Genomic DNA, 72,089 nt, shown 5'->3' on the forward strand with positions numbered 1-72,089 from the left:
TTTCTTGTGTTAATTTCAGCATTTTTGACAAGTGTGAGGTGGTATCTCATTGTACTTTTGTCTTTTTTAAGTTTAGTTATTTTTTTTAAGAGAGACAGAAAGAGAGAGATGGGGGAGGGCAGAGAGAGGGAGATGAGACTCTTAAGCAGGCTTCATGCCCAGCACAGAGCCCAATACAGGGCTCAATCTCACAACCATGAGATCATGATCTGAGCCAAAAATCAAGAATCACACTTAAGCAACAGAGCCACCCAGGTGCCGTAGGAGATTTGTGATTACTGATTAAATTATTTGCTGGTTATGGGTTTGTTCAAATTTTCTGTTTTTTCCTTAGTTTTAGTAATTTGTATGTTTTTTAAGGAATTTGTCCATTGCGGCCAGACTGCCCAGTTTGTTGGCATATAATTTTTCTTAGTATTTCTTATAGTTGTTTTTATTTCTGTGGTGTTGCTTGTGATCTCTTCCTCTTTCATTCATGGTTTTATTTGGATCCTTTCTCTTTTCTTTTTGGTAAGTCTGGCTAGGGGGTTATCAATTTTATTAATTCTTTCAAAGAAACAGCTCTTAGTTTAGTTGATTTATTCTACTATTTTTTGTTTGTTTCTATATCTTGTATTTATTCTCTAATTTATTATTTCCCTTCTGCTGGTGGCTTTAGGCTTTATTTGCTTTGCTTTTCTAGCTCCTGTAGGTGTGAGATTAGGTTGTGCATTTGAGATTTTTTTGCTTCTTGAGTAGGCCTGTATAGCAATATACTTCCCTCTTTGTATTGCCTTTGCCACTTCCCAAAGGCTTTGGACTGTGTGTTTTCATTTGCTTCCATGTACTTTTTAATTTCCTCTTTAATTTCCTGGTTAAACCATTCATTCTTTAGTAGGATGTTCTTTACCATACATGTATTTGTGGTCTTTCCGAATGTGTTTTCTTGTGGTTGACTTCAAGTTTCCTACCCCTGTGGTTTGAAAACATGCATGGTATGATCTCAAATTTTTGTACTTGTTGAGGGCTGATTTATGGCCCTGTATGTGATCTATTATAAAGAATGTTCATGCGCACTCAAAGGAATGTGTATTCTCCTGCTTTAGGGTGAAATGTTCTGAATTATATCTGTTAAGTCCATCTGGGCCAGTATGTCATTCAAAGCCTTGGTTTCCTTTTTGATATTCTGCTTAAACCATCTGTTCATTGCTGTAAGTGAAGTGTTAAAGCCCCCTACTATTATCTTATTGTCAGTGAGTTTTTTTATGTTTATTATTAATTGATGTATATATTTGTGTACTTCCAATTCAGGGGCATAAATATTTACACTTGTTAGATCTTCTTCTTGGATAGTCCCCTTAACTGTGATGTAATGCTCTTCTTCATCTCTTGTTACAGTATTTATTTTAAATTCTAGTTTGTCTGATATAACTATGGCTACTCTGGCTTTTTTTTTTTGACGTCCATTAGTATGATAAATGGTTCTCCATTCTCTCACTTTCAATCTGCAGGTGTCTTTAGGTATAAAATGAATCTCTTGTAGACAGCAAATAGATGGGAATTTTGTTTTGTTTTGTTTCTGTTTTTGTTTTATCCATACTGATACCCTATATCTTTTGATTGGAACATTTAGTCCATTTACATTCAGAGAGACAACTGATAAATATGAATTTAATGCTATTGTGTTACCTGTAGGCTTGGTGTTTCTGGTGATATTCCCTGCTCCTTTCTAATCCTTGATGCTTTTGGTCTTTTCTCCCCCTACTCAGAGTCTTTTTTCCCCCTACTTTGCTACTTTAATACATTTTGCAGGGATGGTTTAGTGGTCACACACTTCTTTAGTTTTTGCTTCTTTAAGAAGCTCTTTATCTCTCCTTCTATTACAAATGACAGTCTTGGTGGATAAACTATTCTTGTACAGTATATTTTTTGTACCTAGCACATTGAATATATCATGCCATTCCATTCTGGTGTGCCAAGTTTCTGTGGAGAGATCTGCTGTGAACCTAATCTATCATCCCTTGAAGGTTAAGGACTTTTTTTTTTCCCCATACTGCTTTTAGGATTCTTTCCTTGTCTGTGTATTTTGTGAATTTGACTATGATATTTCTTGGTGATGCCAACTTTTGTTGAATTTAATGAGGGTTTTTTGTGATTCCTGGATTTTAATGTCTGTTTTCTTCCCCAGATTAGGGAAGTTTTTAGCTATAATTTGCTCAGATAAACCTTCTGCCCCTTATTATCTCTCTTCATCTTCTGGGACTCCTATGACTCGAATGTTATTTAAGGAGTCACTGAATTCCCTAAGTCTACCTTTGAGATCCAATGTCTTTCTTTCCGTATTCTTTTCAGCATCATTATTTTCCATAATTTTATCTTATATATCACTGATTCATTCCTCTGCTTCATCCATCCTCATTGTCTTGGCATCAGGTTTGCATCTCAGTTAAAGCATTTTAAATTTTGGCCTGACTAGTTTTCAGTTCTCTTATCTTTGCAGTAAGTGATTCTCTACTGTCTTCTAGGCTCTTTCAAATCCAGCTATTATCCTTATAGTTGTTGTTTTAAATTCTAGTTCAGATATCTTACTTATACATGTATTGATTAAATCCCTGGTCATCACTTCTTCCTGTTCATTCTTTTGGGGCTGATTCCTCCATCTTATCATTTTGGAGATCAAAAAATTAGTTAATTAATTGATTACTTTAAAATGAAAGAAAGCAAGCAAGCAAGCTAGATTCTAGGTGTGTGTTATGTTCTCCTTGTTAAAAGAAACTTGATCAAAAACAAAGACAAAAGAAAAAAAAAACAAAGAAAGCGAAATCCTGTTTCCTCTAGAACTGAAGCTTTGCAGCACTCTGTGATTAGTAGACTTGGTGTATGTGTACCCCAGGTTTGTTCTGATCTTCTGGGAAGGGGTCTGTTGTTCTGATTCTCAGGCGGACTTGCCTTAGTGGAGTTGCCTCCTAGGACGCAGTGGGGTGGAGCTTGGTGTAAGTGGCTCCAGCTTCCACTTGGTTGTGCTGTTTTTCTCACTGAGATTGGTCAGTACTGGTGGGTGGCAAGGGGGATGAAATGGCTTTACCTTGTTCTCTCATCTCTGGAGCAAGGAGCTGGTGCCTGCCACTCCTCAGTAAGCCCTCACAGATTGGCAAACAATCACCCTTTCTGTGTCTTTTGCTACTGTCAGATCCCCGTCTTCACTCTATCTTTGTCTGACCTGCCAGCCTGCCAGGTGTTACAGCATTCCTGTGTTTTATCTCAGGCTTGACTGTGTTTCAAAACTCTAAACTTCAGAGGCAACCATGGCCCAGACCTGCACTGATTTTCTGGGGGAGAGTCTCACTGTGCTGCAGCCAATGCCATCTTGTCCTAGAAAACGGTCACAGGACCTCATAACAGTTCAGAGTTTATGTTAAATCACAGCACAAATCTGGTGCCAGGGTTTGCTGCCCTCAGCTAGATTCCTTGTTCCTATGCTGGTAAATAGGGCAGCTCAATGTCCTCCACAGGGTCTTTTGCCTCCAGAAAGGCTGTATTATCTCCACCAAATGCACTCCAAGTAGGAGAACTGTTACTCCCAGTGTGACCCAGAGGATCCTTAGACCATGTTGCCTACTCCTGGGTCACCCTCCTTCCTCACTAGAGCACCACTAATGTTGCCAGGTGTGACCCTGGAGAGGTACTGACTTCTGAAACTTCAGACTCTGAACTCAGCTGTTTATAAAAAAAATTGCAGTGTTTAAACCCACTCCTTTTCGTACTCAATGGTTTTGGGGAAGAGTTTCCTCATGCAATCTCCTGCATTTGTTTTCACTCTTTTTTCACTCTTTATCTCTTTCTTTTTCACTCCACTCTTTACAACAGGGCTCCCTCCCCTTCACAGCATCCACAGGTTCTTTTTTCCCCAAAATCAACTCTACACAGCTTCTATATTCCACAGGGGGTCGTTTTTTCTGTGTCTAGATGTGCAGCTTTGTTCCTTCACTCTTCAGATTGATTTATCGGGTGTTCAGAATGATTTGATATTTATCTACTTGTGTTCTAGAGAGGAAGAAAGCTTAGGGTTGCTCTTCTCCTCCACCATCTTAACCCCTCTCCCTAGTATATGTGTATTCCTAATAGATGTATATTCTTTTCCAAAGACCAACCCCTTATAATTAACTTCTCTAGTTCTTCAAGTAATCTTTTCAAAACAGAGCTACTCCTTACCAAATCAACTGATTGGTCATTATATGAATGTCTTCTATGTGTCTATTGCTATGAATAATGAAGGAATTCACTGATAAAGAGGGTCTCTTGTCTACTAAAATATTTGTCCACTACATAATTGCATATATTCTCTATTTAGCACTTTTAAGGTTCATAGATGGGTATCTTATTTAGTTCTATAAATTTATTTAGGTTTGAACTATTTTATAATAAAAACTGAAGTTAATTAAAACTTCCAAACGAAACATTTAATCTGCATTGGAAAAATTTTCAAGCTATAAAGTAAAAGGAAATCTATTCTTGAATTATCTTTATTCATTAGGACTTTTGCATAGTATTTGATAATTTTTTATATAATTTCATAATTCTTAGATGACTTCAAATTGAGAAAATAGACCTACTCCTTATGGAATAGACGTGTACCTAAGGCCAAGAATTCTGGATAAATGCATGTTTGAAGCACTTTTAATTTTCAAATGTTATATTTGTATCAAATATCACAAGAATAATATCAGATGGGGAGACCTTTATAAAACACAAAACCTTTTGGTTATTAAAATGAATCAAACTAAATGATGCCTTTTGACCTTTATCACGATTTGGAGAACATTAATGCTTGTGGCTAATAACAAGTCAATCATTTATATAATGATATCCATTAGACCTCATGGGTATCAAAGGCATTATTCATGTTATTAATTCATGTCTATTAATCAACTGCTTTGGCTAAGCCTAGCTAATTTCTTTCCCCTGTGCCACTAGTTTCATTAGTAACATATTACTCCCATCACTCAAAATGCTTCATGATGAACCTCTGCCATTGTTTGATATGTGTTACCTCCTTGGCATTATTAAAAGGTGCTGTTTTAATATTTATATATGCAACCTAATTGTTTTTCAACTGAGAACATTAGGAAAATAAATCTGTCATATAAATGTATGAAGTGACAAATAACTCACAAATGTTTTACAGGAATCAATTAGCTTGATTACTCTCAGGACAATATGTGACTCGGTAAAAGGTTTAACAAGGCTTATACTTGTGGCTGCTGGACCAAGGACAGTTTTCCACTGATCCACATTAGAATAAGTTTGTTCTTCCATGACTATCAACAGAAAGTGACTGAATGCTGCTGCTTCGAATATTCAATGTATTTCCTACACTTCTTGACAACTGGTGAATACAGACTAAATAGAGGAATGGAAAGGGAGTTGAATAATGGTGACCTCCATAAACACAAATAAGAACAGATGAAGTATCCATCTTTAATAAAATTAAAAATATGTGATAGTTAAATCTTTAAAATTGAATGGCAGAGTTCTGGGAATGTAGATTATAGGCATAAATGGAAACAACTAATTAAGATTCTCCAAATAAGTTTTTAATGTGGACATGTTAAAAATCATCACTATAAAAGTCTTATTATAACCTTTCCACTGCTTCTTATGCATCAACCCACCAAAAGAACAAATCATGGTACTGGTAACAATGTGCACTGCATTTTTACCCTGCTAAATGCTTACTTGCATTATTCCACATAATAGCAATTCTATTACATAGACTCTGTCATTATCCATGTTTTGTTGATTAACCAACTGAAGGTTTAAGAAGTCTACATTCACACAACTCTTGACAAAGTGGAGATTCAAATCCAGCTCGGTGAGATTTTAGAGCCAGAGAATACTACATTATTCTAGCCCCTCAATCAAATTTGTACACTTTGACTCAATATTTACAATTATAATATAATCAAAGGAAGTAATGAAGAATACTGAAACAGTTGAATTAAACAAAATAAGAAACAATGCCACAATTTAATTGTTTTCAAGAGCTAAGAGTTATTTGAAAATCTGACAGTAAAAAAAAGATAATTTTTTAAGATTTTATTTTTAAGTAATCTCTACACCCAACATGGGTCTCAAAATCACAATCCCAAGATCAAGATTCACATGTTTCACCGACTGAGCCAGTCAGTTGCTGCAAGGTAATTATTAAAAAAAATATTACTTTTATTATTTATATTTTTTAATGTTTTATTTATTTTTTGAGAGAGACTACACAAACGAGGGAAGGCAGAGAGAGAGGGGGACAGAGGAACCGAAGCAGGCTCTGTGCTGACAGGCTGACAGCAGCAAGCCTGATGTGGAGCTCAACCCATGACACTCAACCGAATTTGGACACTCAACTGACTGAGCCACCCAGGCACCCCAAGAATATAACTTAAAAAAATTAGATTTCGTACATTCATTGTCATTATTAAAGGATAAACATTTCATTAAATCAATATTTGCTCGTGCAAATATGTAGCTATATGTAAAAATGTGTCATTATCTATCTCTTTAGCACCATAGTAATTAAATACAATTTTCTCATGTATGTCTTAAAAATCATTAGTCTCCATTAAACATGTTTTAAAGATTTTTTTGGCAATATCTCAGAACAAATAAAACCCTTTTTAGCTAACACCAAAATATGTTGGATACCACTTGGCAAACATTCATTTTTCATGCTCAGCTATGGCTGAAGGAATATAAAGAAACATGTAGGGTGAGGTTGGGTGAAAATGAGAAAGACAGTGATGAGACTGCCATGGAACTCTGAAGCCACTGATATGCCTGAAGCATCAAAAAATAAGCACAGAGGGGTGCCTGGGTGGCTCAGTCAGTTAAGCATCTGACTTTGGCTCAGGTCATGATCTCACAGCTCGTGGGTTCGAGCCCCACATTGGACTCTGTGCTGACAGCTCAGAGCCTGGAGCCTGCTTGGGATTCTGTGTCTCCCTCTCTCTCTGCCCCTCCCTCACTCATGCTCTCTCTGTATCTCTCAAAAATAAACTTAATTTTTTTTTAAATAAACACATAAAACTCTATTTTACACCATCAGGACAGGCCTTGTAAGAACACAGTTTGGTGTTTTGTGTCGAAGCTATCGTTTAAAACCAGAATCCTAAGATTATAATCACACTGGAATAGGTTAGGGAGAAACCAACCCCCCCAAAAAAAGTCACCCAGCTTTCTGGCAGGACTTGTTTAGATAAAAAGAAAGAAAGTCTAAATCTTTACAGACTGCACTTCACCTATTTCTTGGTGTAATTAAGAATGCTTCCACGTTCCAGAAATCTGAATTGTCAAATACAAGTAAAAATTGAAAATCTAAAATATATGATAATAATAATAATAATAATAATAATGACGACAAATAGTGACCAGACACATTAAAAATATCTGTTAGACATTAAAATTATAATCGTTAAAATTTACAGCCTCTGAGATACAACTAAAGAAATAATGAGTCGCAGCATTTTTTTAAATTTCTTTTTTAATGTTTATTTATTTTTGAGAGACAAAGAGAGACAGAGCATGAACAGAGGAGGGGTAGAGAGAGAGGGAGACACAGAATCCCAAGCAGGTTCCAGGCTCTGGGCTGTCAGCACAGAGCCTCCAAAGCGGGGCTCAAACTCACAAACCATGAAATCATGACCTGAGCCAAAGTCAGATGCATAACTGACTGAGCCACTAAGCACCTCAGAGTCAGAGCATTTTCTTAAGTTGGTCCTGACAAACATAGGGTGAGATGGAAATTTGCCTATAAGAACTTTGCTGGGAAGTAATCTCAAAATCAGCACTTGTCAATGATGAGAGGATCAGAGGTTCCCATAAATTTTGAGGCTAAGTTGGCCTTCAGAGGAGTACCTAATTGAGTCAAGGTGTCCAGGATTGTCACATCAACAAATCATTTCATGTAGGCTACCCCAGAGAGTAAAACCTTGGGGAAGTCTGAGAATAATTCTTGGAGAAGGACTTAGTTATAACCATCACAGTGTACAACACTCCCAAGAGCTGGAGCAATGAATGTCTCATCACAGCAGTCACTGTTGCCACTGTCGTTCATCCCTGAGTACCTCCTAGAAAGGAAGTGGAACACTCACCTCCTCACTCCATGAGATACATATACATGCATGCATAAGCAGATGTGTGGGTATAAAAACAAAATATATATACTACTAATGTTTACATATATGTATGCTACATGCATTATTATATATAATTATATATATGCATATGTATGTAAATTGATTCTGTGGCAGTAACTAAATGACACATAAATTTCTCTTTGAAAATATAATTATGGTTCATAACTCTCCTCAGTAAGTATAATGTCACTTACTAAAGGAAATTCTACAGTACAAACTTCCAAATTTAAATTTCTGTTACACAGAATGGGAAGCTGACCTGTTTTTATGTTCCCTTTTCTTTTAGTTTGATGCCTGAGATGTTGTAAATTCCAAATTCATTCACAGCATGAAAGCTACTTTTTCTTTTTTTTCTAAAGACCTTTGGGAATACATCCAGGAAAGTATCTTATCAGAAGTGAAAATAACTAGAATCTAGTAGGTTGGCGTATCTTTAACAATTTATTCAGAGCCCAAAGAGTAGAGGAAGAATCTTCGGTTAAACTAATTTTATAACAAGAAGAATACATAAGTTTTATTATGCCAGTGCACACATAAATTCCTGAGAAGTGCACTAAAATAAACAGAAATCTTTCTTGAGGTGTAGCAACATACAATAGTGAGTATAATTGAATTAAATGATTTGATATATTTTGATATATGTATACATCATAATCAGGAAAAGTAACTCCTAATGTTTCTTCCTGTCACATTGTTGCTTAAGGATTTATTGTATGTATCTTTAATGCATTACTGATGTGGGGAACAAAGGCAAAAGAAAAAAAATTAAATCCTTACAACTTACAGCCCATTGAAAAGCAGAGTGACCTTCCCTTAGGAACTCAGCTGCCTTGATGCTAATACTTTGCTAAGGGCAAAAGACAATCTTAGCTTAACATTATCCTGACCTCCAGGATCCTGTAAGTCTCCTTTAACATGAAAAAATTCCTTTGGAAATTTTCTTTGTCTCTAGCCCCATCATCCTCCAAGCATATGGCCCACTGATATACATCTGAAGGGTCTCATGACCAAGGTTGTAACTAATAAATGCCCTTTTTCCTAACAATAGCTAGCCCCCTTAAGGCCCTGGAAACCTTATTTCCAAAATTCCTTAGAGACTCACACTATCCCTGACCCCTTCCCAATTTGAAAGTACGCAATCAGCCACCCCTTACAACCCCAATGCAGCCTTTTCTGCCCATGGGTCCTGTCCCTGTGCTTTAATAAAACTACCTTTTTGCATCAAAGACATCTCAAGAATTCTTTTTTGACCTTCACTCTGAAGCCCAATATTTCAACATCATTACCATCTACCTTCATGTGAAATTATACCACTCTGTATAGAAGAATCGCACAACTGTATACTTTCTCCCGACATTTGTATTGCCATTGTCATGGATTTTTTTTTTCAGATCAGTGTGACTAGAGATTTCTAAATATTGTCGAAAAATGTGCATTCTGTTGTTGGACAGAGTGTTCTATAAATACATCAGGGCAAGTTAGTTGATTTCAGGATCTCATTTCTGATTTCCCGTCATGCCATTTATTGAAAGAAGATAAATTAAAATCTCCTGCTGTAATTTTGGATTTGTCCCTTTAGTTTTCATTAGTTTGCTTCACGAGAATTCATACTGTTGTTTCCCCAGGTAGTTTCTGTACACTCATGAACTGATGGATACTTAGCTAACTACTAGGGATTTGCCTGCCCTTCTCCCCACAAGTGCTCCATGCAGCCCTGTTTGTGCTCGTTCCTGCATGTCCTACCAGCCTTCGTCACCCTGCACCCTCAGCCCTGCCTTCGAAAGTCAGATTGTGTGCTGGGCTCTGCCTGGGCTTGCCCCATTTGTGCTGGGACCCGGAATAGCTCATGAGGCAATTCACTCTGGCAATTGGATGACTTCCCTCATTTATTTCCCGTCTCTCAGGGATCACTGTCCTTCACTGCCTGATGTCCAGTGCCTTGCAAACCATTGTTTCACTTAATTCATCTGTTTTATGGCTGTTTCGGGAAGGAGAGTCAATCCACACCCTGTAAATCCATCTTGTTCAGAAGTGAAGGTTGGGATACTTTTTATACATCTCTAAGTCTCTACCTTTCTTATCTCTGTCAATTTATGTATGTATCTGAAACATCTTAATTATAAAAGTGATAAAATTTATCTTTTAGAATCAGATGAGTCATTATCTTTAAAATATCCTCTGAATTGCCATTTTTTGGCTCAGTGTATGCAGAGTAATGTATTATTTATTCATTCAGCACATATTTACTTAACACCTATCCATGTAACATGCTGCTGTAGGTGCTGGAAAAAAGCAGGGAAAAAAATCAAGTGACATCCCTGCTACAATAAAACTTACATTTAGGAAGAGGAAAAGGGACAGAAAATGAACATAAAAATTAGTAAAATAAATAATATGTTGGATGGTGATAGGCAATGTTAAAAGGGACAAATGCTAAAAATTATATACATTTGTTACAACTTTAGATAAAAAGTCCATAATGGCCTCACAAGGAAGTTGGCATTTGAATAAAGACCTAAAGGATGTAAGGAAGTAAACACTTGGAAACCAAGGAGCATTTTCCTGGGGAAGGCTTTATGTTCCTAAGGAAAGGATGTGTGTGGAGCAGTTGAATTAATTATTAGGGATCGTCTCTAACCCCAGTACTCACAAGAAAATTAAAATCGACACTTTTATTATTAAATTTAAAATAATTTACCAAAGACATACTGTAGCTTTTTTAGGTGTGTGTGTGTGTGTGTGTGTGTGTGAGAGAGAGAGAGAGAGAGAATACAGAGAAAACATCTTTAAACTACTAGCAAAATCCTGTTTATAGTGTTTTGTATTAATGTGTTGTTTTCAATGCAAACAATTTATTTTATTTTAATAATCACTATCTGTTATTGAGGCAGGAATATATTGTTTACACTTCTAGATGGCAGTACTAGCACTCTGAAAGAGTAGGGGTTTAGGTAGTTTCACTCAATTAATAAATATCAGATACAAGATTTCAGTTTGTCTTTTTCTTCTCAGAATTAGTGTTAGTTCCAGCCTGTCATGTTATCTCATATTCTGTAATCATCCTGCAAAATTGTATGTCAGCAATGTATTTCTGTACATAAAGTATTTCTACATTTAAGGTGAATACTCCTATTAACTAAAAAACTATGAAGAGGAACCGAAACCATGATAAGTATATAGAAATGTGAATGTAGCATTGTCATTATCCCCCATATTAAAGCTTTGAATTGACAGCCTCTTCCTAAGAATTGAATATATCCAGTGTATGGAAATATTGGGCCTAATTATGAGAGAGTATTATTCCTTTTTGCTTAAATACATCAAAGGCTCTTTATTGCTTTTCTTTATTTCCCTTTTCTTTTTAAATCATTCTGCTATTGTTGAATCAAATGCCATTTGATTTCCTTTTTTTCTAATGTTTATATTTGAATGGGTGGATGTATTTATATTCTACTTAATCATCTCATTAAAATGCATATATATGTTTATGTATAATTTTTATATATGACGCTAAATGTATATTGAAATGTTTTAGTTGTCATTGTGTTTACAATTCTGAATTATAGAGAAATTCAGATAGTTCATTTAGTTCTGTAAAGAAATCAATCTCCCACATACAATTAATACAAAGAAGAAAATAGTATCAAGATTATTTCTGTTCTACAGATTTTTGTAAATAATTGTAGTGATATCTAATCACAACATATGATATCTAAGCATAGTTCTAGAAGGCCAAAGATTTCTTAAAATTGTAATTAAAAAAATTTTTTTTTCAACGTTTATTTATTTTTGGGACAGAGAGAGACAGAGCATGAACAGGGGAGGGTCAGAGAGAGAGGGAGACACAGAATCGGAAACAGGCTCCAGGCTCTGAGCCATCAGCCCAGAGCCCGACGCGGGGCTCGAACTCACGGACCGCGAGATCGTGACCTGGGTGAAGTCGGACGCTTAACCGACTGCGCCACCCAGGCGCCCCTTAAAATTGTAATTTAAATATATATGTTTTTCATACATCTATAAGACAGTTGAATAGGTTCTTAAGCAGACAACTTAACAAAAACATGCAGGTTTTTGGGGACGCCTGGGTTTCTCAGTAGGTTAAGTGTCTGACTTGATTTCAGCTCAGGTCATGATCTCATGGTTCATGAGATCAAGCCCATGTAGGGCTCTACCCTAGTGCAGGCTAGGATTCTCTCTCTCCCTCTCTCTCTCTCTGCCCCTCCTCCATTCTCTCTTTTTCTCTCTCTCTCTCAAATAAATAAGCTTAAAAAATGCAGGTTTTAAAACTTACCTCAAGAGTCCAATTAGAATAAGAAAGTATATAAGAAAAACCCATGCAATAGAATACGGCAATTGCATAAGATAATAATCATTTTGTTGGGATTTTCTCTACCCTAATTACTGTACTAAATGTAATTTTTTATGATCATTTCTTTTATGTTATAGTTGATGCTATATGGTTATAATGTTTTATTATTACTTATTATTGTATGATCATTTGTATAAAGTATATGTGGTTGTTGACCCTTGAACAAACACAGGTTTGAACTATGCAGGTCCACTTATACACAGATTTTTTTCCCCAATAAATACAGTACAGTATTATAAATATAGGCTCAGACTCACAGCCCTGAGATCAAGAGTCACCTGCTCTACCAACTGAACCAGCCAGGTGTCCCACTTTATGATTTCCTTAATAGGTTAAGGAACCTATTCCTAGTTTACTTTATTGTAAGAATGCAGTATATGAAACATATATAACACACAAATATGTATTAATCAAGTGTGTATTGGTAAGGCTTCTGGTCAAGAGGCTATTAGTAGTTGAGTTCTGGGGGAGTCAAGTCACGCACAGATTTCTGACTGCACAGGATAGCAGTGAGGGTCAGTGCCCCTAACACATCCAACATTGCAGGGGCACCTGTGTGCAGATACATGTTTGTGTGCATATGTGATTAGATTATAAATCCCTTGAGTGCAGTGTTAAATGCAAGTTTTATATTTTGTTCAGTTGTTTTTCTAAATATTCATTTGTTTTGAAAAAGAGAGAGCAGAGGAGGGGCAGAGAGTAGAGGGAGAGAGAGAATCAGGCTCCATGCTCTTAGTGCAGAGCCTGACATGGGGCTTGATCCCACAAACCTCGAGATCATGACCTAAGCTGAAATCAAGAGTTGAATGCTTAACCAACTGAGCCACCCAGGTGCCGTCCAGTTCTTATGTGGTAAGTTGGCTACCCTCCCTAGTACTTCACATTCGCATATAATACCAGGCACTAGAATTATGTTTCTACAGCTGGAATTCTGATTGTTTTTCCTCCTTCAGAAAATACATGTTAACTTAGTCTAGCTAATTCTTCTACCATGTTTATAGTATCAAAATTGAGTCTCAGGAATCGTACAACACATCTGTGACTCTTGATGGATAACTGTAATCTGTTCACATGAAGCAATTAAAGCATATGTGTAAGGTGCCTCAGACCCCAGAATAACAGGGAAGAATGTCTAGATCTGGCATCTCCACTTACAGAGAAAGTTACTAGATCCAAGAAGCCACTGCAAAAGTTGAAAGCAGACTTTTAGCTCAGAGAATGAGTGAAGTACATTATTTTTTTAGTTACTTTATTAAGGTATAATTGGTGTGTCAAAACCTGTATATGTGTAATGTACGAAGCTTGATGAATCTGGAGTTAAGTGTGTACATGTGAAAACTATTGCCACCGTCAAAACCATAAACATAGCGATTACCTCTAAAACTTTCCTCCTGTTCCCTTTATTATCTTTGTGTGTTAAGAATATTTAACATAAGATCTACCTTTAGCAAAGTTTAAATATGCTATAAAATATTGTTAGCTCTAGGCACTATGGTATACAGTGGATCTCTAAAATTTATCTATCTTGCCAACTGAAACTTCGTACCCTTTAAGCATTGCATCGCATCCCCTGTCCTCCTCCCTCCAGCCCCTGGAAACCACCATTCTACTCTCTGATTCTGTGAGTGTGACATTTAACTGAAACTTTATTTGAACAACCTAACTCTGAATGTCTACAATAATAATGATAGTGAACAACTTCCAATATAGTATAAAATATTAAAGCACTCTGAAGCATCCACAGTCCCAAAAGTATTAGAAAATAGGTAAGAATAATAGGAACACGTAGGATAGTAGTTAGAAGAACAAGTTAAAAGTCTCAGCACTTGGAAGGGAGGCTTAGGGGAAAAAAGAACAGAGAAAACCTCCATTAAAAAAATTGACTTAAGGGGCGCCTGGGTGGCACAGTCGGTTAAGCGTCCGACTTCAGCCAGGTCACGATCTCGCGGTCCGTGAGTTCGAGCCCCGCGTCAGGCTCTGGGCTGATGGCTCAGAGCCTGGAGCCTGTTTCCGATTCTGTGTCTCCCTCTCTCTCTGCCCCTCCCCCGTTCATGCTCTGTCTCTCTCTGTCCCAAAAATAAACGTTGAAAAAAAAATTTAAAAAAAAATAAAAAAAATTGACTTAAGCTAAAAATACACTTCTTTCCCTTGTATCCCTCTTTCCAGTTGATAGACTCTGATTTTTTTTATTACCAGTTATTACCTTAAATTATTACCTTAAATTTATTACCTCAAAGCATTAATGATTACAAATTATAAAGAAATTTTGATAATTCGAGTGGAATGCAGCAATTATTTTCCAGTTTCTTTTTTTAAAGTTTATTTATTTATTTGAGGGAGGAGGAGGGGCAAAGAGATGGCAAGAGAGATTCCCAAGCAGGCTCTGTGCTCAGTGCAGAGTCGGATGGGGATTCAATCCCACAAAACGTGAGATCATGACGTGAGCCGAAATCAAGAGTGGGAGGCTTACCTGACAGATCACTTGACTGGCCCAGCAAGTTTCTCCTTATAGGAGGGGTAAACTAAATGATGGGAAATTAAATGATGAGAGTTTTGCTTATATTGATTCATATTGATTTTTATTTTGGTTTATATTGATTCATAACATTGTAATGTTATGAAAGACCTATAATGTGCCTTTGTAAATTCCTCTTTTCATACACATTGTTAAGTACTCCCTTGCCTCCCCCAATATGTACACATACAATGTGATATACACATACATAAACACATATCATTTGGTAAAATTCTTAAAGTGTTGATAGCCTTAGCTTGGGTCATTCAAGTTCTGTAAGGCATATTTCTATCAATAGACTAAATGTTTGTGTCCTCCCCAAATTCAGACGTTGAAATACTAATCTTCAATGTGATGCTATTAGGAGGTGGGACCTTTGGGATGTAACTAGTTCAGAAGAATGGAGCCCTCATGAATGATCCTTATAAAAGAAAGCTCAGATGGGCACCTGGGTGACTTAGTCGGTTAAGCATCTGACTTCAGCTCAGGTCATGATCTCAAGGTCAGTGAGTTCGAACTCCATGTCAGGCTCTGAGCTGGCAACTCAGAGCCTGGGTTCTGCTTCAGATTCTGTGTTTCCCTCTTTCTCTCTGCCCTTCCCCCGCTTGCACGTGTTCTCTCTAAAATAAATAAACATTAAAAACAAATTAAAAAAAAGAGAAAGCAGGAACATGAGCAGAGCTATGTATGATATAGTTTGTAGACACTCTCTCAAAAATAAATAAGGGTTTAAAAAGAGAGAGAGAGAGAGAGAGAGAGAGAGACCGACCCTAGAGAGCTACCTTGTCCCTTCCTCCATGCAAGGATACGGGGGAAGGTTGCAACCCAAAAGTGGGCCCTCACCCTCCCTTGCTGGCACCCTAATCTGGGATGACCTGGGTCCCCAGAACTGTAAGAAATACATTTTTCTTATTTATAAGCCACTTAGTCTCTGGTATTTTGTTATAGCAGTCAGAGCAGACTAAAACATTTCCCAGTTTTTAACTTCAGTGTACAATCATTTTTCCTTGGTCCCAACATCCTGGAGAGTAGCCACTTAATGGTCAAATCCTCAGGACTATGACAGTTTTGTTTTTGCTTTTATTATATTTATTTGTTTTTTAATGTTTATTTATTTTTGAGAGAGGAAGAGACACACACAGTGAGAGTGGGGGAGGGGCAGAGAGAGAGGGAGACACAGAATTCCAAGCAGGTTTCAGGCTCTGAGCTGTCAGCACAGAGCCCTACGTGGGGCTCGAACTCACAAACTGTGAGGTCATGACCTGAGCTGAAGTCAGACCTTTAACCGACTGAGTTACATGGGCACCTGCTTTTATTATATTTAAAATATTATTTCTTCTTCTCTGTCTTCCGTTTTGGTTTATTTATTTACACTGTATTTGTTTTTATAAATATTGCTGATATAAAAGTATGCTAATATCAACAACTGAACTGAATTCATGACAATACAAACCATGCACATTTAAACTCTAAGTCAACATTTCACTTTCTTAATTGGGATTATTAATTTATCCTAATACTTAGTATTTTAGTACAAGAGAATTTCATGTTGTCCTTTCTCCTATATTTTAAAATCTATTTAAGGGAAATTTATTTTCAACCTATTATTATAGGGATAAATGACTATAATTTGGCACAAGGAAGTCTTCTCTGACAGTGATAATGTTCTATTTCTTTATCTGGAGGATTGTTACATAGGGGATATTCTTTCAATCTTTGTAAATATTCACCAAGCTGTATAATTAAGATTTGTACATATTATCCATATAAGTGATTCTTTAATAAAAGTTTATTTGAAAGCCTTTTTGAGATGATATGTAATTTATATAATGAAACCTTTGCCTGCATGAATTTTGAAAGTTATGAACAGCATTTTAATCATTTTATTTTTTTCTGGATATTAATAGAAGCAATTATATGTAGATTCATATATTTACAGAATTTTTAAAGATGACAAACACTAGAATCATCTATTTCAAACCCTAAATTATACAAAAAAGAACAAAGGAGACTTATAAAAAATATAGAGTTAATTTTCTTGAACTAGAATTAGAAACTAACACACTGGATAATATTGATGCATTTAAAAATAACATCTGGGTCATTCTGAGATTTAACTTGATTGGGAAAACAGTCAAAGAGGCATTCCAAAGAGGATAAATGAAAGCTTAGATAAGATACAGAGAATGAAATAATTGGTTATCTGTGGTTATATATACTTCATTTTAATTTATATATCATAATTATTGTATTCTCCATGATCTAGAATTTTTATATTATGGGCTTCCATAAAGTATTATAAACAGTTATGAAGAGGTTCCATGTCTTTTTGCATCAATATCATGATTATAACTGGTATTCTGAAGTTTAGTAGTATGTGTATATGTGTGTGTGTGTGTGTGTGTGTGTGTGTGTATATATATATATACACATATATATATACACATATTTATGTGTGTGTGTTAAATATAATTTAATCTTATATTCATTCCATTGTTAAATTTACAGATTTCATTTCCATTTTACTGTCTCATCCTCTTTTATAAGCCACGATTTCTATAATAGGATTAGGAAAACTCAGGCTGACATACAAGCTAGCACTCTTTCATCTGGGACACTCAGAGGTCACTATACCGTTGTGATCTTTTATAGAGTAATATATAATTAAACTGGAACTTTTTCCAACAGGATATTATAAGAGATCAAATACTTAGTAAGTTTCCAAAACGATTAAACATTTATACAAGAATAGCATATGCTAGGCTAAAAATAAAGGCTATTAATAAAAGCCTTTATGCAGTATTGCTGTCATTGAATCCATCTGTCCCTGTGAGGACTCAGCATGTTCATCTTAGTGCCAAGAGAGCTGTCCTGTGTTGCAAGGACTTTGAATGACCTACCACCCATGAGTGCAGTCATCTCTGTATCCTTTCAGCTGAATGACCGTGGCCTAATAGAAAGGATACTGTTCTTTGAATCCAGTGATCTTTCTTTCAGGACCATTCTGCCCCAATACTTTTTTGAGATTCAATATGTCATTTAGACAGCTAATGCCTCAGGTGCATTGTCAAGAAAATGTAGTGAATTCACTTTCAATTTAACTGGCGTCTTGTTTGTGCAATTAATATAAGGTGATTTATTTGAAAGCATTAAATAAGTATGTATTGGTTGTAGCAGTTTTGAGAGATAGACCCTTTGAGAAGGAAGAATTATTGAAAGCATCAATTTCAGACTTCTGCCTGATGAATAAATCCTCTCTGCCACTTACTGATCTTTATTCTTATATGGGATATCTATAGGAATTTTGAACTCATCCTCCAAAACAGTCTCTTCTTTATCAGCTACCATTGTCACAAGTATTGTCTTATATTAAATCAAAATGCTTTTTTTTTGTTGTTGTTTCTATCCAATGTCATTTAACTGCCTTAGGTCCCGCAGGACAAATTTTAACTTTTTTCTACTTAATTTGATACATAAATATTTATTAAATGCCAACCAGATTACACGAATGTGAATGATGAAATCCATATTCTAAGTTGTCTAGTGAATGCGGGGAACAGATATGAACACCAGTCATTAAAACACAATAGACTGGGGGCCACTGGGTGGCTCAGTCGGTTAAGAGTCCAGCTTTGGCTCAAGGTCATAATTTCATGGTCTGTGGGTTCAATCCCTGCGTTGGGCTCTGTGCTGACAATTCGGAGCCTGGAGCCTGCTTCAGATTCTGTGTCTTCCTCTCTCCCTGTCCCTCCCCCACTCGTGCTCTGTCTGTCTCTCTCTCTCAAAAATAAACATTAAAAATTTTTTTTTAGAACACAGTAGACTAAGTACTTACTACATTAGAGGTATACATAGATAGGACAGGAAAACAGTGGCATCTAACTAAAAGAGTTAATGAAGGATAGAAAGGAGGCTTCATACTCTGTTAAGAGTGAGAAATCATATGAAAATGGTGGGAAATGGCATTCCAATAGAAAAAAGAGTCGATACAAAAACATGGGTTCTGGCCACATGCAAATACTTAAAAATAGTTATACATCATTAATCATTTTTTTCCTGAAATCTAAAGAGCACCATTTCATAAGTCTGTTCTGTTTTACTTTATGTTTTTAAGTCTATCAGTAATCCAGCAGCTTTTCTTTTGATCAGACTTCAGTTAACCAATACTCTCTTAATTGGGAAGCCGAACGGAACTATACATGGTAGGCCTGGCCTGGCTTTGATTGGCATAGAAGCAATTATAGGATCAAAGAATATATTTGCATTTGCATTTGAAATTTGAAGCAAACATTAAAATTTTTGATGTGTCTATTAAAACATTTAGTATTTTTGTATGTATATATGTTTTATTATGTGAAAAATACAAATATACAAAAGACACATCATTTATTTTTATTTTCTTTATTATATTTTTAATCCAATTTGTGGGCTATGAATTCAAATCAAGTGATGAATGACTGTTGGGAATAAAGGGCTGAAATCTGTTTCGAGGGATATTAGTAAGAGGCAGGGAATTCTAACAACATCTGCAAACATAAATTCTAGGCCACCAGGCAACAAATGTAAGTTGGCTTTGGTGCAGATAAAAAGCAATGTGTTTAAACTTTCTAGCTCGTTGCCATTTTGATTCAGAAAAATCTATTTCTTCCCAATCTCTCTCTATCAAAATTAAAGATACTTTTTTAAAAATATGGAATAAAATTATATAGTAAATATTATAGTTGATTTTAGAAGGACATTGACTTCATGGAAAAAGTGATTTGTGAGTGTTTTTGTGATTCATGAATTTAAACCAGTTGAGAATCTGGCACTCAAGTAAGTAGTGAATGATTAAATGTTCTTACTGTTCATTTAAAAGGGGACTAATTAACAAAATAGTATTACAGCTATACAATAGAACACCAAGAAACTATTAAAGTGAGTAGGTGTATTATGTAAGTTGATATAGGAAGAACTCCTGTGTATCTACATTTAGAATTATAAGAGTACAGAATAATGTATACTCTGAGCTCCTGTTTACATATGTTAATGTATTATGTGTTCATATAAATGGTTGCTTATATTTGGCCAATTCATAATTGACATATGGTGTGATCATGATGATTACTTCCCCAAGGATCTGGGGTAGATGGTGAATTACTTTTCCATGGAATATTAGAGAGACATCAGTGAAATGGAATCTTTTCTACCATTTGCATTTTTACTACATTAATGTACTCTATTTTGTTCTGTTTCTTAATAATATTCAGGGAAAGACTAATTTAAAAAGAGGGAGAAGAGAGAAAAGGGAACTGAATCTTTGCCTAGGGAGGGCTGGGAGAGAACAAACTCTGTGGCTGGAGGAAATTGAAGAGAGCCCAAGAAGAAAGATTAATTAATGAGGATTTACCCAGAGGATTTCCTGTTAACCATTATTTCTCTATGTGGACCCATAGATTTTTTGAAAAATGACCAAAAAATAAAAAAGAGGATAGCTTTGGTATGATTTTATTTCTTTGGAAAGTTGGAAGAAGAGCTCAATATTTTGCCACAGTTGGTGAAAGGAATCTGAGTGGGGCACCTGGCTGGCTCAGTTGGTGCAACATGCAACCCTTGATCTCGTGGTCATAAGTTCAAGTCCTACGTTGGGTTAAAAATAAAAGAGTCAGGTCATGTGGACCAGGGCTACCACAGCTATCTCTATCACTGAGGTGTTTGACTGCTAGAGCCTTCACATTCCTTGACACAACTCATGCTGTGTCATCATTAGAGCCGACGGTCACTGAGGAAAAGGTGATATGAAAGGAAGTGGACATATAATAATGGAGGAGGTTTCTAACATACATTCTATAATGTTTTAACTTTGAAGAATAATTTGTTGTAATTTACCTTTTCCGGTATGTTTTTATTTCATTTTCATTATGCCCAGATGATGCTCTTCATTTTTAAGTACACTGCAACACTCCCCATAGCTGTTAATGGAGAGAAACAAAAAAGGATAAACAAGAATATACGTATAAGGACATGACAGAGCAAAGGCTATAAGGTAGAGATAGGAGCACCTGGGTGGCTCAGTTGGTTAAGAGTCTGACTCTTGGTTTCAGCTCAGTTCATGATCTCACAGTTCCTGAGTTCAAGCCCCACAGCCTGCTTGAGATTTTCTCTCTCTCTCTGCCCCTCCACGGCTTTTGCTCTCTCATTCTCTCTCTCTCAAAATAAATAAATAATCTTTAAAAAATAAAATGTAGAGATAAGTAATAAAAAATAGTTTATAAATAATATGATGGCACAGATTCTTTATGGACCTAATTCACTGTTTTACAATAATATATTTATGTGTCTGTTTTCCTTAGCAGATTATAAAATCCTCTTAGAAAGCAGCATTGTTATCATAATTGTGTTTATATCCTCAATGTCTGGTAACAATGCTACATATAATTTGTTCAATACATATTTATTGAATGAATTTGTATTACTTAATATAGACCTTTTAGGAGACAGTTTTCAAGACTACAGATGATTACAGCTGAATACTCTATTTAAGCCAAACAGATTTGGCACATGTTCTACAAAATTAATTAAATATATATATATATATATATATATATATATATATATATATATAGGATTAGATATTTGAAAATCTAGAACAAAACCCAATTGTCCAATATACCCAAGATGAATAATATTAGAATAAAAAATATATGATATAAATTTTGATTTGGCTTTTAAATATGATTTTACATCAGTTTTGTGCATTTAAGTTGTCATTTTATGTAAATGTAAAATACATGAGTTTGGGGACTTCCGACTGGCTCAGTTGCTAGGGCATGTTACTTTTGATCTTGGGGTTGTGAGTTCAAGTCCCACATTGGGCACAGAGCTTACTTTAAATATATATATATATATATATATATATATATACATATATATATATATATATATATGTCGATGAAATAATTTTTTTGAGAACAAAAAAGTAGAAACAATGTCAGAAATATAAAATGAGAAGCTTTGAGAAAAAATATTTTTGCCTTCTCTTGTTTCATGTATTTTTTTAATCCTCTAGGAATCTAAAAAGAACTAAAAGAAACTTTGATATGAAACATCATTTTGTAGACCATATCTTTTGCAGTTGGGTGAAGCTAAGATTTGGAGCTAAAGAATTCAGAAGGACCATAAAGCTCTGACTATACTCTTTCTTTCCAGCCCCACCACTCAAATTTTCCCATGTATGTCCCATTCTCCTTCCAGTCCAAATTCCCTTCTGCTCCTTCAAAATACCCAGGCAATCAATCATTCTTGCATGCCATTCTTTCCAACTTGAATATTATTCTATTTCCCTGTTCTGTTCCCCAATTCTAACCCATATCATTCCCCAAACCCCACACACACATGCTTCCCTTTCATATTCATACTCTTCTTTGCCAAATGAAACCTCAATTCTCCTTTTAGATTTGATTTAAATGAAACATTTCTTAGGGGCCTCAAGCAAGAATTGTTTATCTGCTTTCTGAGCCTACATTTTATTTAGCACTTACTCCAAGTATCATCATCATTAGTTTGCTTCTTGTTTTCATCCATTAGACCTAGACTTCTTAAGAATAGAAAGTGCTGGGGCGCCTGGGTGGCGCAGTCGGTTAAGCGTCCGACTTCAGCCAGGTCACGATCTCGCGGTCCGTGAGTTCGAGCCCCGCGTCAGGCTCTGGGCTGACGCTCAGAGCCTGGAGCCTGTTTCTGATTCTGTGTCTCCCTCTCTCTCTGCCCCTCCCCCGTTCATGCTCTGTCTCTCTCTCTCTCTCTCTGTCCCAAAAATAAATAAAACGTTGAAAAAAAAGAAAAAGAAAAAAAAAATTTTTTTTTAAAAGAATAGAAAGTGCTGTGTTATTCATCAGTGCTATCCCGGGTCCAACACGACATCTAGAACATAGTGGGCATTCAATTAACATGAAAGCCTGCATGCATGAATGAATAAATGGCAAAGCAGGAAAGAGGGCAGATAAACATGAAATCTAGAAAAGATCAATATACAAGCAATTAGATAATATAGATAATACAGCATATGCAAAGAAAGGACTTGTAGAAAATGATTGCAAAGAAAAAGTTAAGAATTACCTAACAGAGAGATATCATTTGATTTGCCAAGTATTTATACTTCAGGGAGTTGGCATGTACAGATGAGAACCAAAATGTCTATGTCCCTCATTTAGTACATATTTTTATCTACTATCTAAGTTCTAAGGGCTTTTCTTTCCTGAAAGTATTTTGTAAACTCCTTGGAATTAGTGGATGTTTCTCATCTCATAATTTCTAACTACTTAGACTGTAGTTGAACATATGAAAAGATCTTAATTCATAATTTTAAGTTCAGAAATGGATTTGTTTTTTTGAGGGAGCCATTTCAAAATTTTAATGAGTCATAGTAAGTGTTATGGGCTGAATTTGTCCCCTCCCCTCCTAAATATATATGTTGAAGTTCTAAACCCCGTATTCCAGGATGTGACCATATTCAGACTTAGGGTCTTTACAGAGGAAATCCAGTTAAAATTAAGTTGTTAGGGTGGGTCTTAATCCAATTTGACTGATGTCCTCATTAAAAGGGGAAATTTGGACAGTGAGATATGAATATATGGAAGAGTGTGAACAGACATAGGGACAAGACAACCATTTAAAGCCAATGAGAGACTGAGACTGGTCTTTCTTTCACACCCCTCCAAAGGAACCAGTCTCACTACCATGTTGATCTTGGACTTCCGGCCTCTAGAACTGTGAGACAAAACATTTCTGTTGTTTAAGCTATGTAGTCTCTGGTATTCTGTTAAAGTGGCCCTAGAAAACTAACAAAATAAGCAATAGCTTATAAATATCAAAATGATAAAACAAATTCCAATTTTTATATGTTTCCCTGTTTTGGTAATGTTCCCCCCCCCCCCCCCATTCATCAAGAGTGTATTGTCTTAGGTCATATATTAAATATCGTATGAAAATATCTTCCTTTGTTTTCTTTGTTTTTTTTCTCTTTTCTTTTAACATGTTCTAAAATTTGATTTGTTGAAACTGTTTCTTACTTAGAAATATGAACTGAATGACCCTGAAATGGCAATGTTTGCAACTGACTTTGTTGAGGACCCTTAAGGAAAAAAGCAATTGAAGAAATCAAATGGAAGTCAGACATGTGGAGTCCTCAGGGATATTTTGGTGTCTTGTAAAAGTCCAATTATTTCTTCTTTACAGACTTGTTCTCTATTTAGAAAATGGTGAGGTTTTTTTTTTCCTTTAAATCACATCAATTAAAAATTGCAATGGAGTGATGAGTATCTCAAAATTATGATGCTACAAAGCTCATTAAAAGTAACTTCTCTGTTGAGTTAATACAAAAGCTGGATTGATAACGAAATACTTAACATAAGTGATATAATGGGATTTATTATAATTGGTCAATGTATAAACTGTTGACACCTAACTTTCACATTTTCCCAAGATACTGTAAAGATATCATGGCCACAATTTATTAATACAATAACAAAATACAGCAAGTTGAAAATGGCTGTAGATAAAACAGTTATTTTTGGTAACATCATAAAGTGAGGTAATAAAGGAGATGTTATAAAACAACATATTTTTTCCCGTAAATCCTTTGAATTTTTTGGTACTGCTCTTGAGAATATGTATTTCTAAGCTAAATGCTTATTTGCAAAAATACAAAAAATACTATCGACCCAGTTTGTCATCATTTTTACTTTTTTTTTAAATTTACTGAATATTTTGTTGAAGAATACAAATCTCATGTCAAAATACCTGTTTTGCTTCCAGTTATACATGATGTAGATGGATCAAGATAAACAGATTATTGGTCTTGAAGAAAGTTGATAAACATCATTAATTTGGCTTTGCATTTTAATTAGAGCGCTGAGAATAAACAGGGGTAATTCTCAAATTTAATCTGGTAATTATATCAGTTTTCTAGGGCTGTCATAACAAAATACTACAGACTTGGTAACTTAAACCACAGAAATTAATTTTCACACAGTTCTGGAGGCTAGACATACAAGATCAAGGTGCCAGCAAGTTTTTGTTTGTTTGTTTGTTTTTGTTTTTGTTTTTTTGTTTGTTTGTTTGTTTGTTTTACCAGGTCTCCATCCTTGACTTGCAGATGACTACATTCTCACTGTATACTCACATAGTTTTTCTCTGGTGTCTCTCTGTGTGTCCTCATTTCCTCTTCTAATAAAGATCCCAATCAGATTGGATTAAGGTAACACTAGTACCCTGGTTTTAACTTAAATTCTCTCTTTAAATGTCCATTCTCCAAATACAGTCCAATTCTGAGATACTGAGAGTTAGGACTTCCACATATGAATTTAGGGTAAGGGCACAATTCAGCCCATAATATATAGATTCTTACACTCTACAAAGGTACCAGAAAAGAAAATAGATATGGATTCAAAAACTCAACAAGAAGATTCAACTAGAATGGAATCCAACAGATCAATACTTAAATAAGGTGTTTCAAATGATATTTGAATTCAGTAGATTGACAGTCATAGTCAAAAGATGATCTTGTTTCATCTGTAGGCTTTTGATGGGCAAAGTGTTTTCATCCATGTTTTATGTACAAGGCAATAAACATATACAAAGATGTTCTGACCTGCTCACAGCCAGATCCAGTAAGTGGAAGGGTTTGAAGAAGCAAAGAGTGGCTTCTAAACCTGAGAAATCTGGCTCTCTAATTATCCATAATGTAAGCAAATGGCAGATAAACATAAATATTAGACTATATTTACTTGTGTTACTTTTTCTTGTGGCTAATTCTGATCTATGTAAATAAAGTTGAACTAATAGATTTAAAACATTCTCAAAATATGGATTTAATTGCATAGGTGTGAAGGAAAGAATAATAAATGGTCCTTACTGTTGATAATGTTGGAAACATGTTACTGAATTATTTAGTTCCATTTTCATGGAATAATATAATTTCCTCGGGCATTTATAAATACTTCAATTTAATTAGGGTCTCACCAAAAAGATATTTATAGCATAGTAAACAACTAATGATAAATAACCAGGTACAATAAAATGGATAGATTTATATAATGTAAAGGAAAGTGACATTTAGATGGCATTTTCAAGGATTTGTGATGATATGGGTAAACAGAAAGGGATTCACTGTAATTGGCCAATGTATATATTATTGACACCAGACTTTCATATTTCCCTAAGAAAATAAGGAAATAACTTGTGAAAAGACATGGAAATGTGAGCAAGCATGATGTTTTTGTTAAGGGTAAAGCCAGGAAGATGTAAAATTAAGAAAAAGAGCAGTGGAAGATTAAGTTGGTAAATTCAACTGTTGTGAGCCCATATTTTGAACACCTTTTCCATGTGATTTGATACTGACTGCCTGGATCAATTACTTAAAGTAGCTGGAGATTCACAATTATAAATATGGTTGATTTTTTGAGGTTCATCAGATAAATGATGCAGCCACAATGGTTTTCTAATAGTAATTATCCTCCTCTCCTCCCAGTCCCCATTTCTAACACCACTGTCTTTACTCTCAGAACCACTGTTTGATTCAGATACCCTGTGGAAAAGCCTTGCAAAAGGTGAACACAAGCACAGGGTACATTGTGTTTACTATGAGCCACTCATTGTAATAGCATATACCTAATTATCAGTGATTTAATGGATCCAGACTTTTTTTTTAATTTATCGTCTCTATTTTTCTTTCTTCCAAGTTTTTATTTAAATTCAAGTTAGTTAACATATAGTGTAGTATTGGTTTCAGGAGTAGAATTTAGTGATTTATCAGTTACATATAACACCCAGGACTCTTCAAAAATGTCCTCCTTAATGCCCATCACCCGTTTAGCCCATCCCCCCCCACCCCCTCTCCATCAACCCTTGGTTTGTTCTGTGTATTCAAGAGTCTCTTATGGTTTTTCTCCCTCTCTGCTTTTATCTTATTTTTCCTTCCCTTCCCTTATGTTCATCTGTTGTGTTTCTTAAATTCCACATTTGAGTGAAATCATATGGTATTTGTCTTTCTGTCTTTCCCTGACTTACTTTGCTTAGCATAATACACTCTAGTCCATCCACATAGTTGCAAATGGCAAGACTTTATTCTTTTTCAGGGAGTAACATTCCATTGTATATGTATACCACATCTTCTTTACCCATTCATCAGCTGATGGACATTTGGGCTCTTTTCCATACTTAGGCTATTGTTGATAGTACTGCTATAAACATTGGGGTGCATGTGCTCCGTTGTTTCTTTTTAGTTTTTTTTATGTCTTTATTTTATTTTGAGAGAGAGAGAGAGTGTGTGAGCAGGGGGAAGGGCAAAGAAAGAGGGAGACACAGAATCTGAAGCAGGCTCCAGGCTCTGAGCTCTCAGCATGGAGCCTGACACAGGCTTGAACTCATGGATGATGAGATCATGACCTGAGCTGAAGTTGGATGCTTATCTAACTGAGCCACCCAGTCACCCCTGCATGTGGCCCTTTGAATTAGTATTGTTGTATCCTTTGGATAAATACCTAGTAGTGCAATTGCTGGGTCATAGGGTAGTTCTACAAATTTTAAAGGGGGAAACATGATGGTGTGTTTTGGGGTAAGCATTTTTTTTTTAATTTTGATAATAAGAGGGCCAGATACTGTACAGGATGGTAGTGCCCTTCCTTTCCCGCTTTTGGATGTTACTGAGTTAAGACATAATTCTGGAGCAGCTATAACTCTCTTGTGACCATGACAAGAGAATCACTGGTTGGGGCGCCTGGGTGGCTCAGTTGGTTAAGTGTCTGACTTCAGCTCAGGTCCTGATCTCACAGTTTGTATGTTCAAGCCCCACATCAGGCTCTGTGCTGACAGCTCAGAGCCTAGAGCCTGCTTTGGATTCTGTGTTTCCCTCTCTCTGCCCCCCCCCCATGTCTCTCTCTCTCTCTCTCTCTCTCTGTAAAAAATAAATAAACATTAAAAGAGAGAGAGAGAGTCACTGGCACAGTGAGAATGGCAGGGCAGAAAAAGGGAAACTGCCTGGGTCTTTGATGAGATCATTGAGCCACTGAATAATCTTCAAACATATGCTTTGTCATTTACAGCATGTAAAATTAGAAATTTTTTTTAAATTTTTTTAATGTTTATGTATTTTTTGACAGAGAGAGAGACAGAGCATGAGCAGGGGAGGGGCAGAGAGAGTGAGAGAGAGAATCCCAAGCAGGCTCCAGGCTCTGAGCTGTCAGCACAGAGCCTGACACAGGGCTCGAACTCACGGACCGTGAAATCATGACCTGAGCCGAAGTCAAACGCTCAACCGACTGAGCCACCCAGGCTCCCCCAGAAATTTTTTTAATGATTAAGAGTGTAAACAATAAAAACATGTTATTTGAATATGGAACTTGGCTGTGACATTTATAGGTGTGTAACCTTAGGTAAGTTACTAAGTCATTGTGTGCCCTTGAGAGGAAACAACACAATAGGTCAGTTTCTCTCACTGTCCTTGCTCATCTGTGTTATCATTGTGATGGCCCTTGCTCAAACACTGAAAACTAAAGTACTGGAATGTTCTCATCATTACTTGGTAATGATGTGATTTTTTACATGACCAGAGCACTGGGTCAAGATAAATCAGGTCATTAGCATGTTTAAAGGAAAACATGAAGATTCATTATGTGAACGTACAGATTTGGAAGTTGACACCATGGCTTGGCTTTTGACTCCAAGACTCAAGTGGAATTTCTTGAGAGAAGACATCTTACACATTGTCCCATAGATTGCAGCTGGAGAAGAAGACACATCTACATAATCCTTATGGAGGAAGATAGGAAGACTCCCTTTTGACCTGTCTAGCTTCAGCGTATGTATATTTTTGCCCTGCCTTTCCTGCACTGTATTCTTTGTTGTAATAAGTTTGAGCCTTGGTTATACCCATATACTAAGCTGGGTGATTCCTTCCAGCAAATCACTGAATTAGTAGATAGTTATAGGACTCTTGGGTACTGCCCTTGATTCCAATTATATGAAATAAAGCAAATTTTAATATCTACCTACCAAGTTTCATTTGAGAATTAAAATATAATGAATATATTTAAAACACTTATTAAACAACTGCATGACAATATAAAAAAATATGTGGGTTAGTTATTTTTACTTTTTAAAAAATTGTTCAGGTGAATTTGGGGCACCTGGGTGACTCAGTTATTAAGCATTTGACTTCAGCTCACATCGTGATCTCACTGTTAGTGAGTTCGAGCCCCACTTAAGGTGAGCCTGCCTCTCTCTCTCTCTCTCATCCTCCCCTCCCTCTCTCTGTCTACCCCTCACTCACTTGTGCTGTCTCTTTCTCAAAAAAAAAAAAAAAAAAAAGAAAAGAAAAGAAAAGAAAAAAGAAAACCCAAAACTGTGAAAGTGAATTTTAATGACTATCCACTTACTCAAATAGAAAGCATCTTAATTAACAAAATGTGAGCTTTCTAGATGATAGATTTAAAAAAATGAAAATGTGTGGGAAAGGGGTCTATAGATGAATGAAGAAAGGGAAAGAGTTTCAAAATGTGTCTATAATCACTGACTTTTTATCAACTAGTTTGGAGGGTTTTTTTTTTATTTTTTTATTTGGTTTGTTTTTTGTTTTGTTGTGTTTCTTTTTAGTCTAGGTTTGTTTATTGGTTGACAATATGTAAATAGTTTTGCCAAATGCCGCCATTCCAGGGAAATATATTGCTGCATTAACATTGATAAATTCTGGGTTTTACCTCATAGCACTTAGACTCCGGCAGTGTATTTTTAGTCATCTAATTAAGGAATAGCAAAAATTGACATTGTACACTGATGAAGTGAGCAGGTTTATCTACACCATAACTAAAAATGCAACAGTTGTAGTGCTGACAAGAGCTGACTGAATGAAATGAAAACACCATCTGTGCTGAAAAGACATATACCTGTTTGTATGATCTTCTTCTCAACAACCCTCTTGTTTACAGTGTAAGTGAATTTTATATCGATATAAAGTGTGAGTTTACTGCTGCAGGAGTCCGTAAGATGAGAAATAGACACATTGAAAAACCTAAGATTGATTGTCCTTGTAAAAAACAGAAACAGCATGCACCAGTGAATATACTGGAAAGTACAGAAGAGGGGGAGGCGTGTTTCCATTCCCCAGAGGTTCAGTCTTGCATTACATGTTCTGGGGGATCATATTTAAATATTCTCCACATTGGAAGAGTTAAAATGACAAAATCTAATAACTAAAGATGAGAATGAGCATTGGATTTTGAATTATCTTATGACACGAGGCATCATCCTAAATTAAAGCAACAGAGCTTTATCACGCGGTACTGGGACGCAGTACCTGCGTTGTTCTACAGTGTATTTTTACATTCTCTACTTCATTCCAGAAAGGTTAAAAATACTAATATTGAGTGGGATTTTACTCCCTACCGGATGCTGCACATTGTACTGGGTGGTCTTCATGATGATCATGCTAATGATGACAAAATAACAGAAACAATGGGCACACGCTCAGACCTGGCACTGGGAGGTATTTAAATACATTTAGTTTATGAGTGTCTTAGTTTATACTCGCAATGGTCACAGGGATGTGGGAGAACCAATGTTACTAAGCTTTGTGTGGCCCTTCATTAAAGCTCTGGGTTCTGCTAAGCCCCACCACTTTCCCATCGTTCTCCACCCCCCATTAGGGCTCGCTGCCTCCTGGAGCTATTATCTCTTTAGGTTCACCCTGGGATTCCATTTGCTTTTTCAGCTTTCCAACACTTCGGTACCCAGTTTCCTGCAGATGGATCCCAGTGCGATTTCTGTTTTCCTGGCCTGTCTCTGACTGTCGCAGTCACACATGATTGAAATCATATATTCCTTCTTTAAATTCAATTCAGGTCCATTCAACAAATACGTATTTAGGGCATAAACTGTCAGACAGTATTACAAAGATAAAGAAAGCATAGTCCTCGCATTAGCCAAGCTGAAAGCAGGCTCTCCGGAGCAGGACACACCATCTGCCTGTTCCTCTGCTTGTACTTCCAGTCACACCCATGGACCATCAATACCGATAGAAACCCTTTATGTAATTCTCAGACCTGAAGCATGACTGCTAATTATTGCCACCCAATGAAAATATTTTAATACCATTTCTTCTAAATGCATAGTTTAATTTGAGTCTGGCTTTTGAGGATATATAGTGCTTTTCACCTCAACTTCTTTAGGAAAAATATTAAACCTATTTTAGTTGAGAGGCTACCCTTGCAGGAAAAAAAGAAGTAATAATAGTAAGCATTAAGTAAATATTTAACAGTCTTTAACCAGGCATACATAGGGTGAACACATTTGTAGATTTAAACAAGTTTAGTGGGGAGCGTGGGTGGCTCAGTCAGTTGAGCATCTGACTTCAGCTCAGGTCATGATCTTGTAGTCCAAGAATTCGAGCCCCATGTGGGGCTCTGTGTTGACAGCTTGGAGCCTGGAGCCTGCTTCGATTCTGTGTCTCCCTCTTTCTCTGTTCCCACTCTGTCTCTCTCTCTCTCTCTCTCAAAAATAAATAAAAATTAAAGAAATTTAAGCAATAGTTTAGAAATATTTTCCCTGCATGTGTCTCTTGATCTCGGGGTTGTAAATCTGATCCCCATGTTGGGTGTAGAGAATACTTAAAATAGAAAAAGAAAGAAAGAAAGAAAGAAAAAGGTCTCAACCTAGCATTTGTTAAAATTTTATCATCATTATTATATGAATACTACATTAAAATAAAATCCTCTCCTCTCCATGGTCTCTTTTAATAGTGAAGCTAGCAGTGAAAGAGTTCTTACTTTAACTTGTGTTTAAATCTGAAAGAAGGCCAGCAAATAGTCAGGGCCTTTTTTTTCTTCTTAAGCCGCAGAGTTACTGATAATTACTTTCCAAGTTCAACACGCAGAGTACTTGCTGAGAAAATGAGTAATCATGGATCCAAATGGCTGGAGATAGCTGTTTCCAGTCTTAGATGGTGGCAGGAGAACTATTTGATATTGCTTTCTTTCCTTGTCACTTGGAGTTTCAACCACTTGTATCCTGTCGTGGTTAGCCAACTAAAGCTTCTATGCAGTCAGTTGGTAAGGTCAATAGGAAACATGACAAATTATACATTAGACATATATGAAATAATTTCAGGAAATAAATTGGTAGTTGTCTTGATGTACTTACTACAATGATTTAGTGGTTTTATGTAGAGTAAGTCTACTGTTTATGTTGTTACTTTTAAACACTTTTACTTTGCAGTAATTTTCTTACAGCAATTACTTCAAAAATATGAAAGTCAGATTTAATAGAAATTTAAATACCAAATTCAAAAATTAAAAAGTTTGATGATGGCACCTATTGATATTTACCATTCTACATGGACACAGAGGACATCCATTTATTCATGAAATCCACATGTTACAAATCTTCCTGAAAAGTATCACCATTTATTTTATAAGTTTGTACTCATTTTAAGAAGACAATTTAACACATACATTTTCAGAAGTTTCAACTATATGTAACTCTGAAGCATTACATTTTATTTAGATCAAATGGCTATTTTTCTAAATCATTTTTACTCCTTTCTGAGTCCACATTTTCTTGCATACATAGAAAAAGTGTAAATGGCTCCATTAGCTGAGAACCTCACATACAGTTGATTGATGCATTAGATATTTTGAAAAGGAAATAGTTTCTTTGAATAATTGTTTTTTTCCTGCTGTTGTATAAACTATAGGACAGAAAAATCCCTGAATTACACATGGGAACAAAAAATAAAGGGGGCAGGAAAATACGAAGATAAACTAGATTAGTATTCCAAGATATGCCTCTCCACACTGAGAAGAATCTGGTTTCTCCATCTCACTACTTCTGTCTCATTTTCCTGCCATCATATCAACTTTTAAGTTCTTTCTGTGTCTTCTGCATTTCAACAGTCATCACTTAAGACTTTTACTACCTTAGGTGTGTGCTATACAATTTCATCCAAATATTCACTGCCTATAAATAAAGTGGACAAAATGGCAAATGAATATGAAGCCAATGCTTAGAATTATGCCTGGCCAATAATGGGTGCTAAATACGTATACATATTTGGTATTTGACTAGAAGGGAAAGAAAAAATGTTGGCAGGAATTAGACTTCAGAAGTTTGTGCAATAAAGATAAAGCACTTTAAAAAGCACAATAACAGAATCATTGACTTTAGAGCATAAAGAGATTGTAAATCAATGGGGGGAAAATTTGATTCACATAAATTTCATGTACATTTTAGGATTATAATATTTGTAACCAATGATTTTCATGAAAGTTTGAAAACAAGGACCCATTTCCATATTTTAAAACCTGAAATATTGCTCATTTAAATAGTTATTTGCTATCTATAGCATTCACTTTCACATAGCTATAGATATAGTTCAATTGCTCATTCTGTCTTGGTTTATTGTGAGTGCTCCTGTTAAGGGGAGGGCCGATGACCTCCTGACACAGCTCCTGGAGTTTTGATAATCCTGCACCAAATACTAATTCTGTTCTCTTACCTTCCATGTTCTAATTAACAATCAATTATTATTACATATGGCTTTTAATTTTTATGGTCATGCATAATGTTTATTTTCATGGTTTAAACTGTTAGCAGCGTAAGCTCTTTTGATAGAGGCAATTCATTTAAGTGAACATACACATTCCTGCTCTCTACAATCTCACACCATAAATTCTGATTCCCTTAGCCTCCCTTTGTGTCTTTGGATCTTACAGCAATATAAAATCACAACCACAGTATCTCCTGGAAGGAATGAATAAAGAGTTGCTAATTTTTTCATGATCACAGAGAGGGATATACACTTGTATTAACTGCTCTGAAATGATTTAGGAGTTACAATTTCCATAAAGTTTTTCCTGATCCCCACCTCTGAATCATGAGTAATATAGCCTTCCAAACTCTCATGTTCTCATTTTTCTGTCTTGAATAAAACCTATTTGTGTGTCTTTTTTTGTTTTTAATTTTAACTGTTTATTCAATAATTGTAACTAAGTATAGAATATATGTGAGAAGTTCCTTTATTTTTAGTTCAGTTGAAAAATACATGCCTAGGTGCCTGGGTGGTTCAGTCAGTTAACCCTCTGACTTCAGCTCAGGTCATTATCTCGTGGTTCGTGGGTTCGAGCCCTCTGTTGGGCTCTGTGCTGACAGTTCAGAGCCTGGAGCCTGTTTTGGATTCTGTGTCTCCCTCTCTCTCTCTCTCTGCCCCTCCCCCCCCCAAATAAATAAACATTTAAAGAAAAAAAAAAGAAAAACACATGCTTTCACAATTGAAACTAGGTTCATATATTTATGTTCCTCTCTCACAACATCTATCAAAATAACTTTTATATATTAGCTACTGAAAGTCTTTCTTGAATTAGTAAATGGATGTATCTACATTTAAGAAAGACATCTCAATTTAACAACACCTCTAACCTCTAATGGTTACATCTTGTTACATCTTTTAATGGGGGTACTTATTCTCCTATTCATCAAAGATGTTCTCAGTGACTGGTATGTGCCAGTTGTGTGACAATGGGAGTTAAAACAGTAAAGATTAACACAGACATTTACTTCATACAGATACTGTGAATTCTTCATGGTTCAGTGATAACAGTCCATTTTTAAAGAACTGCCTTTATAGAATGCCACGGAGTTAAGAAGTGCTTTGTTCATAATGATGGGACAAATTATATTTTGTCTTTCCTGTGTTGTAGTTGGGTCAAGACTTTGTGTAGCTTTTGTGACATAGCCCTTGGGTTGGATCACCCAACATTAATTTCAGACTCTTTCTCTCCTTTTTTGTTTTTTGTTTTGTTTATTTGTTTGCTTGTTTTATTTTTTTGTTTTCCCTACTTAGAAAGTGGAAGCTTAAGTATGCAGTTTTTCAGGTCTCTTCTACGTCTAAGGGTAGATTATAAATGAATAGCTTCTGTGAAAAGTACTGGTGAAAGTTTTCTGTCCGAACAAAAAGGTAGAGATGAAGCTAAGGTCATCATTTTGACTGTCCATTTTTATTGCCTTAAAATGGGATACAGTGGGGCGCCTGGGTGGCTCAGTTGGTTAAGCATCCTATTGGGCCCAGGTCATGATCTCATGGTTCCTTATTTTGAGCCCCATGTCAGGCTCTGTGCTAACAGCTCAGAGCCTAGAGCCTGCTTCAGATTCTGTGTCTCCCTCTCTCTCTGCCCCTGCCTTGGCTCATGCTCTCTCTCTTTCTCTCTCTCTCAAAAATAGGAATAACCATTAAAAATTTTTTAAATGGGATATGATAATTGGAACTATAAGAGCATCTTGTGACACTGAGATCACAAATGGTCATGAAATGGAACCAAAAACTTCAGTTTTTAAAGAGCTTCAGTCTCTAACAGCATCATTGAACAGCTGATCAAACATCAGCAATTACCCTCTTCAGACTTGAAAGTGAAGAAAATGAAATCAAACGTAGCTAAGTCGTGAAGGTTTGTTTTTCTTTGCTTTTCTTTTTCTTTTTTTTTTTTCTTTTTGCTTAGAGCTGAGCACATTCCCAATTAATTGATAGTAAAATCGGGGATAACTCTTGCTACTTGATCTTTTTAACCATTTTACACAATTTTGCTCAACTGAGGAGAAGTCACTCACTTAGAATTGTTTTATTTTCTAAGATGTCTTACAGTTTATAGGAGAAAATCATGATTTGTATTTTAAATTTATTAGATATAATTTGGGTCTGAAACATGTCAGTTATAGGCATCATTCCATAAATAAACTAAAGGTACTTTAGTTTGATATATTGATGCTGATACTTTAGTTTAATTTGGTGTATTAATGGAGGCAGAATTTTTTTTCTCCTTTAGGAGTATCACACTTAACTGCAAATTGACAGGAGGTGCAAATACAATGTGGCTGGCAATATTTTTTTCTTTTCCTGTAAGCCAAGATGTGTGGAACTAGAAGACAATTTTTCTTCTGTGCTGAGAAATTGAGACTGGGTAACTAGGAAAAGCTGAGCACACTGAAGGAGCACAAAAATTCTATGCTATCAAAAGACTCCCAACTAAGACAGCAAAACATAGTGTTACACCAGCCCCACAGATTTTCAATACTTATAGTCTTATAAGGAAGCAAGGTGTTAAAATTTATTTTTGAAAGAAGAAAAGGAAAAAGAGGAAGAAAGAGAAAGATTACCCTGTTACTGAAGAATGGTAATTGAAATAGTGAAAAGGGACCAAGCTATAACTTGCTGTTTGCATTCATTTAAAGCAGAATTATATGTAATATTTTTAAAAATATGCTAATAATAGCAATTGTGAATAGAGTAGGACTCTGATTAACTGACTAAAAACTGGCCAGTTAACTTAAAAATTATGTCCCAGTAGGAACTAATACATACCTACAACTTAAATATTTTTAAACCTAAAAAATATTTTTAAAAAGTTATCCCCATCTGACCTAGACATTGTAATCAATATAAAAAATTAAAAATATATTTTATAGTTTTTGACCATACTTAACTGGATAGCAATAATAAAAAAAATTAAGTCTTACAAATGATTCAACTCAGTTTTTATTAAAACAAGAATTTTGTTTTCTCTATTTATATTTATCAGTCTATGTGTTCTTTAAGTACCTGAGTGCAATATTGAGTATAGCTAGCATAAATTGCTTGACATGAAAAAAATAATGTATTTATTTATTTATTTATTTATTTATTTATTTATTTATGTATTTAGAGAGTAAGCATAAGCTGGGGAAGCAGAGAGACAGATTGAATCCCAAGCAGGCTCCACAGTGTCAGGGCAGAATCCTACATGGGGCTCATCATGGGACTCGAAGACCTTACTAACTCTGAGATCACAACCTGTGTAGAGACCTAGTGTCAGAGTCTTAACTGACTGAGCCACCCAGGCACCCCAATAACTTTTTTTTCTAATTATGTAACTCAACCAGTAGCATTGGGTACAATGACATATTAGTAATGTCATAATATAAATCATTGTCTAAATTGGATAATTATGAAAGTGAAAAGGAGCTATTAATTGAATAAGGTACCAGGAAGCAGGTATAAACGATCCCAGGCAAACCAGGAGGTATATTCACCCTACTAACTCTGAATATCCAGTGTGATGAGCAGCCGGTAATCTGTTATGGGAAAATGGGATTGCAGGATTCGTTACAGGAATTAGGAGATTCAGACAAAATGCAATTTATTGTTAGGTGTTGTTATTTACTTCCATGTTCATAGAAAAAGTTTAATCAATGAGATTATATACTTCATTGATTCATAATGTATACTCTGTTCACTCACACAAAGAATTTATGCTGAAAGATAAGAATCATAGTCATTTGAGTTAGACCACTTTTTACGCTTAATAGCATTGACCTGATTTTAAAAAAAAAGCAACAACTTTACTTCATTCTCCTAAAATGCTGTGAAACAGTATAGAGAACTTTCTAATCACTAGCCTCATTTTATCCAAGAGAAGGGTCTATGTCGATCTCTAAAAGGCCAGCACAATCATGTTCCTGAAGACTGTCTTTAATAGTTTAGGTATACTAGATTGTATACCAGATCTGCTAGAGTCTGCCCATAAGCTATGAAACAATTTTAGTTGCAGCTGAAAGGCAGCAAATCCCTTAGGACTGACTCAAATCAATTTGCCTTGTTGGCCATTTCTGTCTACTTCCAAACTTTCTCATTTCAACATTTCTACTATTCTCTATTATAGCTATTAAAGTTGGTATGTTATAAAATGTAAATTACACTACATTAGATACTTCCTTTATGTTTCATTTTGGTTCTGGCTTGAATAGTGAAAGATTATAAAATGCATGGAAATGAATGAAAGAATTGTGGAAATGAGAGAAAAAAAAAAAAAAAAACTTACTGCCTTATCTAATTCCATCACCCTAGATGAGTGAGGTTTTTCTCCTTAAGGTATCCTTTAGTCTCTCTTTGGTGACAATCTAGAGACAAAAATATGTATAATTTTGGAAATGCACCATTCCAGATTATTCTCATTTCTCCCCCCTTCATATTAAATCCAAGATTGCATGTTTTTTTTTGAAGAAACCAATATATTTAACTTCTCTTAAGCTATTTCTCAGCAGATGTTTCAGTTATTTACTTATTCTGTGACAGATAATTCAGAGGAATCATATTCTTCACAGTTAAATTCCAATTATAAAAGCAGGGAGGCCTCTGTGTTTACATTGTTTCTTTTATTTTTTTTTTTTTTTTGTATTTTTCCTCTAACATTTACATTAGAATGGCCAAGATACATTTTATGTTTCTTTGTGTGAACTTTGTCTAGTGATGACTGCACAGACTTCTCTTTATAGAAATATTTCCCTAGAACTAATAAAGCTAGAATAAAACTGATTCTGAATGTAAGTCCAAAGAGAATACTTCTACCCCAGCTTTTTATTTAAAAAATCAAATATATGGCTTTCACCTAGATTTACCAATTGTTATTCTCTCTCTGTTTCTCATCCTCTTTCTTTCACCTTCTTCTGACCTTTTTCTTCTTTCACCCCTCCTTTCACACTCACACTGAAGCATGTGGAAGCAAGTTACCCACATCATGACACATCACCTGCAAATACTTAGTGTTTATCTCAAAAAAAAAAAAAAAGATCAATCTCCATAACCACAATATAACTATCACACCTGGAAATTTAACCATATCACTATTAGTATATGATTTATGGCAGATTTAAATTTTGAAAATTAACCTAGGGGCGCCTGGGTGGCGCAGTCGGTTGGGCGTCCGACTTCAGCCAGGTCACGATGTCGCGGTCTGTGAGTTCGAGCCCCGCGTCGGGCTCTGGGCTGATGGCTCAGAGCCTGGAGCCGGTTTCGATTCTGTGTCTCCCTCTCTCTCTCTGCCCCTCCCCCGTTCGTGCTCTGTCTCTCTCTGTCCCAAAAATAAATAAACGTTGAAAAAAATAAATAAATAAAAAAAAAAAAAAAAAAGAAAATTAACCTAGAATCCATTCCCCATTTCCACCTACCCATTTGTTGACAATCACATTTCTGGTTTATCCCTTCTTTCTTTTGCTTGTTTTTTTCAAAATGTTTCTTTTTGTTACATAAAAACTATGTTATATATTTATTATCATGAAAATATTATTAACATGTTACTAGCATCAGATACTATAAAGATGAATGGAAAGAAGTGATTGGAGGAAAGTCCAGAGTTTTTGAATATAAGAAAAAACACACTTTTCTTTTTTTATTTATTTTTGAGAGAAAGAGAGACAGAGACAGAGAGACAGAGCACAAGCAGGAGAGGGGCAGAGAGGGAGGAGGACACAGAATCAGAGGCAGGCTCCAGGCTCTGAGCTATCAGCACAGAGCCCAATGTGGGGCTCGAACTCGAGCTGAGGTCATGACCTGAGCTGAAGTCAGATGCTTAACAGACTGAGCCACCCAGGTGCCCCTAGAAAAAAAGCACACTTAAAAAGATTGAAACAGGTTGTTGTATGAATCTGTGATACTGATATTTTCTTACCTTTCAATTTTCATCCACCAGGCCTGATGATAAAAATGTTTCCCAAAAAGAAAGCAGCATTCTAGTTCTCATTTAAATAGTTTAGCAGCAAAAAACCTTTCAACTGACAATTCCAGATACTTTAATTGATGCCAGTGTTTTTATTTTTTTAAATATTTTTACTTACTTGTTTTGCAAGTGTTTTTAATTTTCTGTTTTTGATTCCATATTCTGGATGGTTGCATAATCCACCTTTATTTTGCAGATTCAGATTCAGCCTATGTTTATGTACCTACCATGCGCCAAGTTGGGGCTAATATTTCTACACTATTTTCATGATTTAATCATTACAACAATCTTAGGTATTCCTTATTTTGCCATTAAGGAAAGTAAGTCTCATATTGTGACCAAAAATTTTGTTTTTGTTTTCATTTGGAATCAGTGAGTACTTTTTTATTTTTCTTCTTTTTGTAAACTGTAAAAAAATGATTAAATCCGAGAAGATATGAGGTCAGCTTGTTTTTAAATAAAATGGCAACAAAGAGCTTGAACTATGAATTGTGGGTCCACTGTACCAAAGTAGTGGTTGAAATATTATTAAGTACTGAGACATGAAATACAATATAATCTCAGAAAGGTGGAATTAAAGTGCAATATTGTAAACTCCGTTTGTTTTTCTGTCTTTTATTTAACTCTGCCAGTGGACTAGTAAAATGGAGATCAAACTATCAAGAAGATAATTATCCCTTTGAGTAGTGTTCCCATAAGATATATTCTGTGGTCAGCTAAACTTTGTGTAAATACTCTAGAATATATTTTATTCAACTTTCTACACAAGGAGTTTTTTCTTTTGCTGTTGTAGTTGTTTTTTCTGGGCTTTGAAAAAAAATTCTTTTTTTCTTGTAAGAGAAATTCTTCATTTAAAATATTCTACATATTATATATGTAATATATATATTATATATAATACCTTTACCTTTACAGAGTAATTACTTTACACAGTAATTCCCCTTTAGGAGTCTATCCTATAGAAGTATATGTGACACATAAATATATGTGAACAAAAGTTTTACTATAAGCTACGTTTTCATTAGGTTAATATAGTCATTATTATTTGAATATTCTATGTTTTTAAAAACATTTCTCTCATTTTCATAAATGCATACTGTGGGATACCTTTTCTTGTTCTAGTCTATTCTTTCTGCTCCCAAATTATTTCTCCCAAGTAACTATCTACTCTACATTCCTGATTTAATTGTTATAAAGGGACTGCTGTGGGTTGAATTTATGTCCCTTGAAAAATATATGTTGAAAAGCCAACCCCAGGTACCTGTGAATGAGATCCTATGTGGAAATAAGAGTCTTTGCAGACATAGTCAAGGTGAGGTCACACCAGACTGTGGCCGGCATGAATCCAAAGAAGGCGCTTTGGTAAGGAGAGGGAGGATTGCAAATACACAAACTCAGAAGAGAGATGGTGATGTGAAGACAGAGCAGAAATTGGACTGATGCAGCTATAAATCACGGCACACCAAGGATGGCCAGAACCCACCGGAAGCTATGAGATGGACAGAAGGAAACTTCCCTAGAGAATTGGAAGGAAGAGTGACCCTGCCAACACTTTTGATGTCAAACTTCTACCCTCCAGAACTGTGAGAGAATAAATTTGTTGTTTTCATCCGCCCAGCATGTGGTATTTTGTTATGGCAGCCTTAGGAAACTAATACAGCGACTAATAGTGACTATAGAGACTAAATAAAGAGACTTGTTCTCTTCTGCTACAAGATACCCATACGCACATTCTGAGAATCTCTCTGTTTCTCACTCCCTAGCCAGCGTTCCCACTGTGTCCAATCAGAGCAATCCTGGCAGAAAACATTCCCCTATAGTAACTAATTCACTGAACTCAGATGAACCAAAGAAAGAATTTAAATTTTCTTGCATCTTTTCCTACAAATTCATGGTTCTTAGCTCTACTTTCTTTACTAACCTTAAAAAAAAAAAAAAACAGCTTTATTGAGGTATAATGGATATACAAAGAACAGCTTATGTGTAAGTGTACAAGTTAATGAGTTTGGATATATGCAAACACCTATGATACCATCACCATAGTCAAGGTAAGAGATATGTCCAATATCTCCTAGAGTTTCTTTGTTTCCCTTTGTTTTTGTTTGTGTGTGTGTGTGTGTGTGATCAGATAAAACTCTTTCATTTTTAATCTACCCTGAGACTCATTGCATTGATGGCCTCCACAGAGTTCACAATTGCTATCACCGAACCCACGATCTTTCAAATCCTGTGGGTCCCATTATGGAATGGCCTTGTCTTCCTCTGTCAGTGTCAAACTGTGGAATTTTGACCCTAAAATCAAAGTATCAGTCCCACTCAGTGTGTTTTGACCATCCTGAACATCCAGTGCCCATGAAGAGTGTTTTATTTATCAACTCCTCCTCTTGTAATGTGAAAATATAATACAAAATGAATGATCGTTAAATAATAATTGCAATTTTAAATAGCCAGTGCAAATATTGTCTTAACAAGTGCTGTATGTTTAAGGAAAAAAATGTATACATTTCTTTACTGGGGAAAAATGATAATTTATAGCACAGGGGAAATAAGAAATTGAATTAAGTTGACACTATTACAGAGACAGTACCTGGGCATCGTTTTTTCAGTTTCTGAATTATTTTTGCCTTGTGCATTCCTTCAAACATTGGACAATAGCAAATAGGTATAATTCATGACACACCCTAAGGGGTTAGCAATTTTCTACTAAATTAACCACAACAAATACAGACAACAGCAGACATTCTTCTTACACTAATTCAGGTTAGAATTAATATCACTGACACTCACTGAATGTACCAAATAACATGCATAAGAAAGAGAATCTTCTGTGGGAAATGAAGATACTGCAGTCATATTGGCTGAACGGCTATGTTTTATATGGCATAATACTATTGCCTGGTGTAATTAGAAGCACATTTATATTTATGTCTTTGAACTGTGAATCCCACCAGCACTTTGTATTTTTCTATTTGTGTCTCTATTTTATTTTTTACTATTATTCTTATGCATCTATGTTAGTAAACTTAGACTTCAAGTTTATTAGTAGTTAGTAATTCAAGTAATTAGTAGATCAAGAAACTACCATCTTAAATTAATCTGTCAAATACTGTAAAAACTCTGTATAATAATAAATGTAAAGCCATGATCCGAATCAGTAGACATGCGAAATAGAAACATTTTGAGCACAAGTGGTATCAGGACATTTTAATACTTACTCCTTTATCATAAATACTGACCTTGGTTCTTGACAATCTGTCTCTCCTGGGCTTGTTTCTGCAACAGTTTCAGTACATTAGTACCCTACATCCTATAACAAGGAATGTCGTAATGTGCTGACATTTCTTCAGTCCCAACTACAGGTGGTGACCAGAAACTTTTTTTATATTCAGCAGCACAACTAGCTCCGTGTTCCTGAAAATTTATGAATCAGTTGCTGCTTTCCTCAGTGCTTTAGCATATCATTGTGCTTTGAAAAATTAATATTTGTCTTCTGTATGCAAGTGAGTAAGGGGGCAGGGGAAATGAAAGCTTCAAATTATTAATTATTTAGAGAAGATAAAATCATTTTTCACTTAATAACATATAGTAATAGATTAATTGCTAACGAAGTAAGGCTAAGTACAGGTCCTATTGGGTGTACATTAATGAAAAAATACTTTTATTTAATATATTATTTTGCAGAGTAATAAAAAGGAATGCTCAAGCATTTTAAGTATAATGTTATATGAATATATTTTTCTTTTCATTTTAGTATTATACAAAAAAGATTTAGCTTGGCCTTGGTGGAATACACACTGAATTTTTATAACCATGGTTCAATTAAGAATATATTTTTAAAAAATTTTTAATGTTTATTTATTTTTGAGAGAGAGAAAGAGCATGAGCAGGGGAAGGGCAGAGAGAGGGAAACACAGAATCTGCAGCAGGCTCCAGGCTCTAAGGTGTAAGCTCAGAGACTGATGCAGGGGCTCAAACCCACAAACCACAAGATTTGAGCCAAAGTCATACTTAACCGACTGAGCCACCCAGGTGCCCCAGTTAATAATAATTTAAAGGCTGTGATCAGAACATAATCACTGGAGACAAAAAAAAAATTCAGGAAATACCGGTAAGGATATATAGAACATTGAATAAACTAGAATAACTCCTTATAGTTTTAATAAATTTGTCAAGGTTGTAGTAGTAATTAACTTGATTCAAATTTTGGTTAAGTCTTTAAGGAAGAATAGAACACCTTTAACCCTTTCAGTTGCCAGAAAATGCTTTCAAATAATTATAATCTTGTGATGACTCTTTTAAAGTGAGTTATGGAAAATATTTACAGCCTTTTATTTTTTCAGCCAAGTTCAAGAATGTATAGGACATTATATCTCAGTTTGAATTGTTGAATACACCAATTTAAACTGGCTTGGAAGTCATAAAAAAATATGCTAACATTTTAGTTGAGGCAGAGAAATCAGCATACAGAAAGACATGCGGAAAAAAAAGAAAGTGAATAATTTAGAATCTTTCTAGTCATTTGAGATAGCTACATCGCAGAATGCAAGGACAATGCTTTTAAGAAATGAGCTCAGATCTTGAAAGATCTTAAATGCCAAAGAATTGGGACTTTATCAAAAGGCTTTGAGGAGACTCAAAGGAATTGAAGCAGAGAAGTAATAGACTCACATTTGCATTTTAGAAGCATCATTGTAGAAACCCTGTTAGCATGATTTAAGGAGAGATTGGGGGTAGGGAGAGGTGTTTTTTCAAGTTTGGGTAGGGCAAAAAATATATATGTATTTTAACTTCTTGAAGGAATTTGAATCTAGATTAATATGCCCAACTGTTTTTACCCATGTCACGAGTTTTCATGGATTGATTGGATGTTTTGAAAACTACATCCTAGCCTTAGCAGTCTGAAACAGAATATGGAAATATATTCTAGACACAGGTTCATCCTAGTGTTTTTGATACAGTCAAGAAAATGTGGGAGCAGGCAAGATTCCACTGTTGTCTGTGATCCAAACAATGCAGATATCACCATCAATTTATTAAGGTTCCAGGAAGAAGCACTCCATTCCAGTGACTTGAAGCAGCATACAAAATGCAGTTAAAGAGATCCACAGTTTTGTGACCATCAAAGCTCTTAAGGACCCATTGTTAAAGGTGTCAGGAACCACTATCCTTAGCCCTGTATCATGACCCCAGTCCACGGTGGATGCCAAATAAAGGGCTGTTAAACTTTTGACATCCTCTCGTAACAACACGTGTATATACATATTTATAGATAATGAGAGATGCCACCTCAAAACGTAGGAAAAAAATGACTGTAAATTCAAGGTTAGGGAAGAAAAAAATACCACTAACTCCAGAAAGGAATTTTTGGAAGACATACAGTCTCGTCCAGACCAGGAATGAAAAAGTAGAGAACAAAGGTGCTCTCCGAGAGACATGGTTTTTGCATTATGCTCATCACATTTCCAATTTCTTAAATATTCCCATTTTTAAAGTCTTTAGTGTTTAATAATTTTGATTATAAGAGAAGGGGATGTCATGCTGCTGCCGAGTCTTGGGATGTACAGCTCACAAATATATAAAAACTTTGGTTGTAAATCAATAACAAAGATTTAAATTCTCTTTCTGTGTGAAAGAAGCAAACTACTTCCTGTTCCTTCATGAAAAAGAGTAGGATGTCAAGAGGACAGAGTAGGAGATGTTTCTATTTATCCCTCCTTTTATCAAGGAGTTGTGATGTGCCATTGGCATGACATATTAAGAAGGTTCAGACAAAGCCTCGGGTTAGGAGTATGGCAACTTACATGTAGCAATAACATAAACAGTAGCAGAAAACACTATAAAGAATACCACATAGGCTAAATGCTAATTATCATATTTATTTTTACTGTCTTTCATTACAAAAAGAGAAGACAGAAAGAAAGAAAGAGAAAGAAAGAAAGAAAGGAAGAAAGAAAGAAAGAAAGAAAGAAGAAAGAAAGAAAGAAAGAAAGGGGAGGAAGGAAGGGAGGGAGAAAGGAAAGAAGAAAGGAAGGAAGGAGGAAAAGAACCATCTGCTGTCATGCAAGATGCCAGAGAATACTATCCTGAGTTCACAGAATTTCACAAGCCTACATCAAATGTAGTTTCATGACATTAATTATGAGTTGAATTGTGTAGCATAAAAATTCATACGTTGGAATCCTAATTCCCAGTGTGTCAGATGTGACCTATTTGGAGAGACGTTTTTGCAGACATAATCAAACTAAAATGAGATTATTAGGGTGGGCCCTAATCCCATAACACTGGTATCCTTATAAAAAGGGGAGATTTGGACACAGAGACACAGGTAGAAGGATGGCAATGTGAAGAGACCTAGGAAGAAGACAGCCATCAACAAGCAGAGGACAGAGCCTGGAACAGAGCCTTCCCTTAAAACCCTCAGAAGGAATCAACCCTGTGGACGCTTGATATTGAACTTCTAGACTCCAGAACTGTTAGGAATTCTGTTTAAGCCACTCAGTCTGTGGCATTTCTTTATAGCATTGCTAGGATACAAAGTTAGTATTCTTTTTCCTTCTGTTTCACAAGTGGACAGTATCTCCGGGCCTTTGAAGGATTGTCCTTAGTCACGTGCTGTCCTTTCCAATGGGCTCCATGAAACTCTAATATGCTGAATGCATGCATGTATTCTTCCTCATAAGCAGTTTTATGACATAGATATTAGTTAAGGTCTCAGTCAAAACAGATGTGGAGCTGTCCAGAGAAAGGTTAAGATAGCTATGACTATGCAATCTGTAAGAGAAATGACTAACAGGTGAATCAGAATCAGGTTCAAAAAGGAATGGATTTTCTATGATAAAGATTGACCACTGAGAACAGAGTAAAAAATCAGTAGAAAAATTGATCCTGAATTCTCATTTATCCTCAAATAAAATATAAGGACATTGTAGCACCATATCTTCCCTCTTGCAAGCATTTAGAAGCATCGTCTTAATCATTTTGTGGAATAAGCTGATAGTTCTCTACTCAAATATTCAGTTATTTGTGTAAGTAGAGTGGGGACAAAGAAGATAATATTTTGGTTTTATAGCTCAAGTCAGATCTTTGTTGTAAATTTTTTTACTTATTTTGTAATTTCAAATATCCCAGGGAAACAATTGACCGTGAGTCTAATCATAAAGGGGAAAAAAAAACAATATATGTTTAAGAATAACTATAAGCTTTCAACTTGAAATAAGAGAATTGCCTCTTAGGACAAGGAAAGCAGAAAGCAAAGAGAGAAACTGCTAACATATCATCCATTAGGTTGTGCATAGTCATCTACATTTTATGAAGTATTTTTGTTGCTTAAGTTATTTATTATAGTTCTTCCAAGTCTTTTCAGTTTGGATTCATTTATCTGTGTTTTATATGTTTTATATATTGTCAATAGTCTCATTATTTTATTAAATAGTACTAAATTTGCACTAAATTAGCTAAAATTGTGGAACTGTTGTATAAACACCTTGTGTGTATCAGTGTTTTCCAAGTATAGGATTTTCATTCCAGTGAATGCAACATGTATGTCAGGGGCTTACTATGTACCAAGAAATGCTTTCAGAGAATGGAGTAGATCAGTTAACAAAAAAGATAAAAGACCTCTTTCCAAAATAAATAAATAAATATGAAGAGCATTTCTCACCGTGTTAGAAACTGAATTTCAAAAAGAAACATGTACTTGTTCCTTTTCACTCCAGAGTTTTTAATATTCTTAGAAAACTCATGGAAATTATGAATTCATAGATGAAAATGCAAATCCAGATGGAGACTGTGACCTGTATGCTGGGATTGCAGAATACCAGACTGTACTGGGAATTAAAGCCTGGCACATGATGGATGGTGACAGCATTGTTTCACTTAATGAAGTGGCTATTGAAGCTGAAAAGGGGTGGCAACAGGGAACTGAATGCTTTTGTCTTTGGAAGAAGAAAAGGCTTTACAACATTAAGCCAAGAAGAACTGAACTCAGTACTTCTTTCTGAACTTCATTAATCTTTTCCATGAAAATTTATCTCATTGTCAAGCAGCTCAATAGTCACTTTGGGAGAAGCTTTGCTTCTTCCTAATGGAATCAGTGCCTTCATTATCCTGAGGCGCCAGTGATCTACCTTCACAAAAATGCTTAGGAGACTAGCAATGTTCTGGAGAACCCTGTGTGAAGATGCCAAAATTGTACAGTTGGGAGGCAAAACTTTTGCCCCTTGGGGCAATTTTTCTTTGTTAATTAGTTCCCGACAACAGTAACACATAGTAAAGGGAAATAATGTTACTAAGAATTTTCATGCGGAGATGCTTATTTCTGAGTAACAGAAGGGGAAGCTTTTGAAATTGTTTTAGTGACTCTTTCTGTAGATTGATCTTAAGTTTCAATAGCACAGACTGTAAGTGAGGTCAAAAGGCTCAACAGAATACCACAACAAAACATGTATCTTTGAAAACCCACACTCCTAAAAGCAGTCAAATCATTTTCCAGTCCCAATCCCCAAAGCTTTGCACAGTCCCAATTAATATCTATTTTTATACAAAGAAAGCAGGAAGACAACACATGCAACTTACCCAAGACTCCTTCCTGTTAGAAAATATTCAAAATCCAGCACTGCCTCCCTATTTTAATGTTAAAATATGGGCTTTGATAAACAGAAAAGCATTTTCAAATAATATGTAAACAATAAGGATATATTTTCAAAATGAGTACTTCATTCTTAATCATTATTTTTCTTCTGGAAACTAATGGGTAGACAATTTTGATCACGATGTGTAGCAACATACTGCACTTGTATCATACTTTGCCTTCACACCGCCTTGATGTATTGTCTTTAAGACAACTGTATTTCCTTGAAATCACAGGTACTTATTTTCAGCCTCATTTTCTCCCATAATTTCCTGCATCTGTGCGGTGGGTGGAACTGGCTCTATATCAGTTCCAACCTTTTAATGATAGGGATCACAGACTAAAAAAACATATCCTAGAATGCCAGAGGCAGAAAATTAGGACAAAGTCTACTGCTGGTCTAATACTTTGCCTTAAAAATGCAGCATGGTGTTCCTGGGGTTTATTATTCTTCTACACTTCAAAAGAGAATTTAGAAAATCTGAGTTACCAGTTGTTTTGTATTATCTTGATTTAAGCTCATGCAAAAATAGGCCAGACTAGAAACACCACTCACATGTGATTATAAATGTGAACATACTGAATAAATAAACTAGCGAAATAGAATGTTACAAATGAGAAAATAAAAGGGAAAAACGTTCTTTAATTTTTAAGTTTTGGCCATATTTTTCCCCAAATGTTCTTTGAAATGTAACCGGCAGCAAGATTAATCCAGGATTTAGTTCCTTGGCTATCCACACAAGGAGAACATAAATTATTAATTACAGAATTTCAATTACAAAGTCATTTGAGTCCAATTTTTCTTCTGCTCTCATGGTTTTATTAAGTCAGCATGAAAATACAACTAACCACAGTGTTGACCCATAGATACAGGGACTTAAAACTAAGCAGATATAACATGGGAATTAGACAAAAGTTATTTATAAAGATTTTCTCTTCTATATAAGTTTTCCTTAAATTTCTATTATTAAATTAAAAAAACGATTTGGGATTTTCAGTTCTCAGGTCTGACATATAAAGAGCTTGGAGTTATTACTCCCTTCCTTACAACAAAGAAAAGCTGGACAAACTGATAATCAATGACTCTTCTTTGACCAGGCAGAGAAAGAAGTTCCCAGAGGCAAATCCAGAAAGTCAGAGCTGAAACCTAAGCAAAAGCTGCGAGAGCTAGAACCTTAAACTGATAGGTATACTTAAATGGTGGCTTTGACGAATTGCCAGACACTGAATTGCTAGTATGAGAGCAGAAAAAGTTCCCTGACACTTTCCTGGGCTTTACCACCAGGAATTCTACCAGGTTCTTGTGGCAAAAAGTTGATAAATATCCCCTGGTAGCTCTAGCGGGAGTGCTGTGAAACACTCCTAGAACCTTCTCTGTAAATGCAGACTTATTTTCCAGGGGAAAAACTGTTATCAGAGCCTTGCGCTAGAGCAGTGGAGGAACGGCATTATTTTCACTCTCGTTCACTCTTGCCTTCCTGTCTTGCCTTGACAGAGAGGGAGGCTACACGCAAAGAAAACATGTAAATGTCATGGGCCAGAGGCACTAATCAATAAAAAAACTTAGATTTAATTGAAAGACTATAGAATGCTTCCCTGTGCATCTTACCAACACCAACGGAGCTCCAACGTAATAGTGAATTTTAGTTGAAGGAGCTGCAAAACACAGACTCTCTCTTACAAAGAGTACTTAGGGAAGTTCAAACTAAAAAGAATTGATGAGACAAGAACTATAGAGCAATGTAAAGTCTCTGGAATATACAGCTACTGAAAATATTAAACAATGCCTAAATCCTAGATGGATTGACAGAAGCCTCCTTTACATCAATCACTATCACTCAAAAAAAAAGTGCTTGGCTTTCAACAACAAATTACAAGGCATGCCAAAAGGTAACAAAAGACAAAGTTGGTAAAGACAAGTAAGCATCAAAACAAGACTTAAATATGATATAGATATTGGTATTGGTAGACTGGGAATTTAAAACAATATGTTAAAGGCTCTAGTAGGAAAAATTAACAACATGCAACAAGACACAGAAATTTTTTTTTTAAATAATTAGAAGGAAATGCTAGAAATGAAAAACACTGTTAGCAAGAATGCTGTTAATAAGCTCACTAGTAGACTTAACATGGCCAAGAAAACAAAATAGAGGGCTTTAATATATTGTCAAGAGAAATTTCACAAATAGAAATGCAAAGAGAGAAAAAATAAACAGAACAGAAAATCCAAAAACTGTCAGATCATTTTAAAAGAGGTAACATATGTGTATTTGAAATACCAGCAGGGGAAGAATGAGAGAATGAAACAGAAGGAATATTTGAGATAATAATGGCTGAAACATTTAAAGAAAAAATTATACCAATTCTCTACAATTTATTTCAGAAGATAGAAGCAGAGAGAATATTTCCTCATTCATTCTATGATGTCAGCTTTACCCTAATGCCAAAACCAGACAGAACACCACAAGAAAAATATGAGCCACTATCTCTCATGAATATAGATATAAAAATCCTCAACAAAATATCATAAAGTTGAATCCAACAATGTGTAAAAAGAATTATACACCGTGAGTAAGTGGGATTTATCCCAAATATGCAAGGTTGATACAACATAAAAAAAATAAATTTTTAGGGGTGCCTGGGTGCCTCAGTCACTTTAGCGTCCAACTCCTGATATCAGCTCAGGTCATGATCCCACAGTTCATGAGTTTAAGCCCCACACTGGGTTCTGTGCTGACAGCATGGAGCCTACTTGGTATTCTCTCTCTCTCTCTCTCTCTCTCTCTCTCTCTGCCCTTCCCCCACTTACTGTCTTTCTCTCTCCCCCTCTTTCCCTCTCTCTCAAAACAAATAAATAAACATTAAAAATTTAGAAAATCAATTCTTATAATCTATCACATTGATAGATACAGAAAAGACGTTTGATAAAAATCCAGTATCATTTATGATTTTAAGAGTTCTCTGTAAACCACAAATGGAGAAAACTTCCACAAGTTAATAAAGACTATCTACAAAAAAAAAAAAAAAAAAAAAAAAAAAAAAAATCAGCCAGCAGCATACTTAATGGGGAGAAACTCAAAGCCTTCCCACTAAGATCAGGTACAGGGAAATAATGTTCCAACCTATTTCCTTTCAAGATAAGGAAATAAAGGTATATGTATATATAAATTCTTTGTTCTCAGATGACATTATGTAGAAAATCTACAAGAACAGTAAAATAAATTGATTAAAAGTATACAGACTGAACAGGAAAAAAAATAAAACTGTCTTTGCTCAGAGATGACATGATTGTCTATGTATAAAATCCCAAAGAGTTAAAAAAAATTCCTGAGACTAATAAGTAATTATAGCAACATTATAGGATACATGTTTAACATAAAAATTCTATGCTTTCCAATATGCCAACAGTAAGACTTGGAATTTGAAAATAATTAAATAATATTTATAGTAACTGCAAAAATGAAACCTAACAAAACGTCTAAAGGATTTATATGTGGGAAACTATAAAACACATTTTTTAAATCACATTTTAAAAAATCACACATTTAAAAAAATCAATTAAAATTTAAATAAGTAGAAAGATGTACTGTGTTTCTGGTCTGGGAGATTCAGTATCATTAAGATGTCAATTCTGAATTTCATCAGTAGACTCAAAGCAATCTCAAACAAAACCCTAGAAAGAGATTTTCTAGATATCAACAAACCAATTCTAGAGTTTGTATAGAAAGGCAAAAGATATAGAATAGCTAACACAGTATTGAAGGTGAAGAACACAGATGGAAAACACACACTACCCAATTTTTAGACATACATATGTCTACATTAAAGAAGACAGTGTGTTATTAGTGAAAGTATAGACAAAAGGCATGGTCAGGAAACTAGAGTTATCCATGGAATACATTAAACAGCTCAGAAATAAATCCACATAAATATAGTCAAATGATAATCAATGAAAGAAAAATAATGATTCAATGGAAAAAGAATAGTAATTTAAAGAAACAGTATTGAAACAATTGACTATCTATATGAAAAATATACATAAACTTTATTGCTTACAGATATATTAACTAAAATAGATCTTATACTGAAATGTAAAATATAAAATTTGTAAAAAACTCTTGAAAGAAAGAGGGGAGAAAAATTTATATGAACTTGAGTTTGGTTATGGGTTTTTAAATACAACACCAATAATGCAATCCCTAAAAGAAAAAAAAAAAACAAAAAAACTATGTCTGACATTATTAAAATAAAAATTTTCTGTTCCTTGAGAGACACTGTTAAAAGAATACAAAGACAAGCCATAGATTGGGGAAAATATATTTTTTAAAGTGTATTTACTAAATTTATTGTATATATATAATATATAATATAATATATATATATATATATATATATATATATATATATATATATATATATATATATATAAAGTTTATTTGGTGTTGGAACTCAAAACTGTGAAATTGGCTGGGCAGTTTGGCAGTTTTAAAAACTAAGCATAATCTTTCTTACAATCAAGTTATCCTGCTCGTAGGTATTTACCCAACTAATCTGTATGCATAATTACTAAAATCTGAAACAACCAAGATTTCCTTCAATGGGTTGGATAGTGGATAACATATAAACCAATTGTGGCAACACACAATACAATAGTATTCTTCAATAAGAAAATAAATTACCAAGCCTTAAAAAAGACTAATTAATCTTAAATGCATGGTGCTGTGTGAACACACCAGTCTGAAAAACCTGGATACTTTATGATTTCAATTATGTGGTATTTTGAGAAAGGTAAATATTACAGATGACTGCTAAAGATCAGTAGTTTCCAGGAGTTGTGTTGGGGAGCATTGCATAGGTTAAGACAGGGAATTTGGTGCAGTGAAACCATTTTGTATAAGACTGTAATGGGGAATAGAAGATATTTAGCATTAGTCAAAATGCTTAGAATGTTACAACAAAAAGAGTAAACAATATACACCACTTAAAAATGTATTTATAAAGAGGGAATTTTTGGAAACAAGGTATAATGTGATAATCTAAACATAGGATAATATATGAAACAAATCTACCAATTTTTACTCACCTGAAAATATTTGTTTTGCCTTTGTCAGTCCACAATTTTAGATTAATTGGAATTTCCTAAAATCATCTTCTTATTTTCAACATAATAACAACGGTCATATTATCAGCCTAATTGTTTCTATTTGGTACATGATCTGTCCTTATTACTGAATGTTAAAATATGTATTTGATACCTGAATTTTGAGCAATTTTACATTGTTGATATTAAAGTTAATTTCTATAACTATAAATTTATACTTTCGAATAGTATTGGAAGATTGCTAGTGTTATGTTTTCATTCATTGCCTCTCCTCCATAGTCTGTATTTTCTTTCTGGACCTCAAACACTTTGCATATTGATTTTGGTTTTTATCCTCTTGGTCACTTAACTTCTCTTTCACATTTTTGTTCTCTTTCTGTGCTACATTCTGAGTGGTTTTTGCCATTGTATCTAAGTTACTGTGCAAACCATCCAGTAGGTTTCCAAATCTGGAATGATATATTTAGCATTATGTATTATTTTTGGTCATGACATATCTAGAGTCTATGGATGCTTACAGCTCCTGCTTGCTGTTTCTGGTCACTCTTATTCACAGAGTTCAGATTCTTGTGATTTCTAATTTAGTATGAATTCATATTTTATTGATCGTGAGTATACTAAAGGCCTATATTAAGATACTCTTATTCAGAGAAGCATTTCATTTGCTTCTGTTAAGAGCCATTTTAGTTTTTATCAAGCATCCCTTCCCCATCTCCCTTGGGACAAATGCTTAGTCCATTCTGATACAGACTTTCACCGTGAGGTTAACTTTGCTTGTTATTTTTTATCTTGCTTTCTTTGTACTGCTTCCTGCTTCCTGCATAGATTTCACCTACTTAATTCAATGTTTCCTGCCTTGCCTTCCTTCCTATTTTTCCTTCCTTCTTTCTTTCTTTCTTTCTTTCTTTCTTTCTTTCTTTCTTTCTTTCCTTTTTAACTTTTTTGGCTTTTGGAAATTTTATTGCTTACTAATAAATATAAGAATGCACCAAAATATTAAATGTAGTTTAATAGGAGGGCTCCCAGAATATCTAGTACACCTGTGGAGTGATAATCTTTTCTTGACTATTTTGGGTAGATTTTTAGAACTTATGATATGGTTTTATATGTACATGTTTGTTGTTGTTGTTTGGTTGGTTTTTGGACTTGTGTGTGTGTGTGTGTGTGTGTGTTTACATATAAAAAATTAAAGAATAGAAGAAAGAGGGGAGAATAGAGGAAGATAGATGCAACACCAAAAAAAAAAAAAAAAAAAACTCTTTGTTAATCCCCCTCCACTCCAAACATTTAATGATAGAAGGTGTTATAATATAAAAATGATTATTGTTGATAATGATTAAAATGTGTCAGTTATTCTCTGAACATATACATATTTTATTTAATTCCCATGATATCTTATAAGTTACGTATTTTTGATATTATTTAATTTATCTCATATCATGCAGCTAATAGTGGTGGGAGAATTCAGTTCTAAGATAGTCTGTATCTAGATTTCATGCTCTTTATTTTTTGTTGCATTTAAAAACAAATTAAACATTTTGTGGGAGTGAGGAGACAGAAAGGATAATGTGCAAAATGGTGATGTAGGACTATAGCCAAAGGCACACTGGGTCATACTTGGAAGCAAAAAAATGATAATCAGGATTTTTAATCATGAAGGATATTGGTGGTCGATCATGAAGGGTCCTAAGATGATTCATGCAGAATGATAGGCTAATGTCAAAGTTATTGCTTGAAATTCAGAAGTGAGGTTGACCCCTGGTTCTATATGAAGGTCACAAAATAACATCTGTCCTACAAAAGAGACATGCACACACCCAGTACTGGGGGAACTATTTTATATTTCAATCTTAAAAAGAGCTTATTGGATAAAACTTAGAAGTGAAAGTATTGTGGAGCGCCTAGGTGGCTCAGTCGGTTGAGCATCAGACTCTTGATTTTGGCTCAGGTCATGATCTCAGGGCTGCGTTGGGCTCCATGCTCTGCTTAAGAGTATCTGTCTCTTCTTCCCTACTCATCCTCTCTCTCTCTCTCCCTATGAAAATAGAAGGGAAAAAAATTAAAAAATAAAAAGAAGTGGAAGTATTGCAAAACATGCAAGATAAAGGGGGAGCTCGTTGATTGCACAGAGATGTATGCTGCATCAGGCCATAACTAAATTTTACACAATATGAATTATGTTCCATGGAAAACTAATCCTATACCTATAATTGTCAGCAGACTTCAGGGGAAGGGAGATTCCTTATTTAATAATGACCTGGTTAGAAAATGGGACCTCCAGAGTAGTTACATTCATATCAGTTTGTTTTGAAATGATACTCAAACATGCTTCCTTGTTAAGCTACTAAGAAGGACAAAGAAATTAGTCAAGGATATTCAGATTTGTTTCTCCTAAAAAAATAATATCTTGATTTGAACGCTGACAGCAAGCAATAGGTAAATGAAGGCAAAAGGCAGCAGCTACACTCAACTATGATACAAACCAGTAAATCACTAATTTTATAACTAGCATTCTCAGTATCATCCCGGGTAAAATAATTTAAAACTAGACAGTAGAGATTTTGATTATGAGCAGGATATAGAAGAATCCGGAAAACCTTTGCATCTTTGGTAATCACAAGAATATCTTAAGAAGTCAAAATATTTTATGACCTAACAAAGGACAGTGGATACAAAGACGCCTTCACTAAGTCAATTCCAGAGATAAATAAACAATTTATATTTGGTAGCAACTTCCATTCAAGGATGTATGCCTGACTTGTTATATACAGCATACAAAGGAACAGCCTGGCCAAGCTAGTGGGAATGTTCACAGAAATGGAGAAACCAGCAAAAACGTTAATGGTAGCATGGTTTATCACGACCTGGAAGGGTATCAAATATAAAAACAAGCAACTAGTCCTAAATAATCTACCTATACAAGGGAAAAGAAAACAGAAAGAAATTGTAAGATCCTGTGTGTGTGTATATATATATATATATATATATATATATATATATATATATATATTCCATTCTTGAATCCTAGGATCTTGCTGGACTTGCATCTATATATGCACTAAAAATATGTAATATTGCAGCTCACTGATCTCCCTGTTCAAATGCTTACTTACAAGGTCAAAAAGCTGTTGAGGGCACAGGACTTTGAAAGTTGGTCTAATCACAGGTGAACTCAATCTAATTATAGCTCCCGGTCATCGTCTGCTTCATACAACTCCAGGAAGAATCTGAATAATTAGACCTTCTGGTCTATCACCATAAAATGGAAAGATTTCCAATCCTAAGGAAATTAACAAAACAAAACAACAATTATAATTCCCTACTATTTTATAACCAATATCTGGGAGAAAACTATGAAAATATAAAAAAATATGTAAAGGAGCACGAAAAAGGTAACCTTGATCAGTACAAACACTGACAATAGGAACTGACTTAATACACAAACTTTACTTATTATGAACTTACCACAATTAGCAAATATTTTGATACATCTATTATAAATATGGAAAATAAAGGAAAAGAGGGAATAATAAATGAAGATATGGAGATTTGAGGAAAGGAATAAAAGTTCTAAATAAGAAGGAAATGACAATTGGTTTAACAACATACTGAACACAGAAAAAGAAAGATTAGTTTAACAAAATTTAATTTAATTCCAAGGGCAGAAGAGTGAGATTACGGAGTAGAGAAGCTACTGAAAAATAATGACCTTGTTTTTTTTTGTTTTTTTGTTTTTTTATGTAGAGAGAGCATGAGTGGGGGAGTGGGGCAGAGGGAGAAAGAGAGAGAGAGAGAGAGAGAGAGATTCTTAAGCAGGCTCTGCACCCAGCGGCGAGCCTGACGCAGTTCTCCATCCTACAACTCTGGGATCATGATCAGAGTCAAAATCAAGACTTGGATGTTCAACCGACTGAGCCACCCAGGCACCCCATGGCCATGAATTTTTAAAATTTGATGCAAAATATCAACCAAGATATCTAAGGAGCTCTACATATTTAAAGTTGTATAAATACAAAGTAAAAGATATCCAGGCACATCATGTGCAAATAGCTGAAAACCAGAGTTAAAGATAAATACACCTAGAGAAAAATCCCATTACAAAAGGTAACAATAATGGTGATGGTGACTGATTTCTTTTTTACCAGAAACAATAGAAGCCAGCATAAAATTTAATGTTTTAAAATGCTGAAAGAATAAAAGATCAAACAGAATAAATTGAAAATTGTCTATATTTAGCAAAAATATCCATTAAAACTATGTTCTATTCATCAAAGACACTATTAAGAGAGTAAATAAGGAAATAATAAGGCATGGACTTGGAGAAAATATTTTATGAATATTGATAATATTCATAATTTATATGTTTATAATACATGTTTACATATGTGTTTATAATAGGTAAAAGTATATGGATATGAAAAAGAAATTGTGTTCCGAATACATAAACAACTTCTATAAATTTATAACTATAAGACAATCTTCACATGACCAAACAACCTGAACAGGAAGGAAGATATGAAAATGGCCAATAAACAGAGAAAATTGTGTGTAGTACTAGATAATAGAGAAATTAAAAATAAAACCATTAGAAGTTCAAAAAAAAACCCATTAAACCCACTATATACTCCCTCAGAATTAAAAATATCCATGGAGGAGCCTGGGTGACTCAGTTAGTTAAGCATCCAACTCTTGATTTCAGCTGATGTCACAATCTCATGGTTCATGAGATTGAGCCCTGCACTGGGCTCTGCACTGACAGAGGAGATCCTGCTTGGGATTCTTTCTCTCCCTCTCTCTGCCCCACTTTCTCTCTCTCTCTCTCTCTCTCTCTCTCTCTCTCTCTCTCTCTCTCAAAATAAATAAACTTTTAAAAACTAAAACTAAAACTATCCGTAAAATTAAATAGCCTGATACACACAATTTTTGCAAGTGTATATGTACAGCCATTGAAACTCTTCAACATTAATATTAGTGTGTAAAATAATACCACTTTATAAGGTAGGAGTTTCTCTGTAAGATTGAACTTTGTTAGTGTATTAATTATTTTCCCAAATCTAAGCTCACATTTTTTTTTATAAGCAAAACTTTTTTTTTTTAATTTTTTTTTCCAAAGTTTTTTATTTTATTTTTGGGACAGAGAGAGACAGAGCATGAACGGGGGAGGGGCAGAGAGAGAGGGAGACACAGAATCGGAAACAGGCTCCAGGCTCTGAGCCATCAGCCCAGAGCCTGACGCGGGGCTCGAACTCACGGACCGCGAGATCGTTACCTGGCTGAAGTCGGACGCTTAACCGACTGCGCCACCCAGGCGCCCCTAAGCTCACATTTTTAATAGAATTTTTAAAAACACTTTTTCTGTGGAAACTGAGAAATTTACTTGTATGGCACATAAGCTAACAATCACCAATGCTGTTTTAAGAAAGAATAACTATTTGAAAAAAGAATAGCACATGCTGTTCCTCAAAGCAAAGTTTAATATAAGTTATATATACATAAATAATAAAGCTGTAATAATTAAGCCATTGTGATATTGGCTCATAGATCAACAAATACTTCTAATTAATAAAATAGAGGATCTAAATGAAAACTACTTTCATGATAAAATTTGTATGACAGACACCAGTGGAGAATACATAGACTTTCCAATAAAGTGTTCTAAGTCAATTGTTTCCATATGAAATGAATTCTGATATAACACTACACATAGAAAGTATTTTTGGTTGGTGTATAATTCTAAATTTCAAAAAACAAAAGTTTAGCATTTTTGTAGAAAAGTATGTGGAATATTGTTATGACCCAAACATTTAAAAGCAGGACAAAATACACATAAAGAAGGGTTGATAAATTTACCTACATTAACTTTATTAAAAATCTCACCATAAACCATACACAAACCATGCAAAATACTTCCATAAGAAGTTAATTTTCAATAAATAATTAACAAGGAATTATAACTAGTACTTCAACATCTCATACAAATAAATAAGGAAAATGTATTATTACCCAACAGAAAAGTGAAGAATGTGAATTAACAATTCACAGAAGAAGGAAAATTAAAAATTTTTAAAAATCTACAAAAAGAGGCTCACAGTCTTCTTATAATCCATGAAATACAAAAATAAATTTCAAATCAAAAATAATTTACAAAAATTTGAAAATATAATGATAGCAAATGTGACTTAGATGTCAAACAATGGAAACCTCACATAGTGGTGGAAGAAATGTAATTTGATAGAGCCACTTTTGAGAGTGATCTTATCAATGATAAAAATCATGTATTATCCTAAAATTCCACCTATAGGTATGTCATGCAAATAAAAAAGAAAATATTACAAGAATATTTATCACACTATTAGTTATAAAAGCAATAACTTGGAAACAATTGAAATATCTATCAGATATTTTGTGGCTTTTACAATGAAATGATGTGCAGCAGTAAATATGAATGAACTTGAACTACATACATGTATCGACATGGATAAACTGATCAAAAATCAGTTGTCAGAGGTGCCTCAGTGGTTCAGTTGGTTAAGCATCTGATTCTTGATTTCAACTCAGGTCTTCATCTTACGGTTCCTGGGATTGAGCCCTGCTTTGAGCTCTGTGCTGACTGAATAGTGGGGAGCATGCTTGGGATTTTCTCTCTTCCTCTCTCTGCCCCTCCCCCCAATTCTCTCTCTCTCTCTCTCTCTCAAAATAAATACAGTTTAAAAATCTAAGAAACAAAAACACAAAAATCAGTTGTCCATGAAGCAAATTTCAGAATGATGGCAACCCTACAATACAATATGTATATTTTATGGGTGTATGTGTGTGTGTGTGTTTATGGGTGTATGTGTGTGTGTGTGTGTGTGTGTGTGTGTGTGTGTGTATATATATATATATATATAGTATGGTATAAAATGTTTTGGAATACTAAAATTCAAATTTGGATAAATTGATATATTTTGACAAGAGGATGAGGAAATGTAAACAGGGTTCTTAATATATATTGCTGTAAGGCATAAACATTGCACTAAAAATCAGGCATATATAGGACTAAAGGTTAAAGTTAACAAATTGGATGGTGGGTCAGAGGTAGTCTGTTAATTTTCTCCAATGGATGATGTATTTGAAATAAGAGGGAGAGAAACAGAGAAAGAGAGAGAAGCAGAGAGGAATAGAAGGAGAAGGAAAGGGGGAGAGAGAGATGTGGGGGGGGGGAGAGAAATGGGAGAGAAAGAGTGGGGAAGAGACAGGAGGAAAGAGCTAAGGGAGAAAGAGGAGAGAGAGGAGGAAGAGAGTAGGAAGAAGTAGATAGGGAGGGATGTGTTAGTAGAATGCATTATGTCACTATACATTTTTTTAAATTGAATATAAAGTCTATGACAAGTACATTGAACAGCTGTTTTCAAGTTAGGTTTAACCAATCTCTGTTAAAGTTGATATATTACATGTGGGAAATGTGTATTTTGTATCTTGGTAGTCAATTTCAATTGAAATTAACCATACAGCACGCACGCGCGCGCGCGCGCACACACACACACACACACACACACACACACACACACACACACACACACTACGCTACTTGTACTGGAATTTTAACAATCTTACTTTATCATCCAGTACATTCTTGAGACTGGTTCCCATTCTGCTCAACATATTTTTTCCTACATTAATCCTAAATTATCTATTTCTTTAATGTTCACTTGAGCCTGGAGATAATATTCTGTTTCTCTTAGAACCCAATTAAGTATTACTCAATTCTCAGTATTCTTTCCAAATTGCACCACTTGAAATTAATATCTAACATAGTATTGTGTTTCTACTTCCATCAAAGAATTGCAGTATGTTTGGTATTTAGACATAGGTGTATTTCTTGCATTAGTTTATGAACTCATGGAGGACAAAAACTGCACTTTTTAAATTTTAGATCCTCTATTTTACTTTGCACTATGTTCTGTGTTTTTAGCTGTGTCCTTACTATCTAACTGAGTAGCAGCCAGGCTCTGTGCTACCACAAGGATTTCACTGGTGTTGATAATCATTTCTTACGGTAGCCATAGAGATACAAGAAAGTGACATTCAGGTTTTGCATGTGCCAAGGTAAAGGTGCATTATTTGTTCAAATAATTTTGTAAGGAGTAATATTTTGACATACTAAGACTGATCTTTTTGAAAAGTTTTGTACTCTTTTCTCTTCCTCTACTATTTAGGAAGAATTGATAATTTTCTACATTCACTGATTTGAGAGGCAGGACATACATACTTGGAGTCAGATCACTGCAGCCTCTTAAATAGATAAAACTTTAAGATAATTGTCTTGCAGACAAGACTTTTTAAAAAGTGTTTCTGAAATCTAAATTTCTGTTCCAAATGTTAAATACTAAAACTTAACTAAAGCAGAAACTATGGAGCCTTTATATTTTTATTGAAAAAAAAAAAGAGTAGGTAATGATGCAAAGTGATAGAAGATCTAGTTTCTGACCCCAAAGGTATATAAATTATCTGTTGGATAAGACATACAAGGAAAGAATAGGGAGGAATTCAGGAACTCTAGGATTCAGGAACTATAAAATAGATGTGGCTTATGTCAGGTGAGGATGTTTTCACCAGATAAAGAAAGGCATTAAGTCCCAGCTGGTTTAAGGGATCTTGGGAAGGTATAAAGATGTGTCCCAGCTTCCGAAGAAATTATGCAATATGAAACACATTTTTATTTTGTTCTAAGTTGTGAATTATCTATATTATTTTTGCAAAGTGTTTCCAGAATTCTTTGCATTACTTATAACTTCTCCCCATTTTCTCTCATTGAAGAATGCAAACTCAAGCACTAAGAAAATGGGAAAAACTGTAAAATGGATTGAAAATGTGTTGGAAAACATAAACCACAAACTATTTTTAAAAATTAATTGTGATGTGCTCAGCACTTAAAATTTTTAATGCATAGAAATTATAGTTCACAGCAATACACTTAACATTTTGAACTGAATCTTAAGACATTCAGAGAAACAAGATTTTGATCAATTTGGTGAATGTATAGTATTTGAAAAATTAAGAAAAAGGCAAGTTTTCTCTATGATGATTTGAGTTCAGTAAAATAATTAGATTGAGAGAGCCTTCAGGGAATTGTTATTGGTCAGATTATTTTCAGCACATTGACCTGACTTTAATAAATGGCAGGTGAGTATGATACTAATTACAATTTTGACATTAATATGAAGCCTCTATCTGGTGTGAAATTAAATCTCATTTGTTTTAATATAAATTCCCCTCACTATTAGCTAAATTCAGTATCTTAATATTCTCATTGTCATTTGATATTTTTCTGGTTCTTGGTATGATGACTGATTTTCAAGTGGAATATGGACATTTTGGGTATTATGCTATGAGATGCTACATCTTATGTAAACATTGTTTTAGCTGTTTTGTTGTTGTTGTTGTTGTTGTTGTTGTTGTTGTTGTTGTTTTAGCTGGTTTGTTTTGACACCACACTGGCTGGGAAGGTGGAAGTTTCCCCATTGGGCCTCCAATGAGAGGGGAGAGCTCCTCATTATTCCTGAGTGGATATGACCATTCCAGCTCCCATTAGGACTCCAATGAGACTGACTCTTCATGAGGCCTCCTCTGGCACCCACCCAGCGTGGTGGAGGGGAGATGTTTCCTTACTGCCAGCTAGGGGTAGAGGTACAATTTCTTCTTGTGATCTGCTAAAATTCATTTAGATGTTGGCACCTAATTTGCACACTTCTGTGTCTGTACAACATACTTTAGTAAATATGCATCTTTTGACCACCTAGGATGAAAGTCCCAGCTACTTAGCCTCTTCGAAGCTACGTCAGGGAGGTGATTGGTGCACCTCGGTATAGCCTGGCCAAAGTGGAAGTCTAGGCGTCTTTGATGGTTAATTTTATGTATCAACTTGCCTGGGCCATGATACCAGATATTTGGTTAAACATTGTTCTGGAGGTTTCTATGAAGGTGGTTTTATTTTTGCTCTTTCTTTGTTTTTAATGAGGTTAACCTTTCAATAGATGGACTGTGAGTAAAACTCATTGCCCTCGATAGTGTGGGAGAGCCTCAGCCAGTCAGGTGAAGCCTTATTTAAATAAAGGCTGACTTCATTCTAGTGAGCAGGGAGGGATTCTGCCAGCGGACTGCCTTTGGACTGCAACTCTTCTCGGAATCTCCAGTCCACCAGCCTACTCCATCAGATTTTGGATTTGCCAAGCCTCCATGATCATGTGAGCAGATTCTTTAAAATAACTCTCTTGATAGAGAGATAAACATTCTTTTGATTGTGTTTTTCTAGAGACTCCCAATACAGCATAATACTTGCCTTTGCTGGAGTGGGTAGAGATAGGGATTTATTTTCCTTCCAGGGTTAGGGTGGAGTTTAGTGGTTATTTTTTAAGTTTTCAGTCTTGCTATGGTCCTTTGGCTGGAGAGAACAGGTTTTTGGGATGGGAGTCACTTTTATCCACCATGAGCAAAAGAAAAATACAACCCACCTGTAGGGTTCTGAGTCCCTCTGGCCAGGAAGTCTGGGATTTAGGAGGCAACAAGAAAATCCAGAGAACTCATCACCTTGTGGTTCCTCAGTTCCTTGGTCCTCAGTTCCTCAGTATCCTGAATTTTGGATATTTGCCTGTCTTCTATAATAATTATGCTTTTTATCATATTTTATCTACTCATTTGTCCCCTATTTTTTAAAACATTTTATTTTTAAGTAATATCTACACCCAATGTGTGCCACCAACCCACAACCCCAATATTAAGAGTCACATGCTCTACCGAGTGGGCCAGCCAGGTGCCCCTCTATTTTTTCTTTTGATTTTTTTTTATTTGTCTTTGTTTTATTTCTCTCACTATTTCTTATTGAGTTGAATTGAATCTCCCTCACACATCTTACCATTTAACCATTCACTACTGACATAAGTATCTCTGGTATTGTTATGTTCTTGCTTCAGTAACCCCTTCCATAGTTATTTCCTGTTTAGAATCTGTTTAAATACAGAGTAAAATTTGTTTTGAAATCTTAATATCACTCAATACTTAGGAATATTTAACGTTGAGGTGTTTGTTGCAGCGTTGATGATTTGAGGGGATTTTTTTCATCATCTCTAATAATTTATCATTTTCTATTTTCTTCCTTTAGGACCATTTTATGATATTGCCAATTTTTTTTCTTATTTTTAAATTCTAGTACTTTCCTGAAACATCAATAAAAGGCATTTCTATGTGAGCAGTATTGAAGAATTCCAGTGGCTTCCTCAGTTTTCTTAAATCAATATTGTGATTTTCTGTTGATACAAATGCAACTTCTTTAATGGGTGGCATATATTTTTTTGAGAAAGTGAATATTGGTTTCTAATTTCGAGATACTCCTTTGTTTTTATGGAACTTTAAGTGCTACTTCTTGTTTTGTTTGTCTTTGCCACCTCCCTCTTCAAAGAAGTCTCTCTCTTCACTGTGACCATGGTCTTCCTTAGATTCCCCTTCTGACCTTTCTTTTCTTTTTTTTTTTTAGTTCCTTGAAACGTATTCTCTCACTCACCAGGATTCAGAGTTTTCCTTAGTGTTTTCCCACTCAGAATAAAACTCACATAGCAGTGATTTTTTTTCTTTTTGTTACCACTTGGCCTGGCTTGTATTCCATACCATCTCCTTCCACTTCCTTCAGTACACTGTAGCTCACTGTAACGTTTCGGATACTTCATTGCATATGGGGAGATATAATTTTGTGCTATTCTTGTAAGTGTAAGTGATGTGTAATTTACTTTTCTCCCTTTGTTAATTATTATGGCTTAAGTTTATGGACAGTTTAATATTTAAGTGTTCATTATGATAAAAAGAAACCCATAAGTACAGTGATTTAAAATTGTAATTGATAATAGTCATTTAGGACCTTTTCAAAGACTTTCCTAAAAGCCAGAATTTCTTACCTCCCCTCTCCAAAACTAAATAATCGGCGTAACATAATTTCTTAATGTTTCTAATACTTATTAGGCACAACAAATCTTTTCCATAATAAAGGTGATTATTGTGGATGCTTTATTCCTTGAGTCTCTAGGACTATGCATAAAATCCAGAGACACTTTTTTTTTATCATTTATTCATTTTTTTGAGAGACAGAGCACAAGCGGGGAGGGGAGGAGAGAGAGGGAGAGACAGAATCCAAAGCAGGCTCCAGGCTCTGAGCTGTCACACAGAGCCTCACGTGGGGCTCAAACTCACAAACTTTGAGATTGTGACCTGAGCCAATGTTAAGTGACTGGGCCACTCAGGCGCCTCTGCAGACACCTTTTTTTTTTTTTTTTTTTTTTTTTTAATGTTTATTTATTTTGAGAGAAAGAGAGAGAGAATGCATGTGTGCACACACTAGGAAGAGAGAATCCCAAGCAGGGTCAGTGCTGTCAGAGCAAAGCTCCCAACACAGGGCTGGATCGCACAAACTGTAAAATCATGACCCAAGCCGAAATCAAGACTCCCAACTGACTGAGCTACCCAGGTGTTCCCTGAGAAACATTTTTAACCACTCAATCTACTGTCCTTGTAGTTGATTATCTTCATGTTTCCTCATGGCTTGTGTTAATTTTCTATTGCTGCCATAATTAACCAAAGGTTAATAGCTCAGATTTCTGTAGACTCCAGCCAGATGAGATCAACTAGTTTCTTTTCTCGGGGCCAAAATCATGAAGTTGCCCTGCTTTACGATTGTTGAGAGGTTCTGTGAAGAATCCATTTCCAAGCTCATTCAAATTGTTCATAAAGTTCAGTTCTTTGGGGTTTTAGGGCTGTGATCTTCATTCTCTTTCTAGCTAATAGTTGAATGGTGCATTTAATCCCCAGAGGCCTGTTTTTGGTCATTGAACCTAAGATCCTACATCTCAGAGTAGCAGTCACGCAACAGATACTTTTCAGGTTTGGCTCCTTCTACAGCTCTCTTCTGCTTCCAGCTGGAGACCGTTTTCTGTTTTTAAGGGTCATGCATTAAACTTGGTCCACCTGGATAATCCGGGCAACTCTCCCTATTTTAAGGTCTTTAGCATTAAATATATCTGTACTTGCAACATAACATTCACAGATTCCAGGAGACATCTTTAGAGACCATTCTACCTACGACATGATTAATTTTAGGCTGCCTATTTAGAGATACATCTCCCCACCTTTCATCACTGAAATCCTCCAGTGTCCTCTCAGTGGATACTACTTAATTATACTGAATATTGTCCAACAAGCCATGCATTGTCTCCAACCAAGTAGTAAATAATTGCATGTGGATAATCCATTAGAAAAATACTTGTACCATAGTCTTAAAATACTCATTTAGCTTGTCTCCTCTTTTTCATTTCTAGGCAGTGCCTCACTAATTATCTAGCTAACTCTGTTTTTTATACATGAAAAAATGTTCTTTCAATGATTTTAGAATCTCATGTGATATTCTCATTAAAATCTTTTCAACTACCATGTTTCAGTTTACACCTAATCAGCTCTAATAACACTATTTATATAGTGCTTTATAGTTCACAGGTGCTTAAAATACACAACCTAATTAAATCCTTGTTATGTAAATAATTGTGCCGTTTTCAGGTAAAGAATATCATATTCAGAGAACTTAATTCTTCCTAAAATCACATGGCTCTTAAGAAATGCAACTGAAATTTAAACACGTTTCATTATGCCAAGTTCGTTTGTCTTTAACTTAATTTACAATTACCCAAGATATTTTGCTTCTCTGTCCACTTAACCATACCACATTTCATAAAGACTTTGAATCCTTTATATCTTATATAAAATTTCAAACAGTTTTTATAAATCCTGTTGATGGCTTCTATGCTTATTTTATGAAAATATCACAGCTCCTTATTGTAAAATATGTGTGAGGCATTTACTTGTATTCCCAGTATTATGTACTATTTATCAATTAAGTGAAGTCCAGTACCTTTCCCCACTAAGAGGTTTCTTGAGCAACTGAAAGGGTCTTATATCCAGTCGGTTTATAGCTATTTATTGACTACCTACTTCTGTTAAGTCTTAGTTAAAAGCTGGAAGTATTAAAGATGAGAAAGGTATAGTTACTGCCTTCAAATAGTGATCTTTCAAGAAACAGTTCATTGCAATTTTACCCAAATTTTTCCAAATAACAGAAACAGGAGGAACAGTTATTTCATTCTATTGGGGAGGACTAATTAGAAAACAAAATTCAACCAATATATCAGAAAGTATAGGTCAGTTTTCCTCATGAAGTATTGATGTTAGAAGCCCTAAGCAAGGGGCACCTAGGTCTCTCAGTTGGTTAAACCTCTGACCCTTGGTTTCTGCTGCCTATTTGGTCATGATCCATGGATCCATGATCCAAGGTCATGGTCCATGGTTCATGGATTCAAGCCCTGCATCAGGCTTTGCACTGGCAGTGTGGATCCCGCCTGGATTCTCTCCCTCTCTTTCTGCCCCTTTCATACTTGAATGCGCTCTCTTGCACGCTTGCTTGCTCTCTCTCAAAATAAATATATATATATTTTTAAAGCCCTAAGCAAAACAACATAGAAAAGCTGTATCAAGTATGACATATTATGTCTGTGTAAAAGGTTGGGAACAGGAATTTAAGGTGGTTTTATTACCAAATTAATCAGAAAAAAAATTTGCACAGCCTCTATCCTCTGCATGGTTCTAAAACTACTTCTACATTTTAGTTATTTGTTACAGCAGCAACCCCACATCCTGGTATCAAACTTTACATTAGTTTTCTATTGATACTTAACAAATTACCTCCAGCGTAGTGGCTTGTAACAGTACACACTTCTTCACAGTTTCTGAGAGTTGGGTCCACGCTCCACATAGGTGGGTCCTCTGCTTGGGGATTTCACAAAGCTGCAGTTAAGTTTTCACTTGGGTTATGTTCTCATTTGGAGGTTTGACTGGGTAAGAATCTACATCCAAGCATACTGTTTGTTGGCAGAATTTATTTTCTGGTAGCTATAAGACCTAGGTCAGTAGCTTCTTGCTGACAGTTTCTAGAAGCCACATGCATTCTTACACGTGTTGACTTTCTTAACATGGTCTCCTCATCAAACTAGCAATGACCATTTCTAGCCAGTCAGCTATCAAAATTTCTGTAGAATATAATATAATCATGGGAGTGACACTCCATTGTCACTACCATATCCTCCTGGTTAAAAACCAGTCACAGGTTCTACCTACACTCAAGAGAAGGAGCTTTCACAATAGCAGGACATAGGGATTATTGGGAATCACCTTTTTGGTCTGACTGCCACACTTCTAAATTTAATTTTCAGTGAATTTTTAACTTGAATGAGTATGTTAAATTTTGTCAAAGGCTTTTAGTGTATCTAGTTACTGAATCTATCTTATAATTTTTCTTCTTGAGAACTACTTTGGTAACTTACTAATTTTGAACAAACATTCTACCCTGAGACGAACTTCACTTGATCAAGAAGTACTATATTTTTATCTCCTTTAGGATTTGATTTGAAAATTTTGTTGAGGGATATTTGTGTGTGCTCCTGATAACTTTTTTCTTGTAATTTCTGTGTCAGATTTTAATATCATAATTACTCTAGCCTTATAAAATTAAAGCAAATTAGGAAATGTTCTCTTTGTCAAAAATTTTATATAGCATTGGCATTAATTCCTCTTTTAATTATTATGAGAATTGACTACTGAAACACTCCAGTCCTAGAAATGTTAGGGATTTTTTTAATTTAATCTTTAACACATATAATACTATTTATATTTTTAGTCATTCTGTGTCAGTTTCAGAAAGTTGTGCCTTTTAGGGAAGTTTTCCATTTCATCTGTTTGTTGAATTTATTGTCATGAAATTTCATAATATTCCCTTATTCTTTTAATGTCTGTGAGACTTACCATGATAACCCTACTTTCATTTCAAATATTGTTCATTTGTATTTTGTTTCTGGTATCGACTGAATATGTACCCCCAAAATTCATATGTAAAGCCCTAACCCTTACTATAATATTAGGAACTGGGGCCTTTGGGAGGTAATTAGGTCGAGATAAGATCTTGAGGGTGAAATTCCTATGATGGGGTTAGTACCTTCATAAGAAGAGGAAGAAATATCAGAACTCACACCCTCAGCTATGTGAGGACACCATAAGAAGATAGCCATCTGCAAGCCAGGAAAAGGGCTTTTGATGGAACCCAACCATACTGGCACCCTGATCTTGGACTTCCTCCAAAACAGAAATTTCTGTTATTTTGATGTAGGGGGGGGAAAGGCAGAAGGAAATGGTAGATAAAATTTCCTTATAACCTGCAGCCCTTTGACAGATACTTAAGGCAAGCAGAGCAAAATATTCCTCCAGGAACTTCTGTCTTAATGTTAATGCTTTTCTAGAGGGAAAAACAACCTGAGCTTGATGATAGCTAGACCTCCAGGATCCTGCTGGTTGTCTTTAACATATGAAAATCCTTTTGGAAACTTCCCCTTGCCTTTTTTTTTAATGTTAATTTATTTTGAGAGAGGGAGACAGGAGAGGGGAGAGGAGAGTAAATTGGGAAGGGACAGAGCGAATCCCAAGCAGGTTCCTCGCTGCCAGTGCAGAGCCTGATGAAGGGCTCAGTCATGACCTGAGAAGGAATCAAGCATTGGAGGCTTACCTGACTGAGCTACACACATAGGCACCCCAAGTCACCTTGCTTTTACTTCCCCCAACACCCCAATATATAATCAATCACTCCGCACAATCCCAGGGCAGCTCTTTCTGCCCACAGATCCTGTCCCTGTGCTTTAATATAACCATCTTTTTGCACTCAAGGTGTCTCAAGAATTCTTTCTTGGCCATCAGCTCTGAATCCCAACATTTCCACATTGGTTTAAGCCCCCTAGTCTGTACTGTTTTGTTGTGGCAGCCTGAGAAGACCAAAATGTTGTTGTTATTGGTTTTCTTTTAGTATTTCTGAGGCTTTTTCAATTTTCTTACTCTTTTCAGATAACCAGTTAGCTTTGCATTTTCCTATTTGTCACTTTTTTAAAAATTTTGAACTATCATAATTTTTTTTTTCTGTTCTTCAACTTACTTTAGGGTTAGTTTTCCTAGCTGAAAAGTTGGACAGTTAGATCAGTCATTTTAAGATTTTCATCCTTTGCAGTATTGACATTTATTTCTATTACTTTTTCACTAGTTGCTGCTTTAGCCATATTCAAATTTTCTTTTGAAATAATTTATTTAAAATCACTTTAAAACTTCTCTTATAATCCTTCCTTGACTCCTGTTTCTTTAGATGAATTATTTCCCACAAGTATGGGGATTTCATATATGCAGGGATTTGTTGTTGTTGTTTTTATACAACAAATTAACTGCTGTTAATTCTAATTACATCCTTGTGAGATACTCTTTTGAAACCTATTGAGATTTATACTCCTGAAATAGTCCATCTTATTAAACATTCCAGTTGTTCTTCCAAAATTAATACACCTGTATTCAACAGTTGTTGAATGTAGTGGTTGATAATGTTCATGGGACTGATACTGTTTGTTCATGTATTTGTTTTAGATTTTCCATATAGTTCCTAATTTTTTTGTCAGGAAAAGAAATTAATGAATTAATTTTGGAGAAAGACTGAAAACCTTCAACATTATTGTAAATTTGTCTTTAGTATTGAAAATTTATGCTTCAGGAGTTTTGATGTTTTAATAGATATTATATTCTATTCTAGTAAATTGATCCTTCTATTATATAACATAGTATAATTATAATTTTTCTATAACATATAGGGCTTAAATATAATATATAATTTATGTATGTATATATATATATATATATATATATATATATATATGTTATACATGTGTTGTACACATGTCTTACAATACTCTGAAGTTGCTCTGAAGTTTACTATGTGTCATATTAAAATAGCCAGGCCAGTTCTTTTATGCTTGTTGGTTACTAGGTGTTTCATATTCTAGTCAATTATTTTCAACATGTCTGTGTCTTTTTATTTAAAATTTATATTGTGTAAATCACATTTAGTTATTTTTAATTGTATTTCAGACTGTAGATTAGGATGGTTAGTCCACTTACAGTTAGGTATTTTTTTCTTTTTCTTTTTTTTTTTTAATTTTTTTTTTCAATGTTTATTTATTTTTGGGACAGAGAGAGACAGAGCATGAACGGGGGAGGGGCAGAGAGAGAGGGAGACACAGAATCGGAAACAGGCTCCAGGCTCTGAGCCATCAGCCCAGAGCCCGACGCGGGGCTCGAACTCACGGACCGCGAGATCGTGACCTGGCTGAAGTCCGAGGCTTAACCGACTGCGCCACCCAGGCGCCCCAACTTTTTCTTTTTTTTTAAGTTTATTTATTTTGAGATAAAGCATGTGAGTGGGAAAAGGGCAGAGAGAGAGAAAGATAGAATCCCAAGCAGGCTCCACTGTCAGTGCAGAACCCAACACAGGACTCGAACCCACAACCATGAGAGCATCACCTGAACTGAAAGTTTCATACCTTATACTCTACATCTGACATTTCAGCCTTGTCAGTTTACAGTAGATTGTTTTTCTATTTCCCACCTCCACTTTCCATTTCCTGCTTCCAGTTTCCCACTGTACAAGTGTAATTAACCATTGAACTCTATAATTCCATTTACATGGCCTATATCCCTTGCGTGTCTTTTATAAAGTATATTTGACTTCCACATATATATTTCAATACCATTTTTTGGATTGTTTTGCTTCAAATACTTGATTTTCCTTTCAAGAAAAGTATAAAAGAGAAACTATATTATTTTGTAATTGCT

The sequence above is a fragment of the Leopardus geoffroyi genome, chromosome A2, assembly GCF_018350155.1.
Source record: "Leopardus geoffroyi isolate Oge1 chromosome A2, O.geoffroyi_Oge1_pat1.0, whole genome shotgun sequence".
In the NCBI taxonomy this organism is placed as follows: domain Eukaryota; kingdom Metazoa; phylum Chordata; class Mammalia; order Carnivora; family Felidae; genus Leopardus; species Leopardus geoffroyi.